Source organism: Oncorhynchus kisutch, linkage group LG9, assembly GCF_002021735.2.
Source record: "Oncorhynchus kisutch isolate 150728-3 linkage group LG9, Okis_V2, whole genome shotgun sequence".
NCBI lineage: Eukaryota > Metazoa > Chordata > Actinopteri > Salmoniformes > Salmonidae > Oncorhynchus > Oncorhynchus kisutch.
In genome coordinates, this window is record NC_034182.2 from 3,172,611 (window position 1) to 3,225,652 (window position 53,042).

At 41.4% G+C, this 53,042-nt stretch overlaps 1 protein-coding gene across 4 annotated transcripts; it reads left to right on the forward strand.

Moving 5' to 3' along the window:
- The first annotated feature begins 398 nt into the window (after window positions 1-398).
- On the forward strand, window positions 399-40,613 carry LOC109896602 (sodium-coupled neutral amino acid transporter 4). Of its 4 annotated transcripts, none has more exons than XM_031831516.1 (16): window positions 399-519; window positions 14,554-14,778; window positions 15,194-15,290; window positions 15,578-15,693; window positions 17,053-17,126; window positions 17,257-17,349; window positions 17,431-17,512; window positions 17,678-17,760; window positions 17,884-17,942; window positions 20,196-20,444; window positions 20,717-20,796; window positions 20,907-21,007; window positions 29,171-29,295; window positions 35,973-36,117; window positions 36,379-36,476; window positions 36,834-38,986. In XM_031831516.1, exons 2-16 carry the CDS (start codon window positions 14,666-14,668, stop codon window positions 36,936-36,938), a joined length of 1,620 nt encoding a protein of 539 aa, XP_031687376.1. In that variant the 5' UTR covers window positions 399-519; window positions 14,554-14,665; the 3' UTR covers window positions 36,939-38,986. The 4 variants fall into 4 exon arrangements, with proteins under 4 accessions (XP_031687376.1, XP_031687377.1, XP_031687375.1 ...); XM_031831517.1 differs by having other exon boundaries at window positions 431-523; XM_031831515.1 differs by lacking the exon at window positions 399-519 and adding an exon at window positions 11,082-11,193 and having other exon boundaries at window positions 36,834-40,613.
- The last annotated feature ends 12,429 nt before the right edge of the window (window positions 40,614-53,042 follow it).

Here is a 53,042-nt window from a genome sequence, read left to right on the forward strand (position 1 = left end):
ATTATTTCATTTTAAATCAGTTATCCAACTGAAATGAATTTGAAAGTGAACGTGTTGAATGAAAATGCATCCACAATTGAAGGTTTTTGGAAACTATATGAAGCGCGAGCAAACAATGGTAACGGTGCCCACTCCTCCTTGAGTGCGTCTACTCTACAAACATAATGTGAAATGTCTACGAAGATAACACACCAACGTGAAGGCGCTCCAAAATCAATTTTGCTCTTCATATTGCCTACGTTTTACATATTTTAGTCGGCCACTGTCACTGTCCATCATACAACATACAACGTCCATGTTCTGCCATTGCCTATCGACGACTGCGAGATACAACAGCCAATTGGTTGCGTTCAGTCGGAGGGTGTCTTGGTAGTGAAACATGATGCTTGAAGAGTTGCCATCACATGGTGGAAATTTCCACTGTGTCCCTCGGTTGTTAAATGGGAAGGGTCTCCCTTACTGGTGTTCACTACGCTTACTTGTCCTCCACCTATGAAGTCCCGAACAATTAAAATTTAGGTAGGTAGGTCCCCATTTAAGCTTTTTTCAAATGTTTAGCGTGTATATGTTCTCCCGTAGTTGTATAGGTATTGCATACTTGTTTGTCAACGTCGGTATTTTGAAACACTGTATCCCATTTTCAATTCGTACCGGAAAGCTAATGGTTAATGTTGACATTATTGACAAAACATCAACAAGATAAATTAACCAAGGCTGAAAATTGCGGTTTAATCTCTCAGGTAATCTGTTTAGCCAATACATGTATCGTTTAAATGAACTATGGGATACTTAAAACACGTTATGTATTAGCCATGATATCTGATCAAATGTCAAAGTCCCTGGAGTATATTTGCTGTGTTGGGTGTAGCCTGAACGTTAAAGAATAATGTTTTTCGCGCAAATAACATGTGTCGTGTAGCCTACATGAATGGCAAATATTCTATGGTAGACCGTTAATTATTCTTATAACGCCAGTAAGTGATATTACATGTGTAAGTCACTATTTTGATGTGTTTTGGAGAAGAAAGAATGCCGTTTCTTCCAATGTTTGGAACTGCCCCGCGTGTGTATTTCGCATACTACAAAGGAACGTGAAAATCACTATTTTTAACCATTCAATAACCTTCACAACGACACTGTCAGAGTTATAAAGTTTACAAAGGTTTAATAGTTATTTTGAATAATAATTTTTGTAAGTGTGTTTTAATAGTTGTACAATTATAAATATAGTGGAAATATCTGAACATGTAGAAATAAATTAGAAATCGAGGTATGTTGGAGTGTGTGGTTTAGCCTACAGACCGATTCCGCCTTCTTTCGTTGATTTGGGAGGTGCGTATTTCAAAAAGATTCCTCAAGGGTTAAGTCATTTTAACCCTTAAGCTTTTTCTTTATCTTTGTCGTTGATGAGGATATGCTTTGAGAATATTCATATTTAATTTCACCTCTCTTTATTTGCTACTTTGTTATTTGAATATGTAAACTTAGATATATTATAAAAGTACATAGGGTTCTCAAATCCATGTGGTTTAAAAACACTCCTCTCTGTACCAGCATTGACGGAAGGTTGTACATTATCAGCCCAGTGAGCCTACCTTAACAGAGGCTCAGGCATGCCATATCTTAAATAGAAATAAAGTAAGTGATTCAGGGAAAGAGTTATATATATTGTCTGGTGAACTCCCACTGACACTGCATGCATTATTAGGAAACCTTTGCCACCAGTAACATATTTTTATAGTAACCATGCAGACTACTGTGAGATGGGATTATTTTAAGTAATATTGGTTTTGAGTTGGGTAACCAAATTCAGGTGGCCTGACCTCAAGTTTGTCCCTAAATGGTAATGTTTCACACATATGTAGACAAATTCTGATGTTATCAAGTGCAGCACACGTATAGGGTAGCATTGGAGCATAGTTTCCCAGTTTGGTTAAATGTGTTTATGGCGTGAAGGTTCAGGAAGTGAGACATGAAGTTAAAACAAAATGTCCAGCTTCCGAATGTATCACAGTGATAATACAGGTCTGTTATCTAGATCATGCCAAAAGGGTTCATACAGTTCCTGTTGTTTTGAACTTTACAATGCAATTTTAGGTAGGTAACGCAGTTACTAAATTGTTGCTTGGTAAAATCCAACCCACATCTTGGGTTGCTGACTGTGTCCACAGACTATTTTCTAGGTATCCATTAAACAAGGTCCATTTGTAATATGGGTAAACTATCTCTATCTCTCTGTGAAGTCTCTTTTGACTCCTGTCAAAAGGACTATTAATAAAGTGTAAACGTTTGTGGTGTTTTTATTCTCACAAATGGTAACACAAATTATAGAGACAAAGATTGGAAATGACTTGCAAAAGTGAGAAATGCTTTTCACATTTGATAAAGTCTTGATTTCACAGCTAATCTACTGATGTAACCATTCGGTGACAGACAGAAGCCTAGGCTATTACAGAGAACACTGTATACCTTTCATTGTTTACGGTCTAATAGAAAATGGGTCAATTCTATGTCAAAGACTTTCATGTCAGCAGTGTGCAGGTGTGTTCAAATGCAGGCCCTGGCACCTTTTCTCAGCACACACCTGTCAGTGGGGATATAGAAATGGGCATGCTCTTTTCATTGGTCAGTATGAGGTGTGTGATGCAGTGGCTTGAGTGACAGAACAGATGTAGGTTAAAAGCCCAGAGCTGTTCATGTTCGAGCAATGACAGCTGATGCAATTGGGACTGTGTGGAACAGAGCAAAGTCGGGTTTGAGGTGTGTGGTGCATGGCAGCTACTATTAACACTAATCCACTATTATTCCACAAAGGAATCAAAGGATTTCAGGGTGATTTTCTAAAACACTGTCACTATGTCCTATTGAAATCTGAGAAGGGCATACAATGTGAGGGCTGGCTATTTTTACCACTACTGTTGCATAATGCAACTAAATAGTTTGAACAATAAGAATATGGAACTTAAATACGCCCTGCACTAGCTATGGTAAGAAATCATTCCTAGGCTAGCTTTAAATTTGTGAAATGGCTTTGAACCAGGTCTCTTAATAATTGATCTTATCTCTGAGACTAACCTGCATTGATAAATCACATTATGTAATACCACATCCTACTGCATAACCAGTTTGCTCATGGCCCCCTCAGGCAGTCTGACAGTCAAATCTCTATACCATCTATACATTTTATATGCAGTACATTAAGAGCAGGTAAGGTACATAATTAATGCAGACATAAAGCTGGCTCATATCTCACAGTTCTTATATGAGGCAACTGTGTGGCTGATTTAGTAATGCAACCCAAGTCCTGTCATGTGCATTTAGCCAACCTTTTGAAAATCATTCCACAGAACTCAATTGGGAATGTGTTACCTTTTGGTAGCATCAAAATCATCAGTGATGTAGTGGAGGGTAAACACAATTTATCCACCTTTTTTTGCCCAACAGTTTATCCACCTTTTGCGGAAAAATGCATTGAAAGAATAGGAAGCTTCACTTTTTCACCACGACTGGCAATCAACGTTTACCCACCTTTTTTCTTACCACTACATTATTGTATACAATATAGGCTAGCATTAGGGATGAATCGCATCAAATTCAAAGGCGAAAGGGTTAGGTGATAGTCAACAGAGGATTGTATGAGATCACATCATCTTATGTAAGACTTTGGTTTACTCGGGTAGAACAGTGATAAGACCACTAAATGAAAATTACGTAGCGTCAAAACAGACATTTCCAATGTTACAAAATGTAAGTCACTCTGGACAATTACATAAATGTCTCTCCCAGCGTTATTCCACCACCTCTGTTTAGTTTGGCAAGTTCTCAAAATGGCATAAAGCAGTGAAAGGCAAACAGGTTTGCTGATAGTGCACCCCTTCCCTGGAGGAACCTGGCATATCTCTAAATGACCATACTGTCCCAGACTAGAGCTGGGCGCTGCCAACCACATGAGTCCGCTCAGGGTTTTAAGAGTTTGCCTGATAGCCGGTCACACATAAACTCGCCAATGGGTTTGAAACAGAGAGACTCTACAAGTGATTACTTCCTGTAAATAACTAGCATGGAAGAATTTGCCACTCCAATTTATGCTGGATTGTGAGTTTGCCTTGAAGGTTTTACAGGAAGCAATCGCTCGATGAGTCTCGGTTTCAAATGTCTCAGTTGCCAGCACCTACTGGCTTGAAAATTGCGCAATTATCAGCAAGTGTCTAATGACATGCAGGGCCTCACCTGGCCCCGGGAGTACCCTCCCCTAGCAAATTCAAGGCCACTCAGATGTGGTTCTACGTCAAGCAGTGCAACTTCGTCATCAGCCAACAAAAGCCATGGGCAGATCAATATGGACTGATAAGACCATCGGAACAAGGGGGACCTGGGGAGAGTGTTCACAAACAAAGTTAGGACGGACCCTGTACAGTACCAGGAAGCAACAACGACTACAGCCTGAACCCCATCAAGGTCAACAAAATAGATCTTACTGCAGAGGTCCAGCTCAAACACGCAGGGACCATATTTTACATATTTTATGACTAGCTAAGGAGTTTTGTGATTTTTTTGGTAGGTTTGATAAATGTGCACTAGCTTATTAGTTAGCTAGCTAGCTGGCAAATCATGCTAGCAAATCATGCTAACATTAGCCAGCTAGCTAAAACTGTATACGGTGATCCTCTTCACCACAAACCTGGTCACACATTGTTGTATTTGATTATACCTTATATGAGGCCCTGCTATTACTATCATGCTCTTGTGCTGACCTGACCAATACATATCACCATACCCTTCACAAGATCGTTATGAGTATGTACATTCGTTATTTTTTGACAAAAATATGTACAGCATGATAAATGCCAGTATTGATGCTAAGGCTTGAGCAAAGAAATATGTACAACAAGGTCACTGAGTTGTACGTATGTACATAGTCACATGGAGACCATGTGTTTGATGTATTTGATACCATTCCACCTATTCCTTTCTGGCCATTACCATAAGCCCTTCCTCCCCATTTAAGGTGCCACCATCCTCATATGCTTAGTACAGTACATGCTTGTGACTGTAACTCATACAGTACCTTTGTTACATTGATGGCTAATATTTTCTTTGATGAATCCCAACTCCAATTCTGAAATACCTAATGGCTCAGACACACCGGTAGGATTGTCAAACATTTGCCTGCTGACAGTACTTAGCGCCTCTGAACAGAGTGTTGGCAGTCAATCTCTTCTGTGTTCAGACAGCAAAGACCTTGAAGTCATCAACCACTCAGCCTTATTAAAATACACCCTACCAGAAGGTGGCAGTAGCGTTTTTTTGCCAATACATGTCTGTGTGTTGATTTGTCTCGTCAATGTTAGCTATCTAGATGCGCTAATGTTGCTATTGTTGTAAAAAGCCCTTGTTGATACTAGCCAGATGGCCACAGCTAGATAACTAGCTAGCAAGATGACAAAACATTGTTTAATTTACTCTACATAATCGCATACCGCCCATATACAGTTTTAGCTAGCTGGCTAATGTTAGCATGATTTGCTAGCATGATTTGCCAGCTAGCTAGCTAACTAATAAGCTAGTGCACATTTATCAAACCTACCAAAAAATCACAAAACTCCTTAGCTAGTCATAAAATATGTAAATACTTGCTCTAGATTTTCAATTTTTTTATGCAGCTTTATTGTTTTAGGTAGAACAGTTCTGATTAAAAGGATGGATTAGCTCTCTTTTTTCCTTCTTATTGTCACTCCTGTCGGCTTCACCACGTGGAGGTTTGTGCTCTTTGATTGGCTCAAAGTCAAGTTGTTGGCCACCGCCGGCCATTGTGATTCTACAAGTACACAGAAGGTATGTCTTGTGTTCTAGCAAGAGAAGGATCGGCCTCCTACTGTGATAAGTACCCAATCGGCAGTCAGATTCTCGTGTGTTTCATACTTAGCAGTTTTCACTGAGAGATTGAATTTGAACAATATTAATACTTTCACATGGGATGCCAAGATCTTTTAGACTAAACCAGATGTTCTCTTGAACAGTTCTCTTGAACACTTCAACTGTAATGGTTTGATGGTTTCAGGTGTTAGTGTTGCATGAAGTGGTAAAAGCATGGCAGTCATGTCACAGCTCGTGTAGAGATGTGAGCTTCTGAGGAATGGCTTATATTTAGCTCTGTTGCTATGTGGACTTTGGCCTGATGGGAGTCTCTCAGGCTCTATCAGATCATTTCTCCCTTACTCCTGTCTAGCTATGCTCTCAGTCAAATCCCACAGATGAATGCGAACCTGTGTTCTTGAGGCCATCTTGCTCTCTCAATGCTAACTTGTGTTCTTTTGGCTAACTTGTGCTTAATGCTAACATGTGTTCTTTAAGATAACTTGTGCTCTCACTGCTAATTTGGTTCTTAAAGCTACCTTTTGTGCTCAAGAGTCACCTGTGTCATCCAGGCTAACTTGCATGGCTATTTTTATGCTCAGGTTCAACTTGCATAATGCTTGCGTTGTAGGCTAGTTAGTACTCTACACCCTTAGAAAAAAATCGTTATTCGGCTGTCTCTATAGGATAACCCTTTTTGGTTTCAGGTAGAACCCTTCTGAGTTCCATGTAGAACCCTCTGTGGAAAGGGTTCTACCTGGAACCAAAAATTATTTTCCAAAGGGTTCTCCTATGTGGACAGCCGAAGAACCAGTTTTAGCTTTTAGTGTAGAAGCAAAACCGCAGCACTGTTGGCTAACGTGGACATCAAGGCTAACAAATGCACTATTTGCTCTGTATTCAATCTGTATGGAGATCCTCATGGAAATATTTGCATGTTATGGAGCTTACCCTCAACCCACATGTTCAGTTCCATAGACGCCAGCTCACATGCTCTGACCTGTGGGAATGCTAGCGAACACACCTACTTGTTAGATGATATTGGCAAAGGCCTAACCAAACACCTTGTAAGTTTTTGGATGGAGAGAGAGCTGAGAATAGAGAATATTACCACTTGGTATTTACTGATACCGGACAGGTGAATAGCAGCAGTGTCATGAAGCAACCTTTCCTATGTCAATAGCTAAATGCTGCATTTGCAAATTTGAGTTCCTGGCATTCAGAAACCATTCTCGCGAATTGAATGGGGAGAAGCGACACCTAATTTCAACATTGGATTTAAAACTGATCAGTGGCGGACATTCAAAGTTTTACTAGTTGTACAGATGGATACAAGGACTCACACAGCCAATAATAGTAACTAGCTAGTGTAGATAAGCAGTGGATCGAGCGCATCTCAAAGTAGGATACACGAGTCGACCCCATCTTGAACTGGGCTCCCATAACACCCAGGCATTTATGGTGGAGCTGAAATTGTGGCAGGGAGCCTCGGAGAGTGGACATGTGGAATGTGTCACGTCTCTGAGAGAGAAAGAGATGTACATGCCACTCATAATTAACTTGCATGTGCAGACAACATCTAAATAGTGGATTTGTGGGTATCAACTTGACTGACAGGGTGGTTAGGACACTTTTAAAAGGTCATGTTAATAGTAATTACTAAACATTGTATGGATATCAATGTAATCCCTGGCTGAGTCATACAGTAATAATGGGAACCGATGGGTCTCTGCTTGGCGTTGCTTCATAGATAGGATACCCTTGACTTTCTCCTAAACTACCCTGAGGTGGTCAGCTGATCACTGTAGCCTGAGTCATTTTGATGTCATGTTGTACCCAGACTGTTTGTATTGACCCCTCCTTTTTTTTTACGCTACTCTCTGCTTATTTTCAATGCATAGTCACTTTACCCCTACCTACATGTGCATATTACCTTAATTACCTTGACTAACCTCTTGCCCCCCACATTGACTTGGTACCGGTACCCCCTGTATGTAGCCTTGTTATTGTTTTTGTTTTTATTGTTTAGTTTTTTAAACTTTTGTTTATTTAGTAAATATTTTCTTAACTCCTATTTTTCTTAAAACTGCATTGTTGGTTAAGGGCTTGTAAGTAAGCATTTCACAGTAAGGTCTACACCTGTTGTATTCGTAGCTAGGGTGTGGAAGGGCTGGTGTATCTCTTGCACTGTATTCATTCATTCCTTATTGACCTTTCAGCATTTGAGGGATTACCAGAAGGAGTGTTATATCCTCTTTGCTTTTGAATGCCAGTGTTACGTACCTGATAGTGCACAGGCTAATGGCTTCTAATGGTTCACCAGACGTAAGCATAGAGTTACATAGCTAAGCTCAAAATGTGTTGAGAAACACATTCTAAACTGTTATGATGTAAGGGCCCAGACCATCTTCCAGCAATCTTGATGTTGGACAGAAAGAGATGTTGGTTTATTTGACGCAACAAAAGCGTGACTTTCCATTACCGTCCTGGTGATCTGTCATCTGGCCAATCATTCACCACCTACCGGAGATATTTGCAGCAAGTCACATGGCGTCTGAGGTACCAACTTATTTTGGTTGCTTTAAAATTCCTGCTTTTTATAATTGGTTAGAGAGCTGTGGAGGCTGCTGGAATGAGGCTAGCTGGACGACTGCGCTGGTAAGAGTCTGGTGACTGGAGTGCTGTGCACAGTTTGTGGGTGTGCATGCGTCTTTCTTGGGACAGGACCCTGTATTCACCCTATTAGAAATGCCTGTAGTATTGTGGTGACATGGTGTTTCAGCTGTTCCAGTTACCTGCTGGTGCCAGTGGACTGGTTTGGTGTTTTTGTTTTGGAAGATAAGAGATTGACAACCCCTGTTTACCAGCTGCTGTTGACCCAACCTGTGGGTCTCCTGCTGCAGAAATAACCCCACTATAGGGCATCTACTGGCCAGATCCTACTCTGTCCACGTCTCTTATCTTCTAACTAATTACAAATACTACATGTGAATATACAACATGCTATTTAGGTTATTCTGGGGAGATTTTAGATCTGTATGTGTGAGTGATGTTATGTGACTGTACTGCTCTGTTTCTGCAGATGTCTTGTGTGGACCAGACAATACTCTCTGCTGTAACAGGTGTGGACCAGACAATACTCTCTGCTGTAACAGGTGTAGACCAGACAATACTCTCTGCTGTAACAGGTGTGGACCAGACAATACTCTCTGCTGTAACAGGTGTGGACCAGACAATACTCTCTGCTGTAATGGGTGTAGACCAGACTATACTCTCTGCTGTAACGGGTGTGGACCAGACAATACTCTCTGCTGTAATGGGTGTAGACCAGACAATACTCTCTGCTGTAACAGGTGTAGACCAGACACTACTCTCTCCTGTAACAGGTGCAGACCAGACAATACTCTCTGCTGTAACAGGTGTAGACCAGACACTACTCTCTCCTGTAACAGGTGCAGACCAGACAATACTCTCTGCTGTAACAGGTGTAGACCAGACTATACTCTCTGCTGTAACAGGTGTGGACCAGACAATACTCTCTGCTGTAACAGGTGTGGACCAGACAATACTCTCTGCTGTAACAGGTGTGGACCAGACAATACTCTCTACTGTAACAGGTGTAGACCAGACACTACTCTCTCCTGTAACAGGTGCAGACCAGACACTACTCTCTGCTGTAACAGGTGTGGACCAGACAATACTCTCTGCTGTAACAGGTGTAGACCAGACTATACTCTCTGCTGTAACGGGTGTGGACCAGACAATACTCTCTGCTGTAATGGGTGTAGACCAGACAATACTCTCTGCTGTAACAGGTGTAGACCAGACACTACTCTCTCCTGTAACAGGTGCAGACCAGACAATACTCTCTGCTGTAACAGGTGTGGACCAGACAATACTCTCTGCTGTAACAGGTGTGGACCAGACAATACTCTCTGCTGTAATGGGTGTAGACCAGACTATACTCTCTGCTGTAACGGGTGTGGACCAGACAATACTCTCTGCTGTAATGGGTGTAGACCAGACAATACTCTCTGCTGTAACAGGTGTAGACCAGACACTACTCTCTCCTGTAACAGGTGCAGACCAGACAATACTCTCTGCTGTAACAGGTGTAGACCAGACACTACTCTCTCCTGTAACAGGTGCAGACCAGACAATACTCTCTGCTGTAACAGGTGTAGACCAGACACTACTCTCTCCTGTAACAGGTGCAGACCAGACAATACTCTCTGCTGTAAAAGGTGTGGACCAGACAATACTCTCTGCTGTAACAGGTGTGGACCAGACAATACTCTCTGCTGTAATGGGTGTGGACCAGACAATACTTTCAGTAATATTTATTTTATTTCAGAGAATGTGGAGGTTGGTTGCGGACTCAAAAGAAGCATTTCATGTGTCTGATTTGAAGTTTATCTGTGTATAATGGGTGTGTGTGAGGGGGGTTACAAAGTTGGACTGGGGGCGGCAGGGTAGCCTAGTGGTTAGAGCGTTGGACTAGTAACCGGAAGGTTGTGAGTTCAAACCCCCGAGCTGACAAGGTACAAATCTGTCGTTCTGCCCCTGGACAGGCAGTTAACCCACTGTTCCTAGGCCGTCATTGAAAATAAGAATGTGTTCTTAACTGACTTGCCTGGTTAAATAAAGTTTCAAAAAAAATTATAATAATAAAAAATACCCTATCCTTCAGCGGAGTGAGACCTTGCACTCAGCGGCACACTCAGCTGCGGCCCCTGATTGGCGGGCAGTGTCACAGCCTCCACGGTGGATTCCAGTTGTCACTGGCAGGCCCTGAACACTTAACGGCACGTTGAGTCAACCCATGATAGTAGGGGTAGTGGGAAGGGAGGCGTGTGTGGTTGAGGGCAGGACAGGGTAGGACAGTGACCGCAGCATGAGGATGGTACCGTTTGCACCCAGGGATGACCACCTGGGGTGTGTGCTCGGCGGGCCAACACAGAACAAACAGCAGTTGCTGCAACAACGCTCACTGTGCAATCTTGGCTGAGCTTTCAGGATGTCTGTGTACTGTCCCCCTCTCTCTAACCCCTCCCTTTCTTCTTCTTCTCCTAATTCAGTCTCTCTCTCTGCCTTTCTCTCTCTTGCCCTTTTTCATTGACGTGGGGGCGGGGGGGGGGGGCGTGGTTGGCTTCAGGCTCCTGATGTGATTGGCCAGGGTGGGTCCTTCCCCTGCTCTTTAAAAGCCTTCCTCTCACCTGGGATACAAAAAAGCAGCAGCTCTTGCCTCTCCTGGCTGCTCACTAGCACTGTCCTCATTCTCCCCCCAAACAAAAACAAAACATCACTTTGGAACCTCTCTCTGTCATCTCTGAATGAGTGAGTATGTCTCCTTTTCCACATGATTTATCTGCTTCTCATGTCAGGGAACTTTAGTTACCTTGGTCTAAGTTTGTGATTCAAATAGCCACTAAATTGAAACAAATAATAAATAAATAAAATATTGTATTGAAAAGTGGAGAATTTTCCACAGTTTTCTTGAGAAACCGTAGATGCACCTAGCTGAATTAGTTTGTTTTGTGCTTTTGAGATTGTGGGAGGTATTTCATTGGTTGAAGTATTCCGTTGGTTTCCTTTGAGCATTTGTTTGTGGGTTTATTAGATGTTTTGTTGCGTTATTGAGATAACCAAGCCACTGCTGAAGTGGGACTTGCATAACTTGAGTGGTAATTTGAGTTAGACAGAGCTAATCTTTGAGCTAATGATGTGTTGTGTACCTCTAGTAAGAATGGGATCCTCTGGTACTGTACTTTTATTGTGTCCTTAAACTTGGAGTTGAGTGTTATGTAAGTTGCACAGACTCCTTTTCTGCTACTTCTGGATATATAAAACTAATGAAGTTCATGTTTTTCCCATTCAGTTGATTGATGTCACGCTGTTGGCAAATTGGATAAGAAGAATCTCAAGTTTTGATCAGTGTTTGTTGTGTCACAGAGCTGAATTTTCTATTAAAAGTGTTGTAGCCTTGTTGTATGCAAGCACACTACATTAGATTTAGGCGTTAGTCATTTTCAAGAAGGTTCTTTATTTGCACAATGTACAAGGCTTGGTATCAAATATTGTGTTTGATAATGCAATAAACGATTTGGCATACAGTATCTTAATTTGATCATCCTGTTGTTGCAGGAATCTTCCTTAACAGCAGGACATGCAAACTTGTAGTGTATGTGAGGTTTTGAAAAGGCTTCTAAAGTTTGTGATTTTCACTTTAAAATGTCCGACTTAACTTGCCCTAATGAAAAAATGCATCAACCCTTACACAAAATGTCCATTAATTATAATCCACGTAATAATTCACATTCCCTGCTCAAATTAAAATCCTACGTCTCTACTTGCATGCATTTATCACATTGGTTTTATCAAACAGCAAATGCACACACAGATACATTGACAAACACACTGTGACAACTTTAAATCACATTCACTCAGTTGTTGTTATTCAATATAAAACGCGTTTCAAACAATCATATGCAAAAGTAGCAGTGGTTTTAACTACAGTGAGTAAAGCATACATTTCAGATGTGCATGAAAGGCAAAGGTTCAAGGATTTTGCTGGGGCTGGGTCCATGGCTATAGGTAGCTTAGTCATAGCATAACACAAGGTATACGCACGGGGAGCAAGTGGAGTGCTTAGTTGCATGGATGGAGGGGGGAAGTCTGGTTGTGCAGGTTTCTTCTTATTTCCTTGAGGGTAGCACACTTGGGAGGTGTACAGTTGAGACAATGATTGATTGATTGTATTTGTATGCAATGCACACTTTTGATCAAAATATACAAATATCTACCAATACGAAGATATAGGCCTACCAGTCAATCTGTCTATCTAGAGGAGACATGGGAAATGTATTAGGACACACAGCAGTTCCAGGAACGCAGCTGGTCCAGGCACAGCAGGAACTAGAATGCGATCAAACCAGAACTGTGTAGAGTAGACAAGCCAGGCAAAACTAAGAATGTAGAAAAATGCTTCGCAAACAGCTAATGATTTGCTTGGCTATGCGTTTCCATACAGGGTAGGTGACAGCAGTCACAACAAAAGAGGTGTGTGGTAAGATACAGGTTCAGTCTGTCTATGACTTCTCCACAGAATGGAGTTAAAGGGAAACATGGAACTCCTTACATGACCTGTTTCAGTCCTGAAGGCCATGGATCTCTGTCCTGACTGGGTACAACATGGAGGACCTACTGTGCATAGGCTCACTTACGTAATGGCTTATTGACTGTAAACGTGGCGCGCTTTGACGATCATGTGAGGATGATGGATTTTATTCTTGGCCCAGTTTCATCAACGCCTTTCAATGGCTGGAGCAAGAGTTTAAATAGCCAGAGTTGAAATAGCATGTGACTGAAATTTTCTGTATTTTCTAGCACTAAAACTTCCTTTCGAAGAGTTTTTACAATACTTGTTTTTTGATGGGCAGCACTGAAATGTTAATTCATGGACTTGGATTGGTGGATGAGGTTATGTTCCAGAGCTGTTTGTTTATGGCTTTGTCACAACATTGGACATCCATGTGTGTTACTAAGGTTTAGATGTGTTTCACCGTTGTGTTTTTCCTGGGGAGTTGGTCGGTAGGACAGGGGAGGGAGCAGGGTGCCACTTTTGGGAACCTGGCTGCTCGTCTGTTTTTACCCATTCCTATCAAAGAAGCCTTTGTATGGGAAGAACAGCACTGTGGGTAATTGGCTGTTAAAATCATTTAGCAGAACTCTGTGTGCGCTGCCCAGTGCCTCATCTTGTTGTTACGTAATAGCAGCAATCAAATGTTCAATAGAATGGAAATAAGAACACATGCCTCCTGCTGGCCCACTACTTCAGTGCACTCGGTGCGTTCAATTGAATTGGGTTTACCGTGGACAGCAATACAGACAGGTCTTTGTAGCTTGCTCTCATTAGCCGACCTCTTTGACCTGAATTTAGGGTTCAGGCGTGTTTTTGACATACTTTTGAGACTTGCTTTAAGGTTAAAGTATCATAAAGGAAACTGCACAGCAGCAATAGAACATGGACTTGTGTCTGAAAGGGTTACTTAGAGGTTATTTTAGGGGAAATAATGTGTGCTAATCTCTAAAAATAGATATGTAACTCTCAGTGTATAGCAGAGTACAAAAGGTATCCAAAACCAGTCAGCACGGAACGTCAAGATTCCAACGCGTGACAGGAACAGTGATATTGAAAGACGCCATAGTTAAAGCACACTGAAGTCCGTGAGCTACCAGCATGTATCGAATGGAGAGATAAAATGGTGCTGCGGGTTCAGGGGAATGCGACACAGAAGGGTGTGTGTAGAACGACACCTTTTCTTCCCCTTGAAGTGTCCTTTGTCAAGGCCCTAGAGTTCTGGCCAGTCAGATAAGACTCATTGAATGTATCTTCATAACATTAACAGTAACTATCTCATTGTTGACAGGTTAGACAGTCAAATCAGAGAACTTGCGGCCATGACCTTTTTGACTGGACATGTACTACTTTGTATCTTATTAGGGATATTGTCACTTTATAGGGGGCTAGTCAACGTGTAATTACAAAGAAATTATGGCTAGTTGAGGCCCAGAACGTTTAGTCAACGTTTAGACAACATTGAATGATTGGTTGTATGTTTGCTGGTTATAAGGGCTTCCTGCCACATCAGCAGCTCTCTGAATATTTACTATCTCTCCCTTTGCCGTTTTCTGCAGGTATTTGCCCTATAGTGTAAGGCTGAGCTAAAGCACGCCAACCTACCGAGTACAACTGCTCTGCTTTGGACCGTGACCCTTTCCCCAGCCCCGCACCACTATAGCCGTAACCATGGACCGCATGGAGCTGAAGAAAGTCTGCACGGAGGCAGACGATGACAGCACAGACAGTTTGGACGACCGCTTCACAGAGCCCATCGACTCAGAGAAGGCCACCATCAACAGGTGTGGTTCAATACTATATAAATTATTTTATCTGAGTCTTTCTACAGAACAAAACTGGAAATAAAGCGCATTGCCTTAGTTGTGGCAACAAGAATGTGTTCTTTGCCAAACTGTACAGAAATTGTTCTTTAACATAAATTTCTTGTCTCCTACCGATCATTGTCTAATGTACACAATGCTATTCAATACACTGGTTAGGAGAATCTCTCGGCTCATAGCTTCACTGTTAACCGCCAACAGATTAGCTACACTGTAATCTCATTTCATCCATCAACCAAAAAAAGAAAAGAAATAGAAGCTGGAACTAGCCTAACTGACCCTGTGACCTCTCATGAAGTCCTAACACGACTGTCATAAACTAGTCATAAAGAAGTATTTTAAACTAGAGATTGATTCAATGATTGTACATCTGCAGTCACTTCCTGGATGAGGATGGAGACGCTGAGAGCCACAAGTTTCTCACTAATGGGATTATGAAGAAGAAGAAGTACGAGGAGTATCAAGAAGAATACGTAAGAAGACTGATGATGAACTATCGATGACAACACATGCATGTTTGCTCTTGCTCATGGACACTATCTCTTAACAACAACCTTGACCATTTCCTCAAAAGCTGTCTGCTTTTATTCAAACCTTCATTCCGAGGAACCCTTTCGTAGGAACTGGTAGTTACGTGTCTGTGACGGGTGGTGCATGCACGTGTGTGTGTGTGTGCGCGCGAGAAATTTTCTTGTTTACGATCAGTTGAAGTCATGGTAATCTCTCTCTTACCCTCTCTCTCTACCTTTCTCTCTCTCAGCACCCAGGACATACCTCCTTTGGTATGTCGGTCTTCAACCTGAGTAATGCGATCATGGGCAGCGGCATCCTGGGTCTCTCCTACGCAATGGCCAACACTGGCATTGTGCTTTTTGTGTAAGTGTGTGTTAACTTCTGCCATAGAGACCATGTGGAACGGGGTCAATGTTTGGTTTCTGCAACAGTCAAGTGATTAAAGCACCAGCTAATAAAGTAAACAAATCTGTCTGCATCGTATAGTGTTACTGATAGGACTGAAATAACTTCAGAGTACTTGGAATAGCAAGTGAGGTTTGACAACAGGGTGAGTGGTGGGGTATGTATTTGGGAATAGACAGACACTGACTTTGGCTCGACGTCGGGACCTTCTTGTGACATGCCATCCCCAGCATGCATGCAAAGGTGGCGTGAACAACCATGTTGCAGCCCCGCCTCTGAACTCCATCCCCCCATCCATTCCCAGCTTCCCCCGGATTGTGTTGACGGTCCATAACAGCCTGTTCAATCAAACCCTATAACCAGGTTTCTCAAATGTCCAAAATAGGATGATGATGCTTTATTTCAGTTCTGTTTCCACTGTGTATGGCTGGGCTTTACCAAGAAATGATTTTGTGACTGAGTACTTTCACTAAGCAAAACATTGTCATTTTCGGCATATCCCTGAAAGTGATTGAAGGACAGGAGACAAGAAAATAGATTAGGAACCCACTTGATTATTATAGTGGCGCAGCCGGTTTGTTTCCGGTCCTAAGGAGTTTACAGGGAGTCCCCAAACTTCAGTCCTCCATGTCAGTTGCGACATCTTACTTCCTCACCATCTATTCTGGTCTTCCCTGACATTCTGGAAGATGGTATCACATAACACCCATTTGATACAGTCATTCAATATTTATTTAATACATTGGAGCCCATTGGAGGCTGGATGGATGATTGGGTTAAAGGCCCCTTGTGAACTCTTTAAGTGTAAGAATTTAAGGCTGATCATGTTCAGCCGATGCAGGAAACCCATACATCCCCTCCCGGAATAACTCTAAAGTTACTTTATTGACTTATATAATAGCTCAGAGTTTAGTCTGGTCTCTAAGCACTGACACGCATTAATCTACCACTATTTTGTCTGAGCTGGCACATATATTGACATGGCATGATGGTGTCTTTGACATGTGCTTTAGGCATTGGAACATGGTCTTCTCAAATAAGCGGTAGATGAATACCCGAGAAAGCATCCGGGACCCACCCCCCCCCCCCCCTCAAGTGAAATATGACTGCAGTTCTAACGCTAAGTTTACCTCCCTAAATAGATAACGGGGAAAACAGAGTGAGAGTGACTAGGGGGGGAAACTGGTGAACGTTATTATGTAGGGTGTTTTGTAACCCAGTTGATTCCCCTCCAAGTGTTGTTCATTGTGATTTGCGTAACATTTCCGTATGGTATAGCCCAATGCTAATGTCTGACTGGTTTCTATTCCAACGTAGAGTCCTTCTCTTGGGTGTGGCCATCTTGTCGTTGTACTCCGTTCACTTGCTGCTAATGACTGCAAAAGAAGGAGGTAGGTGTCATTTCTTTATTAATGGAAATGTCTGTCTTTCATCAGCATCTATCTGTCTGTCCTCGCCTTTCTGCTTTTTTCCCTGTGTCTTTGAATATCACTCATCAGCACATTGTCGTTGTTCTAACAGGCTCTCTCATCTATGAAAAGTTGGGAGAGCGAGCTTTTGGCTGGCCGGGGAAAATGGCTGCGTTTGGATCGATAACCCTTCAAAATATTGGTGGTAAGTGAACAGCTAATGTTGCATTCATTGTAGTGTTATGATTCTATATTGAAATGTACATTTGTGTTTGTTTGCACACAGCCATGTCCAGCTACCTCTTCATTGTAAAGTATGAGCTGCCAGAAGTGATCCGTGCCTTCATGGGACTGGAGCAGAGCTCTGGGTAGGTGTCTGTCTGTCATTGGTTAACTATTTCATCAAATCAGTTTGTTTGTAGTTCATTTGACACAGGTGGCTCAACACACTACACAGTTTGGTTGGTGTATCGATAGATAGATGGATGGATTGATGCTCTGTGTGTGAGACCTGTTCTCTGCGTTGTTTACAGTGAATGGTACATGAACGGAAACTACCTGGTTGTGTTTGTGTCCATCGGTATCATCCTGCCTCTCTGCATACTCAAAAACCTGGGTAAGTGGTGTGGGTATGTGTGTGTTGCGGTTGTTTCAGATTTAGTCTTTGTATACTTTGTTTACATAATGTGTTTGCGTGATAGTACATGAGTTTCTCTCTAATTCTCTCTCTTGTCTCTAGGCTACCTTGGCTACACCAGTGGATTCTCCCTATCCTGTATGGTGTTTTTCCTGGGAGTGGTAAGTTTAACCTATCTAGGACTGGCGGAACCCCCCCCCCCCCCCCCCCGCAATAGCCAGTGAAAGTGCAGGGCGCCAAATTCAAAACAACAAAAAATACAAGTATTTTACACCATTTTAAAGATCAAATTCTTGTTAATCCAGCCACAGTGTCTGATTTCAAAAAGGATTTACAGCGAAAGCACCACAAACGATTATGTTAGGTCACCACCAAGCCACAGAAAAACACAGCCATTTTTTCCAGCCAAAGGAGGAGTCACAAAAAGCAGAAATAGAGATCAAATTAATCACTAACCTTTGATGATCTTCATCAGATGACACTCATAGGACTTCATGTTACACAATACATGTATGTTTTGTTTGGTAAAGTTCATATTTATATAAAAAAATCAGAGTTTACATTGGCACGTTACGTTCAGTAGTTCTAAAACATGCGGAGCCACATCAATTTACAGAAATACTCATAATAAACATTGATAAAGATACGACTATTATACATGGAACTTTAGATAAACTTCTCCTTAATGCAACCGCTGTGTCAGATTTTTTTTTTACTTTACGGAGAAAGCACACCATGCAATAATCTGAGTACAGCCTTTAGACAACAAAGCAGCCAAAAAGATACCTGCCATATTGGGTAATCAACATTACTCAGAAATTGCATTTTAAATATTCACTTACCTTTGATAATCTTCATCAGAATGCACTCCCATGAGTCCCAGTTCCACCATAAATGTTTGATTTGTTCGATAATGTCCATCAGTTATGTCCAAATATCTTCTTTTGTTAGGGCGTTTATTAAAACAAATCCAAAAGCGCGTTCAGGTCACGCCGAACGTCGGACGAAAAGTTCAAAAAGTTCCGTTACAGCCCGTAGAAACATGCCAACCTAAAGTATGGAATCAATCTTTAGGATGTTTTTAACATAAAACTTCCCCTTCACCTTTCACATGAGCGTGCCAGACCGAGGCTGTGGCACTCTGCCAGACCACTCACTCAAAGAGCCCTCATGAGCCCCTCCTTTAGAGTAGAATCCTCAACAGGTTCTAAATACTGTTGACATCTAGTGGAAGCCTTGGGAAGTGAAACATAACTAGTATCACCCTGTATCTTCAATGGGGGCTGAGTTGAAAAACTACAAACCTCACATTTCCCACTTCCTGGTTGGAGGTTTTCTCAGGTTTTTGCTTGCCATATGAGTTCTATTATTCTCACAGACATCATTCAAACAGTTTTAGAAACTTCAGAGTGTTTTCCAATTCAAAGTTACTAATTATATGCATATTCTAGCTTTTATGGCTGAGTAGCAGGCAGCTTAATTTGGGCACGTTTTTCATCCAAGCTACCCAATACTGGCCCCTACCCCAAAGAAGTTAACCTGCCTCCGCTTGCTCCAGTAGTTTAGCATTTTTAGCCCCCTGAATGACTGAACAATGATGGATGATGGTGTTGATATGATATAAAGTACCATCAGATGTGATTTAAGACGGCTACATTTCACCTTCTGTCAATATGGCAACAACTCCTGCTTTTTATCAACTCTGACATTCTTTTTCTGTCCAGTCATGTTTCAATGCAGACAGAACATACTTGTTGCCAAAATAGTACATTTCGTCCTACATTGCTTTTGTATTCTTGCCACACAGCGTCTTGATCATGCCTACTTTCTCCTCCTTAAATGTCATCCTGACCTTTTGTAGGGTATTATGCCAGTGCTGGCTTTGCTCTCACAGGCAATGTGGGCGATTTGCATGCCATGGTAGTTCCTAGTAACATTTAGAATATGCCTGGGGTGGTGTTCAGCTGGTTAGTTACCGTACATGAGATTAGAGATGAGTTTATCAATAGCCTTCTTTTGATATCTTAAACTCTACTTTGGCCCACTTGCTCTCTAGTGCTGTATCATATTAAACCCTGATACAGTCTGTATCATCATTAATGAAATAAATCTGTGTGTGCGGCCACACTCAGCTTTACACAGGTTTTATACCATAGTAGCTATCAGAGAGACATCCTATGTTGTTAGTAACCGTAAGCGTTCAGCTTCTGTTTCTTTGAAGACAGAATGAAAGATTACAGGATGGAAGGAACTCATTGCTCTGCAATATAATGGATTACTGCCTATGTAATATAATGCATTTCTATGTTTGCTAATCATCCCCATCTCACTCCTCTGTCCCCATCTGACTCCTCTCCCCCCTATTTTCCCCATCTGTCCCCATCTCACCCCTCTGTCCCCTCTATACCTCTCAGCTGATCTATAAGAAGTACAACCTCCCCTGCCCGATGCCCTTCATGTACCATACCAACCACAGTATGAATGGAACAGCCCTGGGGCCCCACGCCCTGCACAACGGCACCGTCCTCATGGACTTCTCCAGAGCTGACATGTCCCCCGCCTCCTACCTGGACGACCACCACACCTCAGGGGTCCGCTTCATACCACACCCCGACGACGTGGAGGAGATGTGCACGCCCAAGTATTTTGTGTTCAACTCTCAGGTGAGGTGTGGAGCTACTGTATGTGGGTGGGGGGGTGGAGGTATGTGGGTGGGGTGTGAGTGCGTACGTGTGTGTGTGTGTGTGTATATGTGATGAGTCGGAATGCTTCATGTCATAATTCTGTGTTTTGGGAAACAATATCCTCTGATAAACAGTCCCAGAAATGGGATTAATCAAGGTTTAGAGGAACCCAATTCTTAACGTACATAGCTGCTGTGAGTGTGTATCTGGGCCTGTGTTTCATTCCACAATCTCTTGTCCTGTCATTGCAGACTGCTTACACTGTTCCCATCCTGGCCTTCTCCTTTGTGTGCCACCCTGAAATTCTACCCATCTACAGTGAACTCAAAGAGTAAGTGCATCCAAGTGAATTACAAAAGACACGTTTGCATAGACGCTCATATAAATTGCTGCGGTACATTTTCTCCATACAACTCACATCTCAACTTGCGTCTTCCCCAGTCGCTCCCGGAGAAAGATGCAGAACGTGTCCAACCTGTCTATTCTTGCCATGCTAGTCATGTACATGTTCTCAGCTCTGTTTGGCTACCTCACTTTCTATGGTAAGATACACACACACACAATAAGATACATTTACAGCAATTGAATTACTTTGTTTCTGATTTTATTGCCGTTATATGTTCATTTTATGAGTGAAATGTTTGAAAAAGAGCCAGTAGTATGTATTTCAACACTAGAGCCAGTAGTATGTATTTAAACACTAGAGCCAGTAGTATGTATTTCAACACTAGAGCCAGTAGTATGTATTTCAACACTAGAGCCAGTAGTATGTATTTCAACACTAGAACCAGTAGTATGTATTTCAACACTAGAGCCAGTAGTATGTATTTCAACACTAGAGCCAGTAGTATGTATTTAAACACTAGAGCCAGTAGTATGTATTTAAACACTAGAGCCAGTAGTATGTATTTAAACACTAGAGCCAGTAGTATGTATTTAAACACTAGAGCCAGTAGTATGTATTTAAACACTAGAGCCAGTAGTATGTATTTAAACACTAGAGCCAGTAGTATGTATTTCAACACTAGAGCCAGTAGTATGTATTTAAACACTAGAGCCAGTAGTATGTATTTCAACACTAGAGCCAGTAGTATGTATTTAAACACTAGAGCCAGTAGTATGTATTTAAACACTAGAGCCAGTAGTATGTATTTAAACACTAGAGCCAGTAGTATGTATTTAAACACTAGAGCCAGTAGTATGTATTTAAACACTAGAGCCAGTAGTATGTATTTAAACACTAGAGCCAGTAGTATGTATTTAAACACTAGAGCCAGTAGTATGTATTTAAACACTAGAGCCAGTAGTATGTATTTCAACACTAGAGCCAGTAGTATGTATTTCAACACTAGAGCCAGTAGTATGTATTTAAACACTAGAGCCAGTAGTATGTATTTAAACACTAGAGCCAGTAGTATGTATTTAAACACTAGAGCCAGTAGTATGTATTTCAACACTAGAGCCAGTAGTATGTATTTCAACACTAGAGCCAGTAGTATGTATTTCAACACTAGAACCAGTAGTATGTATTTCAACACTAGGGCCAGTAGTATGTATTTCAACACTAGAGCCAGTAGTATGTATTTCAACACTAGAGCCAGTAGTATGTATTTAAACACTAGAGCCAGTAGTATGTATTTAAACACTAGAGCCAGTAGTATGTATTTAAACACTAGAGCCAGTAGTATGTATTTAAACACTAGAGCCAGTAGTATGTATTTAAACACTAGAGCCAGTAGTATGTATTTAAACACTAGAGCCAGTAGTATGTATTTCAACACTAGAGCCAGTAGTATGTATTTAAACACTAGAGCCAGTAGTATGTATTTAAACACTAGAGCCAGTAGTATGTATTTAAACACTAGAGCCAGTAGTATGTATTTAAACACTAGAGCCAGTAGTATGTATTTAAACACTAGAGCCAGTAGTATGTATTTCAACACTAGAGCCAGTAGTATGTATTTCAACACTAGAGCCAGTAGTATGTATTTCAACACTAGAACCAGTAGTATGTATTTCAACACTAGAGCCAGTAGTATGTATTTCAACACTAGAGCCAGTAGTATGTATTTCAACACTAGAGCCAGTAGTATGTATTTCAACACTAGAGCCAGTAGTATGTATTTCAACACTAGAGCCAGTAGTATGTATTTCAACACTAGAACCAGTAGTATGTATTTCAACACTAGGGCCAGTAGTATGTATTTCAACACTAGAGCCAGTAGTATGTATTTCAACACTAGAGCCAGTAGTATGTATTTAAACACTAGAGCCAGTAGTATGTATTTAAACACTAGAGCCAGTAGTATCTATTTAAACACTAGAGCCAGTAGTATGTATTTAAACACTAGAGCCAGTAGTATGTATTTAAACACTAGAGCCAGTAGTATGTATTTAAACACTAGAGCCAGTAGTATGTATTTCAACACTAGAGCCAGTAGTATGTATTTCAACACTAGAGCCAGTAGTATGTATTTAAACACTAGAGCCAGTAGTATGTATTTAAACACTAGAGCCAGTAGTATGTATTTAAACACTAGAGCCAGTAGTATGTATTTAAACACTAGAGCCAGTAGTATGTATTTAAACACTAGAGCCAGTAGTATGTATTTAAACACTAGAGCCAGTAGTATGTATTTAAACACTAGAGCCAGTAGTATGTATTTAAACACTAGAGCCAGTAGTATGTATTTAAACACTAGAGCCAGTAGTATGTATTTCAACACTAGAGCCAGTAGTATGTATTTCAACACTAGAGCCAGTAGTATGTATTTAAACACTAGAGCCAGTAGTATGTATTTAAACACTAGAGCCAGTAGTATGTATTTCAACACTAGAGCCAGTAGTATGTATTTCAACACTAGAGCCAGTAGTATGTATTTCAACACTAGAACCAGTAGTATGTATTTCAACACTAGAACCAGTAGTATGTATTTCAACACTAGGGCCAGTAGTATGTATTTCAACACTAGAGCCAGTAGTATGTATTTCAACACTAGAGCCAGTAGTATGTATTTAAACACTAGAGCCAGTAGTATGTATTTAAACACTAGAGCCAGTAGTATGTATTTAAACACTAGAGCCAGTAGTATGTATTTAAACACTAGAGCCAGTAGTATGTATTTCAACACTAGAGCCAGTAGTATGTATTTAAACACTAGAGCCAGTAGTATGTATTTAAACACTAGAGCCAGTAGTATGTATTTAAACACTAGAGCCAGTAGTATGTATTTAAACACTAGAGCCAGTAGTATGTATTTAAACACTAGAGCCAGTAGTATGTATTTCAACACTAGAGCCAGTAGTATGTATTTCAACACTAGAGCCAGTAGTATGTATTTCAACACTAGAACCAGTAGTATGTATTTCAACACTAGAGCCAGTAGTATGTATTTCAACACTAGAGCCAGTAGTATGTATTTCAACACTAGAGCCAGTAGTATGTATTTCAACACTAGAGCCAGTAGTATGTATTTCAACACTAGAGCCAGTAGTATGTATTTCAACACTAGAACCAGTAGTATGTATTTCAACACTAGGGCCAGTAGTATGTATTTCAACACTAGAGCCAGTAGTATGTATTTCAACACTAGAGCCAGTAGTATGTATTTAAACACTAGAGCCAGTAGTATGTATTTAAACACTAGAGCCAGTAGTATGTATTTAAACACTAGAGCCAGTAGTATGTATTTAAACACTAGAGCCAGTAGTATGTATTTAAACACTAGAGCCAGTAGTATGTATTTAAACACTAGAGCCAGTAGTATGTATTTCAACACTAGAGCCAGTAGTATGTATTTCAACACTAGAGCCAGTAGTATGTATTTAAACACTAGAGCCAGTAGTATGTATTTAAACACTAGAGCCAGTAGTATGTATTTAAACACTAGAGCCAGTAGTATGTATTTAAACACTAGAGCCAGTAGTATGTATTTAAACACTAGAGCCAGTAGTATGTATTTAAACACTAGAGCCAGTAGTATGTATTTAAACACTAGAGCCAGTAGTATGTATTTAAACACTAGAGCCAGTAGTATGTATTTAAACACTAGAGCCAGTAGTATGTATTTCAACACTAGAGCCAGTAGTATGTATTTCAACACTAGAGCCAGTAGTATGTATTTAAACACTAGAGCCAGTAGTATGTATTTAAACACTAGAGCCAGTAGTATGTATTTAAACACTAGAGCCAGTAGTATGTATTTCAACACTAGAGCCAGTAGTATGTATTTCAACACTAGAGCCAGTAGTATGTATTTCAACACTAGAACCAGTAGTATGTATTTCAACACTAGGGCCAGTAGTATGTATTTCAACACTAGAGCCAGTAGTATGTATTTCAACACTAGAGCCAGTAGTATGTATTTAAACACTAGAGCCAGTAGTATGTATTTAAACACTAGAGCCAGTAGTATGTATTTAAACACTAGAGCCAGTAGTATGTATTTCAACACTAGAACCAGTAGTATGTATTTCAACACTAGAGCCAGTAGTATGTATTTCAACACTAGAGCCAGTAGTATGTATTTCAACACTAGAGCCAGTAGTATGTATTTCAACACTAGAGCCAGTAGTATGTATTTCAACACTAGAGCCAGTAGTATGTATTTCAACACTAGAACCAGTAGTATGTATTTCAACACTAGGGCCAGTAGTATGTATTTCAACACTAGAGCCAGTAGTATGTATTTCAACACTAGAGCCAGTAGTATGTATTTAAACACTAGAGCCAGTAGTATGTATTTAAACACTAGAGCCAGTAGTATGTATTTAAACACTAGAGCCAGTAGTATGTATTTAAACACTAGAGCCAGTAGTATGTATTTAAACACTAGAGCCAGTAGTATGTATTTAAACACTAGAGCCAGTAGTATGTATTTCAACACTAGAGCCAGTAGTATGTATTTCAACACTAGAGCCAGTAGTATGTATTTAAACACTAGAGCCAGTAGTATGTATTTAAACACTAGAGCCAGTAGTATGTATTTAAACACTAGAGCCAGTAGTATGTATTTAAACACTAGAGCCAGTAGTATGTATTTAAACACTAGAGCCAGTAGTATGTATTTAAACACTAGAGCCAGTAGTATGTATTTAAACACTAGAGCCAGTAGTATGTATTTAAACACTAGAGCCAGTAGTATGTATTTCAACACTAGAGCCAGTAGTATGTATTTCAACACTAGAGCCAGTAGTATGTATTTCAACACTAGAGCCAGTAGTATGTATTTAAACACTAGAGCCAGTAGTATGTATTTAAACACTAGAGCCAGTAGTATGTATTTAAACACTAGAGCCAGTAGTATGTATTTCAACACTAGAGCCAGTAGTATGTATTTCAACACTAGAGCCAGTAGTATGTATTTCAACACTAGAGCCAGTAGTATGTATTTCAACACTAGAACCAGTAGTATGTATTTCAACACTAGGGCCAGTAGTATGTATTTCAACACTAGAGCCAGTAGTATGTATTTCAACACTAGAGCCAGTAGTATGTATTTCAACACTAGAGCCAGTAGTATGTATTTAAACACTAGAGCCAGTAGTATGTATTTAAACACTAGAGCCAGTAGTATGTATTTAAACACTAGAGCCAGTAGTATGTATTTAAACACTAGAGCCAGTAGTATGTATTTAAACACTAGAGCCAGTAGTATGTATTTAAACACTAGGGCCAGTAGTATGTATTTCAACACTAGAGCCAGTAGTATGTATTTCAACACTAGAGCCAGTAGTATGTATTTAAACACTAGAGCCAGTAGTATGTATTTAAACACTAGAGCCAGTAGTATGTATTTCAACACTAGAGCCAGTAGTATGTATTTCAACACTAGAGCCAGTAGTATGTATTTCAACACTAGAGCCAGTAGTATGTATTTAAACACTAGAGCCAGTAGTATGTATTTAAACACTAGAGCCAGTAGTATGTATTTCAACACTAGAGCCAGTAGTATGTATTTCAACACTAGAGCCAGTAGTATGTATTTCAACACTAGAGCCAGTAGTATGTATTTCAACACTAGAACCAGTAGTATGTATTTCAACACTAGGGCCAGTAGTATGTATTTCAACACTAGAGCCAGTAGTATGTATTTCAACACTAGAGCCAGTAGTATGTATTTAAACACTAGAGCCAGTAGTATGTATTTAAACACTAGAGCCAGTAGTATGTATTTAAACACTAGAGCCAGTAGTATGTATTTAAACACTAGAGCCAGTAGTATGTATTTAAACACTAGAGCCAGTAGTATGTATTTAAACACTAGGGCCAGTAGTATGTATTTCAACACTAGAGCCAGTAGTATGTATTTCAACACTAGAGCCAGTAGTATGTATTTAAACACTAGAGCCAGTAGTATGTATTTAAACACTAGAGCCAGTAGTATGTATTTAAACACTAGAGCCAGTAGTATGTATTTAAACACTAGAGCCAGTAGTATGTATTTAAACACTAGAGCCAGTAGTATGTATTTAAACACTAGAGCCAGTAGTATGTATTTAAACACTAGAGCCAGTAGTATGTATTTAAACACTAGAGCCAGTAGTATGTATTTAAACACTAGAGCCAGTAGTATGTATTTAAACACTAGAGCCAGTAGTATGTATTTAAACACTAGAGCCAGTAGTATGTATTTAAACACTAGAGCCAGTAGTATGTATTTAAACACTAGAGCCAGTAGTATGTATTTAAACACTAGAGCCAGTAGTATGTATTTCAACACTAGAGCCAGTAGTATGTATTTAAACACTAGAGCCAGTAGTATGTATTTAAACACTAGAGCCAGTAGTATGTATTTAAACACTAGAGCCAGTAGTATGTATTTAAACACTAGAGCCAGTAGTATGTATTTAAACACTAGAGCCAGTAGTATGTATTTCAACACTAGAGCCAGTAGTATGTATTTCAACACTAGAGCCAGTAGTATGTATTTCAACACTAGAGCCAGTAGTATGTATTTCAACACTAGAGCCAGTAGTATGTATTTCAACACTAGAGCCAGTAGTATGTATTTAAACACTAGAGCCAGTAGTATGTATTTAAACACTAGAGCCAGTAGTATGTATTTAAACACTAGAGCCAGTAGTAGTATTAAACACTAGAGCCAGTAGTATGTATTTAAACACTAGAGCCAGTAGTATGTATTTAAACACTAGAGCCAGTAGTATGTATTTAAACACTAGAGCCAGTAGTATGTATTTAAACACTAGAGCCAGTAGTATGTATTTAAACACTAGAGCCAGTAGTATGTATTTAAACACTAGAGCCAGTAGTATGTATTTAAACACTAGAGCCAGTAGTATGTATTTAAACACTAGAGCCAGTAGTATGTATTTAAACACTAGAGCCAGTAGTATGTATTTAAACACTAGAGCCAGTAGTATGTATTTAAACACTAGAGCCAGTAGTATGTATTTCAACACTAGAGCCAGTAGTATGTATTTCAACACTAGAGCCAGTAGTATGTATTTAAACACTAGAGCCAGTAGTATGTATTTAAACACTAGAGCCAGTAGTATGTATTTAAACACTAGAGCCAGTAGTATGTATTTCAACACTAGAGCCAGTAGTATGTATTTAAACACTAGAGCCAGTAGTATGTATTTAAACACTAGAGCCAGTAGTATGTATTTAAACACTAGAGCCAGTAGTATGTATTTAAACACTAGTAAGCTTCCATAACCATTGCATGTTTGTTTTTAATTTTTATTTCACCTTTATTTAACCAGGTAGGCTAGTTGAGAACACCTTTATTTAACCAGGTAGGCTAGTTGAGAACAAGTTCTCATTTGCAACTGCGACCTGGCCAAGATAAAGCATAGCAATTCGACACATACAACAACACAGAGTTACATATGGAATAAACAAAACAGTCAATAATACAATAGAACAAAAGAAAACAAAAAGTCTATATACAGTGAGTGCAAATGAGGTAAGATAAGGGAGTTAAGGCAATACATGGGCCATGGTGGTGAAGTAATTACAATATAGCAATTAAACACTGGAATGGTAGATGTGCAGAAGATGAATGTGCAAGTAGAGATACTGGGGTGCAAAGGAGCAAGATAAATAAATAAATACTGTATGGGGATGAGGTAGGTAGATAGATGGGCTGTTTACAGATGGGCTATGTACAGGTGCAGTGATCTGTGAGCTGCTCTAACAGCTGGTGCTTAAAGCTAGTGAGGGAGATGAGTCTCCAGCTTCAGAGATTTTTGCAGTTCGTTCCAGTCATTGGCAGCAGAGAACTGGAAGGAAAGACGACCAAAGGAGGAATTGGTTTTGGGGGTGACCAGTGAGATATACCTGCTGGAGCGCGTGCTACGAGTGGGTGCTGCTATGGTGACCAGTGAGCTGAGATGAGGCGGGGCTTTACCTAGCAGAGACTTGTAGATAACCTGTAGCCAGTGGGTTTGGCGACGAGAATGAAGCGAGGGCCAACCAACGAGAGCGTACAGGTCGCAATGGTGGTTAGTGTATGGGGCTTTGGTGACAAAACGGATGGCACTGTGATAGACTGTATCCAGTTTGTTGAGTAGAGTGTTGGGGGCTATTTTATAGATGACATCACCGAAGTCGAGGATCGGTAGGACGGTCAGTTTTACGAGGGTATGTTTACCATATCTCTCTCTCACACCCAGTTCCGGCCTATTGTATTGGTATGTCTCTTAATAAAGCTCGTATTCCTTCTTTCTCCCAAACACAGGAAACGTGGAGGCGGAGTTGCTCCACACCTTCACCAAGGTGTATAAGTTTGACACCATGCTCCTGCTGGTCCGTCTGGCTGTCCTGACCGCTGTCACCCTGACTGTCCCCATTGTCCTGTTCCCTGTAAGTACAACGAGGCATCTGCTCAAACGCACGCAGACACACACATACACAAGCAGAGACTCGCACACACATGCATGCACACAGACACACATACACAAAACATATGCACACATTCTCACGCATACAATCTATGCAGACACATTCACACGCTGCTCAACACCTAGGTCATTTTATCCAAATGAGATAAAAATGCATTAATTATTTTAATACCAACAAGAGGGTCTCTTTCTGTATTGGCTGAGTGAGTGGGTGTGTTGACACGGCTGGTTTTCTTGCTGAACTTGGTGAAGCACAAACTGTTCTGCTGTGACGTTAGCAGACTCATTATTGGACTTTCAGCAATCCCGTCAATCCAACTCCCCAGGTCCCAAAGGAGAACCAGCCCAGGTTTTCAAAGCTCTGTTTGTCTGTCTTAAGCTTCCTTACAAGAGCACTCTGTCCCTCCTCCAATCATAGTCTCGATCATACTTTAGACGTACAAGCATAAACACAAATTAACACACACACACATACACAGCTTTGAAACAATTACACCCCTACACTGGTCCCCACATGATGCCAGACATATTCAGTCCCTTCCTACTGGGAGACACATAGATGGACACACATCAATAGGCTCAGCATGTGAAAGCACGGAAATGTATTCACTCACTACTGTAAGTCTCTCTGGATAACAGCGTCTGATAAATGACTAAAATGTCAATGTGAAAAAGCAGTGGTACAAGAGTCTTGTTCGTCACAAGCTCTTTAGCCTGGCTGCCAAGGAATACAGTGTAATGTTCACAACTCCCCTGTCTCTCATTTCCCCCTCTCCTCTCAGCAGCACATTGTCACCAGATGCTGTCCTTGCAAATAAATGCAGTTCAGTCACTTGCTACTGTCCTTATTTTGTTCAAGTCTAAGCTGCAGTTTAGCCTTGGTTTCTACAGTTTAGCCTTGGTTTCTACAGTTTAGCCTTGGGTTTGTAGTGTCAGTTCAGGTCTGATACTGTGTTTCTGATCCACTGGTTATTATGTAATCTCCTGTTCATGCTGCCTGCTTCTCTGCCTGTGTGGTGTGTGAGTCACTGAATGAGTGTTGGCCTTGCATGGCATACCTGACCCCCCTATATGGCCGTGGGCTATATTTGACTTGGCCCTAGCCTGGCACAGGAGCCCATAAAGGGCTGAGGGTCTCAGAGGTGTCATGGACCTACCTCCTTTGTAGCCTACAATGAACCATGCATTAGCACTTAGCAGTGCCCATTAGAATTGATCCTCTCAAAGGACTTAGTTGACCCAAGGAACATTAATGAAGATGGTAATATTAAGATTTATGGAATGTTTTTTTCTCCAGTGATCAAAGTGCCATAGAGGGCAACTGCACCACATTTCCACTGTTTACCTACAGTCACTGTAGCTTGCAGGAGTTGGGAGATGGGTTCTTGTGATGGGAGAGACAGTTTTAGGCTGGAAGGGTTAATGGACTATGTGGTGGTGTTACACTGAGCCACCAGCAGAGGGCAGGGGAGAACTGTCAGCCCCATGGCTCTAGTCAGCCCTGCTTGCAAAGAGAGGTGGGGGGAGTATCCGTTTTGTCTGTGGGCTATACTGATACTCCCACATTCTTACACGCCCACAGAAACACTATATATCTCTCTCACACACACACACACACACACACACACAGAGAGAGAGAAACACACACACTCACCAGCGCTCTCGCTGTGGGAGTGAACGCTTCTTTGGTCATGGGAATGTGCGAGTGAATCTCAGTCCCAGTGGAAGTTTACAGGAGATAAGCCCTGAGCAGACAGTGGAAAAACCCTCACTGTGACCTCCACCTTAGAGAGAGGGAGGGAAAGATAAAGATAGAGGGAGGGAGAGACAATGCACTCACTGACTACTGCAGCTGACACCAAAATGCAGTGTCAGAAGGGAGGCTATAGGAACACGCCTAGTGCCCAAATTAATTAAGTTTCTTGCGCACCAAGAGTAGTGGCTAACGGATTGGGTTCAGTCAGTCCCGATGAGCCCTTCCCAGCTACCTAGTTTATGCTTATGGCTAGAAACTTCAGCGAGAATTTGAAACTTGTTGAAATCATTTTGTTTTTATCTGAGTATATATCTTTTTTTATGTAACGTTAGACGTTAATGCCGTAGTTGTACATTTTTGGTCAAATCTACAATAAATGTGCTTCAGCTGTCACCATGGTCTGTTATTGGCTACACTATCTAGCTACCCTTTCCTTACTGTGGCAAGTGCAGCGCAAACTCTCCCCATTGAGCAGTAGATTGTATCCAGATGGTTACTACAAACATTACAAGTTATTTCTTGTCTAGGCTTCTATCCTACTCGGAATAAAATACATTTGGATGGAAGAATTTTGGAGATGGTGACCAATAAGACAAGTTATTTCTCCCATCGACATAATCATCACGTTCTTTAACAGGTTTTAACTAGCGCCATGCTGTTGCCAGGTAGCCAGCATTACCTATCTGTGAGGGGCTTATCGGGACGACTGACTGAACCAAACCCCTTCGTCTCGACATGACTCTCAGCTGCGCCACATACACTTCATGACCAAAAGTCACCGAACATCTCATTCCAAAATCATGGGCATTAATAATATGTTGGTCCCCCCTTCGCTGCTCTAACAGCCTCCACTCTTCTCCACTAGATGTTGGAACATTGCTGCGGGGACTTGCTTCTATTCAGCCACAAGAGCATTCGTGATGTTGGGTGATTAGGCCTGGCTCGCGGTCAGCGTTCCAATTCATCCCAAAGGTGTTTGATGAGGTTGAGGTCAGGGCTGTGTGCAGGCCAGTCAAGTTCTTCCACACCGATCTCAACAAACCATTTCTGTATGAACTTCGCTTTGTGCACGGGGGTATTGTCAAGCTGAAACAGGAAAGGGCCTTCCCCAAACTGCTAGCACAAAGTTGGAAGCACAGAATCGTCTAGAATGTCATTGTATGCTGTAGCGTTAAGATTTCCCAGATTCGTCCGTTGGACTGACAGATGATGAAGCCTGGTTCATCACAGAGAACGCTTTCCACTGCTCCAAAGTCCAATGGCAGTGAGCTTTACACCACTCCAGCCGACGCTTGACATTGCGCATGGTGATCTTAGGCTTGTCATGGCTGCTCAGCCATGGAAACCAATTTCATGAAGCTCCCAACAAACAGTTATTGTGCTAAAGTTGCTTCCTGAGGCAGTTTGGAACTTGGTAGTGAGTGTTGCAGCCGAGGACAGACGTTTTTTATGCACTACATGCTTCAGCACTCTGTGGTCCCATTTTGTGAGCTTGTGTGGCCTACCACTTCTCGGCTTAGCTGTTGTTGCTCCTAGACGTTTCCACTTCACAATAACAGCACTTACAATTGACTGGGGCAGCTCTAGCAGGGCAGACATTTGACGAACTGACTTGTTGGAAAGGTGGCATCCTTCGGTGCCATGTTGAAAGTCACTGAGCTCTTCAGTACAGGCCATTCTACTGACAATGTTTGTCTATGGAGATTGCATAGCAGTGTGCTCGATTTTATACACCTATCAGCAACAGATGTGGCTGAATTAGTTGAATCCACTCATTTGAAGGGGTGTCCACATACTTTTGGTCATGTAGTGTACATCATCCATTAGGGAAAGTGGGATACCTAGTCCGTTGTACAACTGAATGCATTCAACTAAAATGTGTCTAACGCATTTAACCCAACTCCTCTGAATCAGAGGGCACCAGGAGTCTCTGTCCAGCCTCTCCCGTAGCAGAAAGGCTCCTTGAGCAGGCTGTGGTCAAGCACAGAAATGAAGGGAGGCGATGTGAACATAAAGCAAGTACAGCATGTGGAATACATGTTTGGACGCAACCATGTCGATGTGTCTGCTGCCGTGTTCTCTGTAGCCATTGGCTACTGGTCTGTTACACCTGAAAAACTGTGGGGCATATGCATGGCATCTTTTCCAAACACATTAGTCCAGGCCTAGATAACCCATCATCAAACCATTGATTTCCCCCCCTTGACTGCTGCTCAGGCTTCAACAAAGCATCACGCGCACCTCAGCATTTTCAGCGCAGTGAGTTCAGTTCACCGCACAAGCTTGAGGATATAGTTGTGGAGACATAGGAGAGGTGAGATGAAAGTAACCAGTCATGCTGGCATCACGTTGCCAGGTGTCCAGCCCTCTGAATCACGAGACGTGACATGTGAGATCTCCCCTTGAGAGTCCTTTGCTCTTCATTTGGCAGAGAAGCCTTCAGCACCCAGATTAACGTTTGCTTTGTCTCTGAAGCACTATGTCCTTTATTACAAGCAGGAGGGCTGGGCTTGTGTAGGAGGGGCGAGGTGAAAGGGTGGGCTCAAACAGTAAAGAACCTAAAGGCAACAGTAAAGATACTTGGTCATGAACCAGCAGGTTTTAATGAAACAGTGTTTAGATGTGGTAGGCAGACTTGTCCAGTTCCCATGCTCTCTTTGTTTCATGGCTCCTCAATAACAGGAACACACATATTTAAATAACCTCAAGTCAACTGTTCATTTTGATGTTTAAGAAGTCACTTAAAGTGTTCTTAAGTATAACGATTCCTGTTTTCATGAGTCATTTTAATTGACCTACAACATTTGTTTTTGAATGTTGGTGTGTGATATGATCTGTTATGTTGTGATATTCTATGGCCTCATCTCAAGGTGGTTGACCTTTTCTTGATCGTATCTCTAAATAAAGCAGTGGGACCACTTGTCTGAGAAATATAAACGCAGGAAATAGGTCCTTCTATCTATTAACCTTGGTATTTTCTGCTGCTTATGGCTCTGTAATAAGATGGGATTCTGTTTGTGTTGCAGTCACATGTTGATGGTTACATTGGCCTTGTAGTGATGTTATTCTTGTGATGGGGTTGTTAGGTTGCTGCTGAGTTTTCCCCTAGAGGGCAGGTCAGAGAAGGCAAATCCTGTGGTGCGGTGCACAAGCACAATGCCCAGTTGGCTGTGACCAAAAGTAGCCTGCCATGCATGCTGTATTTTCACAGTGACTTCATGGAAAATAAGCTTATAGTTAGTGAGTTAATTATATATCTGCCCTTGTTATTGCTGTAATACACTATTTTCAGGGTCATTTGACTGGCTTTATAAAGTGAACCCTGTCACCTGTCTTTGATAGTGGTTGAATAGGCTTGTTGGATGTGGTGGGAAAGGGTTTAAAATGGGTTTTATTTCTGATGGTCAGTCAATTGAGGATTTAAAACATCTCAAGTTAAAACCTGTCTATCTTATTCCTGACTTTATGGTGTGATTGTTTCTCTTAATCTTGGATTGACCTTTTTGCTCTTCCCTTTTTAATGTCTTCCTCCCCTATGAAAAAAGCAGGGGCAAACCAAGGCGTAGTAATACTATGCCATATATCTAGCTGTAGCTGAAAAGGTTGCAGCATCTTTCTTGGTTGGAGCCCAGGAGGCTCCCTGGTTTTGGGCCATGTTGCTGGCTTTTGGCTGGCCTGGTAGACCCAGGTACCTTAGCAGCGGTGGCACTTTGCCACATATCTCACCCCAGTGGGAGCTGTCATAGCGGGTGGAGGGAGGGAGATGCAGGCAAATATTGCATGGTGCACTCCAAAGGCCCTGCGCAGGATCGTTGTTGGGCGCTGAATAGTTCAGAGCCTTGGAGGCCGGTGGGTAGAAATGTCACGCCCAGGCGCCAGGTTTTCACCGGCCCAATTATGCCATGACTGCTAGGAGAGGGGATTGTTTATTATCAATGTGGGGAGGAGGTAATTTTACCTTGCAGAGTTACTACCACGCCTTAAAATAATTTTGGTGTAAATCTCTGCCACTCCTTCATACATTCTTTCAGCAAGGTGTCAGTGTTGGCCATTTTGGCTCTTGATCCACAACTCAAGAGAGCAGCGCGCCATCAACCCTCCCCAAACAAGTATTTAGACTGAAACATGAACCAGCCGAGTGTCTCGTCTTTCTGCTGTCTAAATGTCTACGTAGGAAAGGTATCATTAGTGAAAAAAGCAAATGAGAGGATTTCAATAAATGGAAAAAAGGGAAACTGTTAATTGACAAGCGTTGCCTGGGGGCAGAACACTCCTATCCTGCTGCCTTCAGTCCCTCCTTCTCTGGCCCTCGGCTGATGCAATCCCAGGGTGCCGTTGCAGGAGGCTCTCCCAGAGTTAATCCTCTGCCTTTTGAATGGCGCTTTAAGCCCCGCCTCCTCAACCTCAACCGGCTGGCCCATAGCAGTTGCTTTTCACCTGATACCCGTGACCTCTCACCCAGTGAAGTCTTTAACTCAATGCCTTGAGCTGTGCAGCTCTCAGCCTCTTAGCTGGTGGCCTCCTTCCCTGCCTGGCTGCCTACTTAGACTCTCACATGCTGCAGTTGACACACTTCAGTCAGCAGCCAACTGTGGGAATTGGCCTGTGGGCTTAGACTAGTTTGCAGACATGACTGATGATATAGTTACCTACTCGCCCTTGAATTTGTGTGTGTGTGTGTGTGTGTGTGTGTGTGTGTGTGTGTGTGTGTGTGTGTGTGTGTGTGTGTGTGTGTGTGTGTGTGTGTGTGTGAGAGAGAAATAAAGACAAAGTGCTGTATTAATCAATACATAAAAAAACACTTTACAAGTGGTATCCTAAGGGTCAACTGATCGTCAGTATGTCGCGGTTGGTCAGACATTATAAAGAGGTTTGTGTTGCAGATCCGTTCCTCCATCAATACGATGCTGTTCAGCCAACGGGAGTTCAGCTGGGTGCGTCACATGCTCATCGCCGCCTTCATCCTCCTGTTCAACAACCTGCTGGTCATCTTCGTCCCCACCATCAGAGACATTTTCGGCTTCATCGGTGAGTCCTCCTCAACCACAGCAGTGGTCCCCAAACCCATTCCTGGAGAGCTACGGGGTGTGCAGGCTTTTGTTCCCACCAAGCACTAACACTGATTGATGTCTTGATGTGGAGGTATTTCAATGAGTGAGGTGTGTTAGTGCTGGGCTGGCTCAAATGCCTGCACACCCTGAGGCTAGTTCTGTCTAAGTGAGGACATTTGTTTAGACAGAAAAAGCTTGATGACTGATGGTGTTCTTCTTCCTGTTTCCCCTCTGCCAGGCTCCTCTGCAGCCACCATGCTCATCTTCATCCTCCCTGCTGCCTTCTATCTACGCCTGGTCAAGTCTGTGCCGATGCGCTCCGTGCAGAAGATCTCGGTAGGTGTGCGGGAAACGATGGTGCACGGACACACACACACAAACACTCAACACAAAATCACATACGGTGACTCACACACAGTACAGCCACTCTGACGCACGCAACATATGACACACACGAAATTAGCACCCATCAACATGCCCATACAGACACACCATAGCTGTTATTAGAACAGACCCCCCACAGCACTTAGACAACACCCTGATTTACAGAGTTACAGCAGTCCCCCAAAACAAGGTTTCCCAGAGGCCCACTGAGATTCCTGGCAAAAAAATATTGCACTGAATGTACAGATATGAACACTTCACACAACCTCCTCTCACAGTGTCGTTATTTTTTTTCCTGATGTCTTTTAGGCGGCCATTTTCCTGGTGGTGGGCATCATCTTCATGTTCAGCAGCCTGTCGCTCATCGTGATGGACTGGATCCACAACCCCCCCGGCTCCGGCAGTGGTCACTAAGACGACCCCCCCTCTCACCTCAAACCCCCTCCCCTGACTGTGCCTTGGGGGTAAGGTCACCGGGCCCGGGGGGTGCCCCCACACATCACCTACAGACTGAGTACGTCAGCGTACTGTAAAGGGGCGGTTCGCTTTTCTCAACCCCCACCCCTTTCCACAAAGTATTACTGGATGGGACTACGTTCTACGACTGAAAAATTTAAGTTCGTTATTATTTTTCTTTCTTGTTGTTGTTGGATGGTTTAGCTCTGTAGAATCCTCCACAACAGGGGCTCGCCGAAAGGACACGAAGTAATCAAGGAGCAGCAACGCTGCAACGCTGTGGCTGTTGCTGCGCGCCCTGCCGTAGTTGTCTAGATAGCCCATCATCTCTACTCTGTGATATTCCCTGAGAAGAGGAAAAAATACAAGCAGGGACCTCAACCATTAAATGGTCTAGAGAACCCAAAGAGAACGAGAACTGATCTGAGAGCTGCCACTATTGGAGCTGGTTGTTATTGCAGGTGTGGCTTCAGGGCAATGGGCTCTGCACACTTGAAGATTAGAGAGAGATGTGGGATAAGGGTTCAAAAACAAAGAGCACTTTTAGCATATGTTTCAAGTGTTAATGTATTTTTAACACATCCAGACACACAAGGAACACACACACATACAGCACGCCATCTACACTAATTGGAGCTATTTTGCTTACTGTCAAAATGTATTTTTGTACACCTAGGGAAAAGAAAAGTCGATGTAACCGTACATAGGACAGCTGTAGTATCTTTTTCCGAGCTAGAGCCTGGAAAAAGTTGTTCAGAATGATATTTGTAAACTAGGTTTTGTAAAGTAGTTTCTATTTTATTTTATACTCTCACAATCAATCACATCACCAAAGTTTGCACACACATATTTCTCAGTGGCTAGTGTGTTGCTCTCAAAACATCCCTTCACAGCAATCATCAGATCAGACGTTAGCAATCGTACACATTGACAGACACATACACCAAGTCAACATTTTCAGCCATGTCCATTCTCCCAATCAACACTTAACGTGATGATCAACACACACTGTCAGCCATTTTGAAACTGCCCAGTTGACTGAGCTTCAAACAAGAGACTCCATTCATTCAGTGTTATTGTCGCAGAGATTTGAATGTACCGGTACTTGGCCAAACGTCTACTGATCTACTGAATGACAGTTTACGTGTTTCTTTCTTTGCCTTCTTGTTCACTCTTGTCCAATGTGTCACACTACAGAGCCCTTGGGTCAATTGCAGCGAACAATTCCAGGAGATGAGCTCATGTTGATGGCTTGAGATCATTTTCAACTTGTAACTCCATCTCTTACTAAACTTCATGTGAAGTGAACTGTGCTATGAAATACAACTAGTGAACGCTAGTTTCAGTGAAGAGGAACAACAACAGAACTCTATGAGAGTTAAAGAAGGTCTACTGGCAGTATACCATACAGGTTATTTAGCTGTTTGTGTTGGCACAGTGATCTTATAACCCATGAGAATGTTTTTCTTCTATCCCAGTGTGTAAAACGATATAACAAAATTCAATTGTGGGAAAAAAAATTGTGGGTAAAATAAGCAATGGATTGAACCTCCAGACTGTGCTGTTTCTGAGATACAAGATAAGTTATTTTATCTGTGTTTGCAGTTCACACCTTAAAGGGGAAATCTGCAGTTGCTACATTTTTGGACTTGTAAATTAATGATTTGTACCCATTGATTCTTGAAAAATATCAATTGTGAATGCCTCAAGAGCTTAGTTTAACCGTCGTACCCCATCAGAACCCAAAATATATGATTGGTTTACTCCAATGTTTGTAAACAACATAAATGTAAACAATATATAGCCTCAAAACATGGTTAAAACCGTAATTTTGATATCATGGATGGTCAGTCCTTGCATCCGTATATCTCAACCTTTTTCTGGAACAGACGGGGACAACACTTTGTTATTGCTTCAACTGCTGATTGCCCCTTTAAGTTCAATATGGGTCATAATGTCAAATTTGGAAAATATTAGAGAAATTAAATGCATCCACTGTTACTTAGCAGGCTTGTCATTTGGTGATGTTTTTTTACCAGCGATTTGTTTATGCCAGATTGCTGCTGATAGTAGAGTTAACATAAACAGTATGTGTTTATTACTGTAATTGTGACTCGTGTTACTGTAATTTACATAATTTCAACGGACCATCATTTCTTAAAATGCCCTAATTAATTAACACCACGATAAATGAATTTCAAAATATTGTGCCGTGCTGAAAAAACATTTGTCAGTAGGTGGCTACATTAGCAGTTTGCATTCGAAGCATAGAGTACCTGTTTTCTTAGGTGTTAAAGCAGATACGTGTTCCGAATGGATCCAGCCAGAATGGACAACATTTACAGATCCTTTGTGGATCTACATATGCATGAAACAAATTGATATTTCAAATGAAATGGTATAGAGTGTGCATGTTTTGGATTACAAACATGGTCTTTTCTGACAACTTGTATATGCTTTGTAAATAATCTTATTATATGGTACTCACTGAATTATGTGTGTGGGGGTTGTAAGGGATTTTACCAGAAGTCTTCTACAATGTTATTTTAGTATTCAATGTTTTTGATTTTGCTCTATGATGATATTTCTTTTTTTTTATGGAAGCTTGTACATTTGTAGAAAATCTCTACCCCTTTTCATTTCTTTATAGTTACATATCTGGAGGACCTAGACCTTGAATTAATGAATGGTTTGTCGGTAATGTTGTCCGATTCCTCAGTCCTACAGGGGCTGCAGGGTCCAAGTAGAATGTCAGTGTTGATGTCTTGCGAGACTTGGGTAGATATTGCCTATGTTGAGCTGAAGTATTTGATTCATGCCATGCGGGTGGGTGCGCTGTCAAGAGATCAATGACGTTCAGATCACATGCTTTTAGTAAGAACCACCCTACAGTCACATTTGAGATGCGGTCTGCATCGATAGGGGCTGCTGGGTCTTTGCTGAAATTCCTCGTCAGCCTCAGTTACTGTATGTGAAGATACATTTCATGAAGTGTATTGACAAAAACCTTACTATTGTGTGAGAATACAGAAACCAACCTTTGACTTAATAATTGCAAACTTCAGTTCATCTAGGGAGCAAACCTTAGGGTCAGGTACGGCACCAGATGTAAGACCTTGGTCAAAGTGATTTTGTCATTCGTTTTTTAACATTCAAAAGGGGCGTGTTTTTTCCCCCAATGAAGGACTAGAGCGGAGAGCACAAATGTTGGGGTCTCAGACACTCAAGAAGGGGGTCGGGGAGGGGCTCTTTCAGCGCTATGCCCTCAATATCACTCAGGTACAACTTTAGACTGTCGTACCATAACATGCTGTAGTCATGACCGTTGACTTTAATATACGTTAAATGACCAAACACTCTGGCATGCAAACTACATGTCATGCGTTTGACAACGTAAAGTAGGATTCATGCCGGAGGGTTTAAGTAATGTGTTACCCCAAAAGCATCTGCCTTATCTGTAACCTGGCCCGAAAGAAGCACTGGGTCAGCATCAGTGTCCTGCCGTTCAGTGTCTGCTTCCTGTGGATCAACTAACATTCAATTGTATATTTGCCTGAACAAAGGGGATTTTTGTATCAGTGAAGCTGTTTCAATATCATGTAACATGAACAATAAAAATGTGAAATAAACTTGGCTGCATCTCCCTGCTGTTGAAATGAGGGAAGAACAAGGACTTGTGCCTAGAGTCCACCAGATCAGAGGCAGTAGGGATGACCAGGGATGTTCTCTTGATACGTGTGCGAATAGGACCACTTTCTGTCCTGCTAAGCATTCAAAATATAACGAGTTCTTTTGGATTTCAGGGAAAATGTATGGAGTAAAAAGTACATCATTTTCCTTAGGAATGTATAAATAGTCAAGTACAGATACCCCAAAAAACGACTTGAGTAGTGCTTCAAAAGTATTTTTTTTAACCTGAAGTACTTTACACCACTGAATAAGGGACCTCAGGTGTTTGTGGTATATTGCCAATATCCCACAGCTAAGGGCTGTATCCAGGCACTCCGTGTTGCGTCGTGCATAAGAACAGCCCTTAGCCGTGGTATATTGGCCATATACCACATCTCCTCGGGCCTTATTGCTTAAGTAGTACCCGGAATAAACTAACAGTGCAAAATTCTCTTTTGCACTGATTATTATAGCTACTGAAAACACAACTTGATTTTTTAGTAATGTGTCTTATAAATGCCTTGACCAGTTTTAGTATAATCATTTGAGTACCAAAACTCTTTGTAAGTATGTGAAATATTGTTATTTTTTTTCAACATTGACAACAAGGTCTAATTCATTTACATTTTATTGAACCTCAACTTATAATATTTTCATTTCATTCCTTCTCTTCTACAGCTGTAGTGTTGATGCTATTTCATCATTATCTCTCAAGCTCCGTGACAAATATGCAATATGTCTAATGGACGTGCGCACTTGTTTGGGGTTATATCTACTCACCAAATCCCCTCTCTCCCTGCCCACGGCTGGTGTTACGTAAGGTGGCGACGATGCCTGTGACCGACTTGATTTGGGAGCAATTTTGCTGGCATAATGACATAGTGCAGACTGGCCTGTCCAGAAATATACCTCTATCCTGTCTATTTAACATCCAGCCCTGACATCTAGCACCCACTTGTCATGTTCCAGGACTGGTCACAGGCTGGTGGGAGCTAGGAGGTGTTGTCCTCTACCCTCCACCTTACCAAAAACATCTAAGATCATGAATCAGCCTTCAAATGATGAGGAGCAGGTTGTGTTTAAGACACTATTCTGGCTGTACAGTAGCTCAAGTGCATTCAGTTCATGGTTAATTATGAATGCTATAAATGTTATTTTATTTACACTATGAAATTTGGGGAAATACCATAAGTAAATTCCAAGAAATTGGGCTATGAAGCAATACCACTAAATGTTGTAGTAAAATATAACTGTAAAAAATAGAATACTACTTTCTTGAATTATTACATTTGTTGGGTGTGTGTGTCTGTGTGTCTGAGTGTCTGTGTGTCTGAGTGTCTGTGTGTCTGAGTGTGAGCACCAGCTCATAGCCTCACTCCGGATGCAGGTCACACTCCTCTGCATGGTTCCCTGTGGATCTGGTTACATAACGCCTCTGGATCATCCCCTGCCTCTACCATCCCCCTCTCTCTTTCTCCCTCTATCTCTTTATCCTCACCCTGTCCCACCAAGGACACATACTCACCTCATTTCCAGTGATGCACTGACCCTCCTTCTGTGTCCTTCTATGACACTGTGATACAGTAATTCATCCAATGAGACGTCTCAGAGATTTCCTTTCAACACAGAAAGGTCTAGGCCAATGCCATTTCTGTTGATATACGGCTCTGGTCTAGATCATTCCATATACAGTAAATATGCTATACCACAATAGTGTGTTTGTTGAAGAGGTGAGTACAGAATCCTCCGTAGTAAGGCTTGTGTAGCACTGTCATAGCAGTGACATAATATGCATTATATGCAGTCATGAACTCTTATGACAGATGACTTAAAGTGATTCTCCAGAACTTTTGTGTAATTTCAGCCAGTAGTTTTTAAAGGGGTGCTCACGAGCCAAAACGGGTCTCCGTTTTTTGTGTACTACGTCATCCAGTTATGTATGATATGTTACGTCCTGCAAATTCACATGATATGTTACATTTGTACAATATGTTGTGAAATTGTTGTGCTTAAAATGCCTGACTGCATCTTTAACACTATGGCAGATGTCAGCTAATTGACCATCTGTAAGTTTAGCCAACTAGCTTAGCAAAATAACGGTTTGTGTCACAACTGAGTCAAGTTAGTTGCCATGAGCTGACATCAGCTGTCATGACTTCTTAGGGCATCTTATGCCATTGTTTTTTTATTTATTGCATTTTTTAAAATGTTACCTTAATTTAACTAGGCAAGTCAGTTAAGAACAAATTCTTATTTACAATGACGGCCTACCAAAGGCAGACATTACAAAGAGGTGATGAGGTGCAGTGTTACCATTGAGGATTAGTTCCTCTATGCCTGCTGATTCCATTTCCCATTAACCAACAGCACATACATCAATATCTCATGGCAAAGAATCAGTAGGAATTGATTGTAGCCGGCAAACTGACATATTCCCCGGAAACGGAGCCATGGTGTGTTGGAATTCAAATGCTGTATACATCTAAGACACATGCTGATGCAGATGCTATTTGAGGTTGTGTACATGTGAGTCCCATATAGTGAGCTCCAAAAGTATTGGGACAGTGACACATTTTTTGTGGTTTTGGCTCTGTACTCCAGCACTTTGGATTTGAAATGATACAATGATGATTGTGGACTACAGGAAAAGGAGGACCGAGCACGCCCCCATTCTCATCAATGGGGCTGTAGTGGAGCAGGTTGAGAGCTTCAAGTTCCTTGGTGTCCACATCACCAACAAACTAACATGGTCCAAACACACCAAGACAGTCATGAAGAGGCACAACAAAAACCTATTCCCCCTCAGGAGACTGAAAAGATTTGGCATGGGTCCTCAGATCCTCAAAAGGTTCTACAGCAGCACCATCGAGAGCAACCTGACTGTTTGCATCACTGCCTGGTATGGCAACTGCCCGGCCTCCGACCGCAAGGCACTACAGAGGGTAGTGCGGACAACCCAGTTCATAACTGGGGCCAAGGTTCCTGCCATCCAAGACCTCTATACCAGGCGGTGTCAGAGGAAGGCCATAAAAATGGTCAAAGACTCCAGCCACCCTAGTCATAGATGTTCTCTCTGCTACAGCACTGCAAGCTGTACCGGAGTGCCAAGTCTAGGTCCAAGAGGCTTCTAAACAGCTTCTACCGCCATAAGACTCCTGAACATCTAATCAAACAGCTACCCAGACTATTTGCATTTACATATTACCCCAATTACCTCGACTAACCTCGACTCTGCACCGGTTCCCCCTGTATTTTACTGCTGCTCTTTATTTATTTATTTAATGTATTTTTTTCTTAAAACTGCATTGTTGGTTAAGGGCTTGTAAGTAAGTGTTTCACTGTAAGGTCTACACCTGTTGTATTCAGCGCATGTGACATAACATTTGATTTGATTTGAACTACAGTGCTGACTGTCAGCTTTAATTTGAGGGTATTTTCATCCATATTGGCTGAACCCGTTTAGAAACTACAGCACTTTTTGTACCATAGTCCCCCCATTTTAGGGGACCAAAAGTATTGGGATAAATGCAGTTATATGTATATTAAAGTAGTCAAAAGTTTCGTATTTGGTCCCATATTCCTAGCACTCAATTACTATGTCACGCTTTGGACTTTACCAACTTGTTGGATATCATACCCTCAAGACATGCTAACCTCTCCACATTACAATAACAGGGAAGGTTGGCATTTTGGGGGGGGGGGGTATGATATTTGTAACATTCTCATTCATCAATATTCACAATGAATTCAATACCTTTGGAGCTCAGTGTAGTTGCGTTGCCTTTTCACCATAGACAACATGACATTAAAACTCGTCTTCTCAAACAGTACAGTGCCCATTACAGGACTGGCCTTTCACTTCATATACCAGGCAATTTAGACAGTCTCCCCTGTAGTTATATTGCATGGCTATTATGGTCCCAAACAATCCATGTAACTACAAGGTTCCATAATTACTTAGCGTGTGTGTATGTAGACTTAATTGGGCCCCGCCCGGCCACTGACCACACCCATATTCACTTAAATAGAAGTTTATTATTCATCAAAGTTCTTGTGGACTAATTATTTGGATTACTTCATACATTCTCCAGTAACTTGGTTGGGTAAAACATTTTGACATTCAACGCTGCTGGATTGAATTGTGCCTATTTTGGGGGATTTCTTCTTTCTAGACATTGGATTTTGGGTGTCATCATTATCCCTGCAAAGTTGAAGATCTTTGGCTGTTACCAAGGCTGTGTTTATTTAATAGCTACTGCGTTTACAGGCAACTCTATACCTTGTGCACACTCTTAATAACTTAACCTGGATCAGTTTGTTATGTTACACAGACTGCCATGACTAGGTAAATAAAGGCTTGGCTACCCTGTACTTTTGTCTTCACATCCTCCACATCTTCCGCCTCTCTTTAACCCCTCCCCTTCTCTCTTTAACCCCTCCCTTCCTCACTGTAACCCCTCCCTTTCTCGATTTAACCTCTCCCCTACTCTATTTAACCCCACCCTCTCTTTAACCCTTCCCTTTGTCTTTTTAACCCCTCTCTTTAACTCCTCCTCTCTCTCTTTCTTCCACGTCCACTTTCACCCACTGCTCTCCACTATTCTCTCACGCCCTTCATTATGTGTTACAGTTGCAGTCAAATATATTGGCACCCTTGCACTTTACAATGATGTGCAATGGAGAGGAATGTTACATTTTGTCTTTTAGAAAGTGGTTGAATGGCTATTTTTACCCTGTAGGCATCTGAAATGTACCACTGGTGAGATAAGTTACACATAGATGAGAATCACTTACATCCAACCAAATTCATGAAAATTTTTAATAGTTTAGTCCAGGCCATTTTATCACTCCTTTTTTTTCTTGGCCCTGTGCAGTTGCATATCAAACAAATACATACAGTATGTGAAATAAATAAAAATCAACTTGTTTTAAAATAAATAGTGAATTGTGCAAGGGTGCTCATATATTTAACCACAGCTATTTTTCTTATACCTCATCCCTCCATATCCCTCTCATCCAATTTGTCTATCCTCTTTTCCAATGTCCCTCTCCCTTCCTAACTTCCTCCTTTTCCACTTTAACTTTAGACATTCTTACCCTTTGTGCCTATTTATTTTCTTTACCCCTAAAGTTTCTCTCCCTTTCTCTACCTTCATTTCTTCTCACTCCTTCCCCTCCCTCCCTCAGATCATTATTTTATGAGGATTAACAGTCCTGCACGGTGGGGAGAATTCCAGGAAAACTGTCACCTTTAATAATCCAGTGTCCATGTTTGAGATGCCCTCAGTCAGATCGCTTAGTCCTGCCACTCTCGTGTGGCCTGCATTAGGAACATACCGTATGTAATGGAAACGTCTGGGTCGTATTCACTAGGCACCAAGTGGAAGAAAACGGACTGAAACAGGGAGGCACTAACCTAAACTTGTCCAATAAAAAACTTTAGTTTTCATTGCAAAATGTGTTCCGTTGCGGTGCGTTTTGCTACGGTTTGCACTAATGACCCTGATGGACACAATCACAGACTAACTGGAGCAGTTCAGTTTCTCCCACTTCTGTTAACGTTTACACAAAGGTTGAACGTCGGATGTAGGGTTGTCTGACAGCGATTATTTGTTTGAGTTTGGACAACTGTTGTGATGACGGCCTGTCTCTCTAGTTCTGTTAGCTACAACTGCTGAAACGTTTTCATCAGCTATTTTGGAGATATCAGTGATGATCAGTTATTTTAGATATAACAGTTGAAATGTTATCATTAGCCTTTAGAGATATCAGTCATTATGATCAGCTATTTTAGTTACTTATAGCCTATACTGTATACTGTATAAGCTATTTCAGTATACCCCATTTTATCTGTTTTGGTGGAGTTCAATGGTTTACTGCTCCTACGTCCTTTACTGGAAGTTGTTGTGTCACACACAAGTGGTGGTCAAGACCCTGTAAATGGCGATACGGTGAGAGAAGCGGCCGCTTGGTGTGAGAGAGCAACCTTTGACCACCACCTCCACTCAGAATGACCATGATTCTGACCTCTCAGGAACCCTTCTAACTGGTCAACATGTGATTGACAAATGGTCCAATCACAGAGACACAGGCTAAGGTGTAATGAGAGCCCATAGGCACTTCCATGACTATAGGCTACAGATATGTAGAAATAAAGTATTATTTGTGCATGAAAATCCAATGCGATGACATTGCCTCCAATGTTTACTGTTGACTGTTGCTAAACGAGTCTCACATGCATCAGACTCTGGAGGTCAAGGCAAGCAAACCGGCTTGCTTTCCGTGTTTCTAAATTTAAGTACAACTCAAATGGAACCGTGAATGAAGCAGGTTTGGGCAATGGCCTTGGAAACTAGGCTAGTTGGCCAATTCAATGCCACAGTCTTGACACATACAGTATTGTACGTAGGCAGCGTCTGTCTGAAATGTTAGTATACCAGTTGATGGTCACAGTATGATCCTAATGTACCAGGACAAAATGTACAGCACCAGGACAGAAAGTCTTCATGTGCAGATGATGGCCTTTATATATGCTGATGTACTGGATGTCCTAAGTATTAAAAGGACCTCAAATCCTGAAGTTGATCCCCACTACGGTCCATCACAGGAGCATTCTTCAAGTGGTGCCTGTATGTGCCCCTTTTTGTCACAAACAGGAAATAGATTCATTCATTCAGGCTTTGAAAGTCACTGAAAATGATGCAACATGGGTTTTATTGGGGTTTTATTGCGGAATCCCGTTTATTGCTTCCTGTTGATAAGATACACAGCCCTGAAAGAACGTGAGCATTTCCCAACGACATTCCTAACACAGTGATAAGCCATCTCGTGCAGCAGATTGCTCCCACCTAAATCAATGGTTCAGTCCAAAGGTAAGATTAAAAGAAACCCTTGACCATAGAATGGTCTTCGAGACACTTTTCAGACCGCTATGTACAGTACACTTTGTTGTTATAATGTGACAGGACAATAGTCTTTGACAGTATATCCTGTGACCAACTCATACCATGGAAATTGATTGTATTTGTATGATCCTGCCAGCTCTTAGGAGAGAAAGAGCACTGTCCCAAAAGGAAGTATCTATTTAGGTCATTCCCATTGTCTGACAGACTAGCGCTGGATAGGAGTGACACCACCTACCGGAAGACAGTTTATTTATTTTTTAGAGTGCATACATTTTTGTACTGGTCCCCCATAAGAATCAAACCCACAGTCCTGGCATTGAATGTGCCATGCTCTACCAACTTAGCCACACGGAACCATAATGGGTCATTCCTAACGGAACCAAGCACGTAGCTTTTCAAGCCAATCGCTCTATATTTTAGACTTACTTTATCAATAGCTACATTATCTGAGGTAAAAATCAATGATTGGATTGGTATCAGGATGCTGGACGTGAGTTGACAAACTTTATCTGAAAAGTGCTCGTTAGCTAACCGTATCTTTCAGGTGTGAACTTCAAAAGCTGTTCACTTGTTATTTGGTGGCACTGTTTGTTTTTTGGGAGGAATGTAACAGCAATGTTTTCAAAAAGTAAACGCAGAGTCATCCGGAGTTGCGATAGAGTGGCCATTGATGTTCTCTCCAGGTGTAAACCTGAGAGCATCAGAGGGAAATGACTGTGCAGGAAATAAATTACAGTGCCTTGCGAAAGTATTCGGCCCCCTTGAACTTTGCGACCTTTTGCCACATTTCAGGCTTCAAACATAAAGATATAAAACTGTATTTTTTTGTGAAGAATCAACAACAAGTGGGACACAATCATGAAGTGGAACGACATTTATTGGATATTTCAAACTTTTTTAACAAATCAAAAACTGAAAAATTGGGCGTGCAAAATTATTCAGCCCCCTTAAGTTAATACTTTGTAGCATCCACCTTTTGCTGCGATTACAGCTGTAAGTCGCTTGGGGTATGTCTCTATCAGTTTTGCACATCGAGAGACTGAATTTTTTCCCCATTCCTCCTTGCAAAACAGCTCGAGCTCAGTGAGGTTGGATGGAGAGCATTTGTGAACAGCAGTTTTCAGTTCTTTCCACAGATTCTCGATTGGATTCAGGTCTGGACTTTGACTTGGCCATTCTAACACCTGGATATGTTTATTTTTGAACCATTCCATTGTAGATTTTGCTTTATGTTTTGGATCATTGTCTTGTTGGAAGACAAATCTCCGTCCCAGTCTCAGGTCTTTTGCAGACTCCATCAGGTTTTCTTCCAGAATGGTCCTGTATTTGGTTCCATCCATCTTCCCATCAATTTTAACCATCTTCCCTGTCCCTGCTGAAGAAAAGCAGGCCCAAACCATGATGCTGCCACCACCATGTTTGACAGTGGGGATGTTGTGTTCAGGGTGATGAGCTGTGTTGCTTTTACGCCAAACATAACGTTTTGCATTGTTGCCAAAAAGTTCAATTTTGGTTTCATCTGACCAGAGCACCTTCTTCCACATGTTTGGTGTGTCTCCCAGGTGGTTTGTGGCAAACTTTAAACTACACATTTTATGGAAATGGATTTCTTCTTGCCACTCTTCCATAAAGGCCAGATTTGTGCAATATACGACTGATTGTTGTCCTATGGACAGAGTCTCCCACCTCAGCTGTAGATCTCTGCAGTTCATCCAGAGTGATCATGGGCCTCTTGGCTGCATCTCTGATCAGTCTTCTCCATGTATGAGCTGAAAGTTTAGAGGGACGGCCAGGTCTTGGTAAATTTGCAGTGGTCTGATACTCCTTCCATTTCAATATTATCGCTTGCACAGTGCTCCTTGGGATGTTTAAAGCTTGGGAAATCTTTTTCTATCCAAATCCGGATTTAAACTTCTTCACAACAGTATCTCGGACCTGCCTGGTGTGTTCCTTGTTCTTCATGATGCTCTCTGCGCTTTTAACGGACCTCTGAGACTATCACAGTGCAGGTGCATTTATAGGGAGACTTGATTACACACAGGTGGATTGTATTTATCATCATTAGTCATTTAGGTCAACATTGGATCATTCAGAGATCCTCACTGAACTTCTGGAGAGAGTTTGCTGCACTGAAAGTAAAGGGGCTGAATAATTTTGCACACCCAATTTTTCAGTTTTTGATTTGTTAAAAAAGTTTGAAATATCCAATAAATGTCGTTCCACTTCATGATTGTGTCCCACTTGTTGTTGATTCTTCACAAAAAAATACAGTTTTATATCTTTATGTTTGAAGCCTGAAATGTGGCATAAGGTCGCAAAGTTCAAGGGGGCCGAATACTTTCGCAAGGCACTGTAGACTAGAGACATACAATGAGAGGCGTCTACAACGCACACATTCTCTCCTTCTTTATAGCCATAATGTGTCAATCATAGGTGATCCTAGACCAGTAATTAGGTTATTGCATGTTTTTCCTTGACATAATGCTGATAGCTAGTGTGTTTAGACTGATATGTTCATTATGGTTATGTAGGCTGAAGGGGAATGTTAATGCCAATAGGGAGGCTTGATAGCATTGTGCTCTGTCACAGGATATGCAACGCTTGGTGCTGCCACATGGATCTTCCAGGAAAGTAGCAGTAAAGCAACTAGATGACTGTGGAACCAGGCCTATATCTATATAATGCTGTGGACGGAACCATGATGTTATGACATGAGGGTTTGTTGTGTTCCCAGACGCTACCGATTACTGTCCACTGTGCCAACCTCTAAGGAATGGCACTGTCGCGTCTTTGGCTATGCCGGATTAAGTGATATGACATGCTATTCTATAAAATCATTTATCTGTAATTAATATTACCTGATCAAGCTAATCATGTAAATGTAATTAACTAGAAAGTCGGGGCACCACAAAATAATGTTTATCGAGATGTTATCTTCTGAATAAACTCTTAAAGACCTGGTAATCTTTTACTTCAATAGCAGTCAATATTTCATCGTCACCTTATTCAGTCTCATCTGAAAGTTGTAAATTCTTAGTTATCTTCACGAACCCTGGCTAACAAGTAAAAAAATGTTGGTTTAATTATTTATTGACTAAATACCTAAATAACCACACAGATATACATCGACACAGAATGGATCATACATTGATTACAAATTATGTCATAAAGGAAAACGTCCCTTGCGGACGGAACAGATATGACGGCTGGTTACACAAAGAAAGGGGGTTGGGTTCTGAATGAAAGAGCGGGAAGACTAAGGAACAAAAAGGTTTTGTGTCTCTATCGGGCCGTAGACAGCTATGCTATTGTAAATACAGTATCTTATGCATTCTAAATAACTGCCCATTTGGAAAAGGAAAATGCAATAAATATTTACTCTGAGCTGCGCTTCGTTAGATTGGTTGTAGATAGAAGGCCTGGTTGCCCAGCAGGGATCTCTTGTCCTCTGAAGAATTTCTCTGGTGGTAACCTGGATACGTTGTAGTATCGTTATGTGTGTTAGACTGGATACTTCGTCCGTCCTTTCCTTGCCCACTTTTGCAGCGGCTGCTGCTAACTCAACGGCTAGGAGGTATCACTTCTGAAGTACATAAGAGTTCAAAGTTCATACCAAGTTGCCATACCTTTAAGCTCGTGCTATATTCTGGCTGGTATAGTCAAAATTCATCCTTTCGGCGTGTCGATCGTCACCTTTACATTGAACACGATGCTAATTTTGTTAGGTTATTATCTGAGCCCTTTAAACATAGGTCCGTCGTCCTCACGTCCTCGGAACAGAAAGTTGGATTTTCGTCAACGGGCTTATATCGGGGTGAAGAGAATGGTGTTTCATAGTTTACAACCAATGTCTGTTCACTTGGGCGGTGCCTCTGAGTGAGCAGAGTTTCTCTATGACAAACCGTTTTCTCATTTAAGAAGCTAAAATTACATTTCATCTTTTCACAAATAGTTTCATATTCAAACATTTAAATTGCACAATAATTCCATGTGAATCTGATAACTAGAATGTGTCGACTTTCCAAGATACAGTTTATGTCATCCTGTCATTAGTAGTAATGTCTATGACAACAACTGATCTGAGATCATATTCATTAAGTACCAATGCATATTTTCAACTGGTTGGATTACCGAAATATGGTTCCGTTTCCCACCTTTTGATGTTACCAGACTCTCTATGTTACAAAGGCTTTACAAGAGTCAACTCTATAAAGTAGAGAGAGAGAAAAGGGGAAAGGTATTTATGGGGGTCATAAACCTCCCCAACCGGCCAACGTCATGACAGCACCAAAAGGGAAACATTTTAAGATATACTTGACTTTTCATCTTTACCCTCTACTGTCATTTAAGTAACTGAATCCATCTTTGAAAGTAGCTAAAGTTTTTGCTTTTTGGGGAGGGAAAACTGCAGGTAGGGTCCCTATACTTGCTAGGTCATGCCTGAACACATTTTTGGAGACAACATTCTGACAATCAATATGTTGTTGTGAGAAAAACGATCGAAAGACTTATGATGACAGCTAAGTTTGTGTGTGAACAAGTTCCTATTTTCCTACAGCACATACCAAGAACTTGAGTGAATGTGAGTGCCTATGTAATAATGAGACTGCACAAATAAACTGTTTCTACCCCCTGCACAGCGGTAGAGATCACTGGCAGTGTGTATCAGTATCTCATATGATCTATCTCAGTGGGTGGGTGAACGGACACTGTAGACTTATATAATCAACGTTGGACACAGAAACAGACAGTCAGAGAGCCAGTGGGGTCTGTGGGGTCTGAGGAAGAAGCGCCTGAGTGGAGAGAAAGCTCCAGGTTTTCATGGGTCCCTGACCCCTATCAGATTCCACAGCCTCTCCTGACCCTTCCATAACTGTGCCGACAGGCCCCTTGCCACCTGGTAACCCACCTCTTCTTTCTCACCCCTCCAGAGGTTCACGCAACTCAAGTCAACCCAGTTCTCTTGGCTCATCTTGGTTTTAGAAGCACTTGATGGTCGTTGCAATCCATACTTTTTGGTTCTTCCAGACTATGTTCTGATTTTCATAGTCTTCCTCAAGGCAGGACATGAATAGTCACATATGGTATCCTCCATTTTGAACTAATAGCTACAGTCTCACTACCAAGTCTGCAAATGCTGCTGGAATCGGTAGGACTCAACAATAATTTATGACTGAACAGCATTAGGAAGTGAAGTTTTAGAATGAACCCCCAAGTAAAGAAACAATCATGAAATTCCAAACAAAACTCTTATCAAAGTATGGTCCACTGTAGAAGTTCAAAGATGCTAGCTTTGGTAAGCCATGAAAATGCATAGTCACAATCCTCTTCTTTTTTCTTTTTTTTTTTTACTCCTGAGCCCTTTTGTCAATTACATTTCTGCATAGAATTTTACTGTATCGTGCTTATCAGTCTTTCTACAATAAAATGGAAAAAAGAAGTGGATAACGTAGCTTATATTAGAGTTTACTAGAGTTTAAATATGGCT

Bases quoted from the DNA above. Each gene is read 5' to 3' on its own strand.
- LOC109896602 (XM_031831516.1), top strand. From the start codon at position 14,666: ATGGACCGCATGGAGCTGAAGAAAGTCTGCACGGAGGCAGACGATGAC. The intron at 21,008-29,170 runs GTAAGATACACA...TCCCAAACACAG, and splicing joins TGGCTACCTCACTTTCTATG to GAAACGTGGAGGCGGAGTTG. The intron at 29,296-35,972 runs GTAAGTACAACG...TTTGTGTTGCAG, and splicing joins TCCCCATTGTCCTGTTCCCT to ATCCGTTCCTCCATCAATAC.